The sequence below is a fragment of the Macrotis lagotis genome, chromosome 1, assembly GCF_037893015.1.
Source record: "Macrotis lagotis isolate mMagLag1 chromosome 1, bilby.v1.9.chrom.fasta, whole genome shotgun sequence".
In the NCBI taxonomy this organism is placed as follows: Eukaryota; Metazoa; Chordata; class Mammalia; order Peramelemorphia; family Peramelidae; genus Macrotis; species Macrotis lagotis.
In genome coordinates this window covers 702,662,587-702,734,675 of record NC_133658.1, presented here as the reverse complement: position 1 = coordinate 702,734,675, position 72,089 = coordinate 702,662,587, and the positions used below count along the sequence as shown (strand labels likewise).

Below are 72,089 nucleotides of genomic sequence, written 5' to 3'. Positions count from 1 at the left end.
CAGTAGTGTATTGATTTTGAGGGGGTTTCTAACTATATCATTATTTTATCTGCTAACAGGGTTTTTTTAAATCAACCTAAATTAATACCTGTGATTTTGTTCTTATATCTTACTTCTATAGCTGTTTTTAGAACTTTAGCAAACAATTGAGGAGGAAGGGACAGAATCTTTATTTTATTCTTGATGAGACTATAAAACTTTCTTGCATTTTACCTTTTCAAATAATGTAGTTCTTGCTTCTAAATGTGTTCTTTTTACTATTTTCTTTTTAGTATTTTAACATGATTAACTATTAATTAAAGATAAAAGGAGGCACCAGACCACATATTAATGATATAAAGTGAAGATTAGCAGAACCAGGAAAAAGACATAAACCCACAATGACTACAAAAGTATGAATGGAAAGAATACAAACAATAAAACAGAAAACATATCTGTGTAACTATATGGAGTTGAAGGAGTGATATGAGAATATATCTTTCTCTTCTTTTGAAAAGGTGGGGGGTGATGGTTGATATGATTTTTGAAAAAAATCTTTGTCATAAGGAACAGCCATCAAGGTATAGGAAAGAGTACAGATATTTGGGGAGATTAAGAAGATATGTAAACAAATGACATCACTTTTTTTTACATTTTTATTTACAAATTACTAAAATAGTCTTATTGTAAGCGGAAACATAATCGCTCTCCCCCAAAAAATGAAGATCCCTATGAGAAATAAAGTGAAAGGAAAAGAAAAAAAAAACGTACTTCAGTCTGTGTTTAGACACCATCAGCTCTGTCTCTGCAGTGGATCACATTCTTTTTCTTAAGTCCATCAGAGAAGTTACTTCCATATTTTTCCACTGTTGCTGAATGTAATTACCTTCATCCATTTCTCTTCACTACCATTTAATATATTTTCTCTCTCCTTTCACTCTGTCCCTCTTCAAATGTGTGCTATGGGGCTGCCAGGTGGCAGAGCAGACAGAACACCAGCCCTGGGACCAAGAAGCCCCAAGCCCACATCCCATCACAGAGAACCAGCAACTACCCAGCTCTGTGGTCTTGGACAGGCCATCCAATCCCACCACTTTGCAAAAAATAAAAGTGTTATATCTGACTATTCTCTCCCATGATCCTCCCCACCTCCTCTATCACCTACGTCCCCCCTCCCCTCCCCCCATACCCCTCTCTTCCATCCTCTTTCTTTCCTTTTCCCTCTAGCTTTCTATGCCCTTTCTTAATACCCTGGGCTTCACTCCCTCAATATTTTTTTTAAATATGATGTCTAAAACAGGAGAAAAATCAATTAAAAAATAGAATTATATCCTTTTTTAAAAAGTCTTTAATTTTTTTAAAATAAATGTGATTTATGTTGTCTGTTGTTTATATAGTTATAGCTACCCTCTCCATATCATTTGCTACATACTAAACACTGAGCTAAATGCTTTATAATTATAATCTCATTTAATTCTCACAACCCCAGGAGATTGACCCTATTATTATTATTCCCATTTAACATATGAGGAAACTAAGGTAAACAGAGACTAAATAACTTGACCATGGTTATACAACTAGTAAGTTTCTGAGGTTGATTTGGATTCAGATTTTTTCCTGAATCTTGGACTAGGAATTTATCAACTTTCTGGTATGAGCTGAACTTGGTCATAGAGCACTGTATTCCTTTTATATTTCTGAAACCTCCTCATAGGAATGTTTTTTCTATTTCTTTATTATGTTTTATTTGATATGTTTTTAAACTTGTAGAATAAAAAAATTATAACAATACAATTTTAAAAATGTTTGCATATGAAACTGCAAATCTATTATGTACAGTATGCTATTCCTTTTTTTGCAAGGCAATTGGGGTTAAGTGACTGGTCTAGGGTCACACAGCTTCTCTTTAAACGTATAATGAACTTATTAAACAAATTGATTTTTTCCCTTTTTTCCTCTCACTCTACCTCCAGTTCTAAAGATAATTATGATTAGATACAAATATTTGTGAGCACACACACATAATCATTCTATAGTCTGTTCATACTTTCATTTATTAGTTCTTTCTCTCAATGCAGATAGGGTCTTTATTATTTCTAATAGTCAAAATGATTTATTTGTTCCAAGTTGTTGCTGGAACAATATTGTTACTGTATACAAAATTCTCTTGGTTCTACTTATTTCACTCTTCATTTTTTTTTCATGTAAGTCTACCTATAGTTTTTCTAAAATCACTGAGCTCACCATTTCTTAGAGCATAGTTACCTTCCAACACATTCGTATACCACAAGTTGTTCAACTATTCCTCAATTCACAGACATTCTCACAATTTCCATTTCTTTGCCACCACAAAGAGAGATGCTATGAATATTTTAGAACATATATGTTCTTTTCATTTTTCTTAACAATCTTTGGAAATACAACTAGTAGTGGTATTGCTGAGTAAAAGGTACAGTTCAATAATTCTTTGAGTATAACTTAAGTTGTTATTTAAAATGGTTATATTGGTTCATAATTTCATCAATAATAAATTAGTCTCAGTTGAAAGTAATTTGAGAATTTTCATGGATTGTGACCTTATTAACAGTGTATTATGCCAGCCACAAAACTTATATAAACTTGGATTGTACTAAGAAAAATAGTGTTCATGGGGGCGGCTAGGTGGTACAGTGGATAGAGCACTGGCCCTGGAGTTAGGAGTACTTGAGTTCAAATCTGGCCTCAGACACTTAATACTTACCTAGCTGTGTGGCCTTGGGCAAGTCACTTAACCCCATTGACTTGCAAAAACTAAAAAAAAATAGTGTTCAGGTATTGAGTACTCTGGTAAGGATATATCTAGATTTTAGAGTTGTAACCAAAGTAGTTATGAAACAGAAATTTATGAAAGGTCCTTCCAATATTTCCAATAGCCTTCCAATATTTGTTGCTTTTCCCTTCAATGTTTTACCTAATCTTATAAGTTTAAAATGATATCTCAAGGTTACTTTAATTTGTATTTCTAAATTAAGACCTATGTCAATATTCATTCATTAGAAAGATTGATTTATAATTCTTTTTCTATTCTTTAATTCTTATTAGGGTAAAAACAATGTATTTGTCTCATATAAGCAGTTGGATATTTTCTTTCTATATAAATATTAGCTATTATTATTATTATTATTATTAAGTAGTAGAATAAGGATATTTCTGCAGTTTAGGCATTATTTATTCTTTAGATACTTGTTAGAATTCACTTAAAATATATTTGACCTGGATTTTCCCCCAAGTTAATCCAGTTATACCTTAGTTAATTTATTTTTCTGTTTGGGTCATTAGAGGTTAGTATTTCTTTGGTAACTTTGGGTATCTACTATTTTTTATAATTTTCTTTTATTTTGTATTTTTGTACCAAATTGTATGTGTGATTTTTTAAAATTTCATCACTGATGTGAATTTATTTATTTAATTTTGAGGATAATTTATGTTTCTCTTTTCCTTGATCAGATTAGCTTCTAGCTTATTCAAAAAAATATCACGACAAGTTAGAACACTGAGTATGATTGAATAAGATAAAATGTCCTCTAAAGATAATGTAATATCCTACATGGATTAAAAATAAACTTTATAAATACAAAGTGAGGAACACAAGACTAGAAAGCATCTGAAAAAATATGGGAATTTTCATGGATTACAAACTACAAACTCACTAACAGTGCCAAATACAAAACATAGATGAACTTAAATTGTACTAAGAGGAATAATGTTCAGGTGCAGAGTTCTCTGGAAAGGAGAAATATGGATTTTAGATTGCAACCAAAGCAATTATGAAAGGGAAATTTATATCTCCAAATGCTTTTATTAATGAAAGAAAGCAAGAACAGATGAATAAATTGGGGGGGTGCAATTAAAAAAAACTAAAAATCCAACATAAAAACTAACTTAATAAAAAAATAGTTTAGAAAATCAAAGAAGAAATTTACAAAATTGAAGCAAAATCTCAAAAAATTTAATTATTAAACAAAACCAAAACTATCTTATATTAATATGCTATGTGTATATATCTAAATATAGCTTAATTAATCTGATTTTTAAGTAAATAAAATAAATGAAAATGTCAAAAATGAAAAAGGATAAATAATACAAAATAAGAAGAAATTATTAGAAAATATCTAGCCCAATAATAGGATCAAAGTCCAACAAAAGAAATGATAGAGATAAATAGATATAAAAATGTACCCAGGTAATTTAGTACCTAGACAATTTAGATAACTTAATCTTAGAAAATTAAATTGAAAAATCCATAAATGAACACACAAAGGGAAAACAACTGGATAGGTTGGATTTATATGTAATTTCTTCCAAACATTCAAAGATCAACTTTTTTTTTCAAAAACAGGAAAATGTGGGACTTGATGAAATTTCTTCCACAATAAAAATATGATCTTAATTCAAAGAAAAAAATAAATCCAAGAATGAGTTCAATAGACAAATATTACTAACAAATATCAAAGCAAAAGTTAAAAATATATTATTAGCAAACAACATTTATAGATCAGAAATATAATACAAGATTACATAGTATATGTAGCAGGAAGGCAAGATTGGTTCCATTTTAGTATAACTATAAATATAAGGTATTAATAACAAAACATCAACAAATTGACAGATGCAGATAATGTTTTGTTCTTCATTCTCAAAGAAAACTAAAATATCTGGGAAGTGATGCCATGTCAAGTACATGAATTATATTTGAGTGGGGGCTTCTGTGCTAAGTTACCAGCCTCATTTTCTCCTCCAGAGTTATCTGGCCAGATATGAATCCAGATGACTGGAGATGGACCTAGATGTGAGACAATCAGACTTAAGTGACTTGCCCAAGATCACCAGCTAGTAAGTGTCAGAGGTTGGATTTGAACTCCCATCCTCCTGATTTCAAGGCGAATGTTCTATCCAATGAGCCATCCAGCTTTCCTTAGATGCAGATAAAACAACTGACCAAATACACCAGCTTAAAAACAACAAAATGGGCAGAACCAAAATGGCAGAGAAGTCAGGAACTTCCTTAAGCAGTTCTGGGCTTCCCTCAAAAATAACATTAATCAAGCCTCTAAACTGATATAGGAGTGACATCAGCCACAAAAGAACAGGGTGGAGCATTTTCTAGCAGGGTCTCTTTGTCAGGTGGAGAGGGCAGCAAGCAGAAAGTGGCATGGGCAGGTACAGAGGGGGTTAGTTTGAAGTTTACAGCTACAGTCAAGGCCCATGGGGTCCCTGCTCTGCAAGCCAATGGCATAGCTGGACAGATGAGAGGGCCTCAATACAAGTACCTCAGCATCCTTGTTTAGTCAGTGTGACTGGGCTGTATGACCCAGCCCAGTGAGCAAGCTACTGGCATTTCAATGCAGGCCTCTCCCCCAACATAAGAAGCTTGGGACAGCACCCAGGAATATAGCTCAAAATAAGTAAGAAAAGTCAGAGGACTTTGCTAGGACTATAGCAGCAAATTACTTTGGAGATAAGGAAAAGCACAAGAACAGCTCAGAAGAGGTTGGCAGAAAAAGTAATGCACATAAGCCTCTGGAGGAGATTATAAATTGGTCTCTAGCCCAGAAAAGACTTCTTGGAAGAGATCAAAAATGATTTTAAAAATAAAGTAGAAAAAATTGGGAAGGAGATGCTAGAGAAATTCAACAACTTGCCAAAGGAACCACAAAAATTGATTGAAGAAAATAAATTCTTAAAAATACACTTGGGCAAATGCAAAAAGAAAATAATTCCTCCAAAGATATAATTAGGCAAATGGAAAAAAAATAATATCTTTTAAAAAAAGAATTGACCAAATGTAAGACAAGATGCAAAAATAAATGAAAAAAATAATTCTTTGAAGAATAGACCTAGGCAAGTGGAAGCTAATGATTCTATGAGACATCAATAATCAGTCAAGCAAAATAAAAAAATGAAAAAATTAAAAATTAATTTCCTCATTAGAAAAACAATTGACATGAAAAAATAGATCCAGAAGAGATAATTTTAGAATTATTGGACTACCTGAAAGCCATGATTATAAAAAGGAGGCTGGATGACATCTTTTAAGAAATCATCAAGGAAATCTAACCTGATAGCCTAGAACCAGAAGGTAAAATAGTCATTGAAAGAATTTAGCAATTATCTCCTGAAAAGAATCCCAAAATGAAAACACCAAGGAATATTGTAGCCAAATTACAGAATTTTCAGATTGAGGAGAAAATCCTGCAAACAGTCAGAAAGAAGCAATTCAAATACCAAGGAGTCATAGTCAGGATTACAATGAATTTAGCAGACTCTATGGATCAAAGGATCAATATTCCAGAGGGGAAAGGAGCATAGATTACAACAAAGAATCAACTGAGCATATTCTTAAATGGGTAGATTTTATGTTTGTCCTTCATTCTTGAAGAAGACCATGATATCAAGGAGGGGGTGCCATGAAATGAATGTGAATTGGATTTGAGTGTGTGTGTGGGGTGCTGTGCTAAGTTATTGGCCCTACTTCCTCTTTCAGAACCATCTTGGTTCAGTGGCCAGATATGAATCAGGACAACTAAAGATAGCTGTAGCTGTGAGGCAATCAGATTTAAGTGACTTACCCAGGGTCATATAGTTACTAAGTATCAAGTGTCTGAGGCTAGATTCAAGCTCTCATCTTGGATTCAAATGACTCCAGAGGAGAAAGTGAGAGGCTGGTGATCTAGCACAGGACCTCCTCTCTCAAATCCAATTCATGTGCTTATCATGACATCAGGGATAAAGATGGATATCCAATGAAATAGGTGACTTTCAAATATTCTAGATGGAAAAGCTAAAGGTTAACAGAGAATTCAATCTCCAAACATGAGAATCAAGAAATATATAGAAAGGTAAACAAAGGAAAAGAGAAAAAAAGATGAAACTGGTTACATCCCTATATGGTAGAATATCATAACTCTTGAGAACTGTATGTCTATTAGAAAGAATATACTTGGAAGATATGAACATAAGTTGATTTTGATGGAATTATTTTTAAAAATTAAGATTAAAACAAAGGAGCATTATACTAGGAAGGAAGGAAGAGAGAAGCAGAATAGGGTAAATCACATTACATCAAGAATCACAAATCACCTTTCATAGGAGAAAGAAGGAAGAGAGGGGGTGAGATTGCTTGAAACTTATTTTCATTAGATTTGTCTCAAAGAAGGAAAAACAGATATACTCAGTTGGATTTAGAAATCTATTGTAACCTGGATAGCTATGTGGCACAGTAGATAGGGAACTAATCTTGGAGTCTGTAGGACTTGAGTTCAAATGTAGCCTCAGACACTTGATACTAGCTGTATGACCTTGGGCAAGTCACTTAACCCCACTGCCAGCACAAAATTTAAAAAAACCCAACAAAATTCGTACAGGAAATTAGGAAGGGAAAGGAAGAGAAGGAGCAATTGATAGAGGGAAGAAAGGAAAAGGAAAGTAAAGGGGGAAAAGGGAAAGAAAAGGAAGGGAGAAGCTAAACATATTAAGAAGCTAAACACTGGTGAGGAATGATAAGGTAAAAAGCCAAAGAATAGTACAGTGAGGTGATAGGATTAGTTAAGTATAGCTGAATATGAATGGAATGAACTCTCCCATGAAACAGAAGTGGATAGCAGAGTGGATTAAAAACTAGAATCCCGCAAAACATTTGTAAGAAACACCTTTTGAAGCAGACAGATACACACATAGTATAAAGGTAAAAGACTGAAGCAGAATTTATTATGCTTCAACTGAAGTAAATAAAGTAGGGGTAGCAATCCTGATCTCAGCCAAAAAAAAGGGATAACCAAGAGGGTGGAGCCAAGATGGTGACAGGAGAAGAAACTTTCTTAGAGGGTCTCTCCAAAATATTTCAGAAACCTTAAAATTATTACTGTAACTAAATTTTCAAGAGACAGAATCCACAGAAAGATTCATTGAGACAATTCTCCAGTCCAAGGTAAACTGAAAAATGTGGGAAAACTGTGTTCCAAGGGTATGGAGGGGCAGTTCCCAGCTGGAGTGAAGGAATTTTAGCTTCCTGGGAACAGCCCCAGGGCACCTGGGAGTGCTGCAGCAGAAACAGTTTCCTGACCTGCACCCCAGGGAACACCAAGCACAACTTGGAACATCAACATGGAGACCTCTGCCAAAATGAGCAGGAAACACAGGCCCTCAGCACAGCCCAGGCCCTCAGCTCAGCCCAGATTCCAGGAAATGGAAGCAGGCCTGTGGAGCCACACAGAAGAAGCCCCCCTCCTACACCTGGCAGCTGTGCTCTGACTGCTCAGCCCACAGAAGGTAATTGGAGGGAGAGATTGGAGGGAGATTGCTGAGGTCTGTCCTCTGTCCCTGGAATAGGATTGTGGGGCTGTGACCACATTAGACCCTAGTCACAATCTAGGTCTCCCCATAGAGCAGGAACCCCCCTCAAAGTCCCCTGGCAGAGGGTTGAGCTTGTTGTCATTCACAGATCAGGAGAGCAGTCAGAGCCTCACACATACTGAGGTCCTTGTCAGGGTATCCCAATAATACTCAAAAGCTCAGGAAGTATGCAAAAGCACCCAGGCACAGGCTGGGGAAATGAGTAAACAGCAAAAAAGGAACCTGACCATAGACAATTATTTTGGTCCCATGGAGGACCAAATCTGTAGATGAGAAAGTCCAAGCTTATGCCTCTAAAGACTCCAAGAAATATAGAAGTTGGGTTCAGGCCATGATAGAGCTCAAAAAATCTTTTTGAAAATCAAGTAAAGGAGATAGTAGAAAAATTGGGAAAAGAAATGAAAGAGATGCTATAAAAAACATGAAAACAAAGTCAGCAGCTTAGTCAAGGAGAAGAAAATATGTTAAAAACCAATTTAGGTCAAATGGATAAAACAGTTCAAAAAGTTATTGAGGAGAAGAATGGTTTAAAAAACAGAATTGGCCAGATGGAAAAGGAGACAAGAGATCTCTCTGAGGAAAAAACCCTTCAGATGTAGAATGGAGTTAAAGGAACCTGATGACTTTGTGAGAAATCAAGATACAATAGTTCAATAACAAAAGAATGAACAATTAGAAGAAAATGTGAAATATCTCATTGAAAAACAACTGATCTAGAGAAAAAGATCCAGAAGAACCAATGTAAAAATTATTGGGCTACCTGAAAGTCATGATCAGGAAAACAACCTTGACCTCATTTTTAAAGAATTTCTACAGGAAAATTGCTCTGATATCCTAGAAGCAGAGGGAAAAATAGAAATTGAGAGAATCCACCAAAATCCCCCAGAAAGAAATCCCAAAAAATAACATCCACAAATATCATAGTCAAGTTCCAGAACTCCCAAGTCAAAGAGAAAATATAACAAGGAGCCAGAAGGACACAATTAAAATATTGTGGAGCTGCAGTCAAGATCACACAGGACTTAGCAGCAACTATATTAAGGGCTCATAGGGCTTGGAATATAATATTCCAGAAGGCAAAAGAGCTTGAACTGCAACCAAGAGTCAACTACTCAGCAAAACTGAACATCCTATTCCAGGGGAAAAGATGAACTTTCAATGAAACAGGTGAATTTCAAATGTTCCTGTTGAAATGACCAGAGCTGAACAAAAAATTTGACCTTCAAGTACAGGACTCAGGTGAAGCATAGAGAGTAGAGGAGAAGGGTAAATTATGAGGGACTTAATGATGATGAACTACATGTATTCCTGCATAGAAAAATGTTGCTGATAATACTCATATGAACTTTCTCATTTAATAGAGCAGGTAGAAGGAGCTTTTATAGATGAGGCACAGGAGAGAGAGAGAGCTGAATTTGAAGATATAATATATTGTAAAACTGGAATCAATGGGTGAAAGGGAAATGCACTGGGAGAAAGAGAAAAGAGAGGTAGAATAGTTTAAGATATTTCATATATAAGATATTTCATGTAGTTTTTACAATTGTATGGAAGCGGGGAGGCAAGGGGGAATGAAGGAACCTTCATTCTCATTGCAAATGGCTCAGAGAGGAAACAGCATACACACTCAATAGGGTATAGACATCTAGATGCAAAAGGAGAGTAGGGGGACAGGGGAAGGGGAGGGGGAATGTGGGTAATAAAGGAGAGGGTAGATCATGGGAGAGAATAGTCAGATATAACACATTTTCATTTTTACTTTTTGCAAGGTGCTAGGATTGGGTGGCCTGTCCAGGACCATGGGGCTGGGTGGTTGCTGATTCTCTGGGATGGGATGTAGGCTTGAGGTCTCTTGACCCCAGGCCTGGTGCTGTGTCCACTATGCTATTTGGCTGCCCCACAACCCATTTCTGAAGAGAGACAGAGTGAAAGGAGAGAGAAAATATAATAGATGGTAGTAGGGAAGAATGGATGGAGGAAATTACACTCAGCAATAGCAACTGTGGTAAAATATGGAAGTAACTTCTATGATGGACTTATGATAAAGAATGTGATCCACCAGAGACAGAGCTGATGGTATCAGAACACAGACTGAAGCACATTTTTTTCTCTTTCATTTTCTTTAGTTCTCATGAAGTTTTATATTTCTGTCGGGGATGGGACATTATGTTTACCCTTAAACAAGAATATTTTAGTAATGTGTAAATAAATTAAAGAAAAATAAAAAAAGTGATAATGAAGGGAACTACATCTTCCTAAAAGGAAGTGATATTTGTACTAAACATATATGCACCAAATGGTATAGCATCCAAATTCTCAAAAATCTTCTTTTGAGTTCTTCCTTGGATTGAGAACAATTAATAATTTTCTTGGAGGCTTTGGCTGTAGATGCTTTGACTTTGCTATCTCCATATGACCAAAGTCATTGTCTATGAATGCATTTCCCCCCTTCCCTATCCTATGACTTGATTTTAACTCTTTGTTAAGGTAGGGTTCTGTTTCCAGGGTGGAGGATATACTGTCCCAAGCTTTTAAGGGTTTTTGCAGCTGTTTTAAGAGATATTTCCAGGGACCTGAAAATTTTCAATTCCTCCAAGATCTTATGAGAGGCTATATCTACTCACCTGGCCTGTGTTCTGGTCTGTGGGTGACCAGCAGCACTCCTCTCTGCCTTGGAACTGTAAGAAGGGTCCCTATTCCACCAGGGCAGGAAGTTCTGTTGTCCTTCTATTCCTTTTCCTGAGACTGTGAGTCAGATATGAGTATGGGAAAAGCAACAGAGTCCTCAGGGATAGCAAATAAACCTCTGGAATCTCCCTCAAACCCTTCCTGCACATGGACTGACTTCTCCGGAAACAAGTTGTCAGGTGGCTCCCAGGGCCTGCTCCTGGTCCACTGGGGCTGGGTCTGTGCTGCTATGGTCTGCCACACCCTGGTGTGGCAGTTTTCCAGCTGACTTTCCAATTTATGCTTCCCTGGGCTGAGAGGTCTGGAAATCACACATGCTGCCACTGACTGAGGTGCTCCTTAGTCGGGTCCTGGATGGCTGGAGCTGGTTCCCTCCAGTGGGCCCTGGCTAAAGTCTGGGTCCTTTCTAACTACAGCATAAAATCCTTACCATGGATCTTCCAAATTGTCTTGGGCTGGAAAATTGTTTCACTCAGTCTTTTTGTGGGTTCTGCCACAATAGATTTAATTTAATATCATTATTTACAGGTCTTTAGTGTGGTTTGGGGAAGAGCTCAGGGGAGTCCCTTTACTTCACCATCTTGCTCTGTCTCCAGTACTCAGATTCTTAGAGGATAAGTTAAATAAGTTACAGGAAGACATAAATAGTGAAATTATACTAGTGGGGGACCTCAACCTCCCTCTCACAGAATTAGATAACTCTAACCACAAAATAAACAAGAAAGGAGGCAAGGAGGCAAACATAATTTAAAAAAAAGTATATATATGATAGATGGAGAAAAATGAAAGGAGATAGAAAGGATTATCCAGTAGTACCTGGCACCTATAAAGAATTAACATGTATTAGATCAGAACAATTTCACAATAAAATGCAGAGAAAAGAAAGAAAATGATAATTTTCAGATCATGATGCAATAAGAATCACATGTAAAGGGCCATGGACAGATAAACTAAAAATTAATTGGAAGCTAAATAACCTAGTTTTCAAGAATGAATGGATCAAGGGGGCAGCTAGGTGGTGCAGTGGATAGAGTCCCGGCCCTAGAGTCAGGAGTACCTGAGTTCAAATCTAGCCTCAGACACTTAATAATTATCTAGCTGTATAGCCTTGTAAGCCACTTAACCCCATTGGCCTTGAAAAAAACCTAAAAATAAAAAAAAAATAACAAAAAGAATGAATGGATCAAACAAAAACTTAGAGAAATAAATAATTAATTTCACCCAAGACAATGACAAAAATGAAATAATATACCAAAACTTGTGGGATATAGTCAACACAGTTATTAGGGGAAATATTATATCTCTAGATGTTTACATGATTAAAATAGAGAGAGGATATCAATGAAAAATGCACAAATTAACAAAAGAGGAAATTAAAAACTTAACCCATTTTAGAAAAAGAAAACTATCAATGAACTCCCTATGAAAAAATCTCCAGCATCACATGGATTTAGATATGAATTCTACCAAATATTATTCCATAGGTGAAAAAATAGGTGGAGCTCTATCAGATTCCTTCTGTACCAGCAATATGATGCTGATACCTAAACCAGGAAGAGTCAAAACAGAGAAGGAACATTGTAGACAAAATTCCCTAATGAATATGGATGCAAAAATAAAATAAAATATTAGCCAAGTGATTATAGCAAGTTATCATAGGATAATATACTATGATCAGGTAAGATTTATAACAGGAATGAAGGGTTAATTTAATATTAGAAAAACTGTCAGCATAATTGACCATATGATTATTTCAATAGATGCTGAAAAAAGCTTTTGACAAAAAATATACCTATTAAAATCTAGAGAGTATAGGATTAAATGGAGTTATCCTTAAAATGATAAGCAGTATCTATCTAAAACCATCTGCAAACATTATATGTAATGAGGTTAAACTAGAAGCATTCCCAATAAGATCAGGGCTGAAACAAGCATGACTATTTTCACTACTTGTATTCAATATTTCATTAGACATATTAGTTTTAACAAAAAAGAGGAGAAAATAAATTGAAAGAATTAGAATAGGCAGTAAGGAAATAAAATTCTCACTCTTTGCTGATGATATGATGTTACTTAAAAAATCCTTGAAAATCAACTAAAAACTGCTTGAAACAATTAGCAACTTTAGCAAAGTTTCAAGAATTAAAATAAACTCACACAAATCATCAGCATTTCTATATATTAATAACAAAGCCCAGCAGTAGAAGATAGAAAGATAAGTTTCATTTAAAGTAATTGTAGACAGTATAAAATATTTGGGAATCTGCCTGTCAAGATAGATTCAGAAACTTAGAAATTTATAAAACACTTTTCACACAAATAAAATTAGATCTAAGTAATTCAACAAATGTCAATTGTTCATGGGCAGGCCAATATATAATATGTCATATAATAAAAATAACAATTCTACCTAAATTAAATTACATATTTATTTCCATACCAATCAAATTACCAAGAAGTTTTTTATTGAGCTAGAAAAAAATAGTAACAAAATTCATCTGGAACCAACAAAAGGTCAAGAATATCAAGGGATTTAAAATTTTTTAAAAATGCAAAGGAAGGCGGTCTAGCTATACCAAATCTAACCTTATAAAGTGACAGTCATCAAAACTGTCAGGTATTGGCTAAGAAATAGAGAAGTGGATCAATGGATTAGATTGAGGATGAAAGAAACAGTGGTAAATTACTATATTAATCTACTATTTGATAAACTCAAAAACTTCAGCTTCTGGGATAAGAACTTATTCTTTAATAAAAACTGCTAGGAAACCTGAAAATAGTTAGGCAGAAACTAGACATAGACCAACACCTTACATTTTATACCAAAACGAAATCAAATGGGTTCAGGATTTAGACATAAAAGATGATACCATAAACCAGTAAAGAGAACAAAGAATAGTTTATCTGTCAGGTCTATGGAAAGGGGAGAAGTTTATGTCCAAACAAGAAGATTATAAATTGCAAAACAGATAATTTTGAATATATTAAATTATAAATTTTATATAAATAAAACCAAGGCAATCACAATTCAAAGAAATGTAGTAAATTTGGATACAATTTTTAAAGTTAGTGTTTCTGATAAAGTACAAATTTATAAGAAGACAAGTCATTTATTCCCCAACAAGAGATATGAACAGGCAGTTCTCAGATGAAGAAATTAAAGCTATCCATAGTCAAATAAAAATTGCTCCAAATCATTACTGATTAGGGAATTGCAAATTAAAATGACTGAGATACAGAATTGGTTAATCAGATTGACTAAGGTGACAAAAAAGGAAAATGATCAGTGCTGGAGAGGATATGGGATAACTAGTCTGTAATGCATTGTTGGAGTTGTAGGGGGCAGCTAGGTAGTGCAGTGGATAGAACACTGGTCTTGGAATCAGGAGGCTGGAAATTTGAATCCAACCTCAGACATTTTAACCTTGCTGTGTGACCTTGAGCAAGTCACTTAACCGTGATTGTTTTGCATCCTGATTTATATTTGGTCACCGAATCCTGAAGACTAGAGGAAAAAGTGAGAATGGTGATTTTGTAAAGCACTCCCTCACTTAAATCCAATTCAGGTGCTTGGCATGATATCACCTCCACTGTTCTCATGGTCTTTTTCAAGAACAAAGGAAAAACATCATCATTGCTAGTGAAGTTATGAATTTATTCAACCTTTCTGAAAAGCAATTTGGAACTATGCCCAAAGGGCAATGAAACTGTAAATAGCCTTTGATCTCATTATACCACTACTAGGTCTGTATCCCAAAGAGATCATAAGAAAAGTTAGAAAGCCCACACGTACAAAAATATTAATAGTATCTCTTTTTGAAGTGGCAAAGAATCAGGAAATGAGGGAATGCCCATCAATTAGGGAATGGAAGAACAAATTGTGGTATAGGAATGTGATGGAGAACTATTGTTATGTAAGAAATCATGAGCAGCCAGATTTCAGAAACAACCTGGAAAAATTTGCATGAACTTATACTGAGTGAAGTGATCAAAACCAGAAAAACATTGTACACAACATTGTATAATGATTAACTATGATGATATTGTTCTTTTCAATAGTGTAACAATCAAAGATAATTCTAAAGGATTTGTGATAGAAAATACCGTTTACATCCAGAGAAGGAACTATGGACCAAAGCATACTATTTTTAATTTTTAGAGGTTGTTTTTTATTTCATTTTTCTTCTCATTTTTTCCTTTTTTGTTCTGATTCTTCTTTCACAATATGATTAATATGGAAATATATTTGACATAATTATACATTTTAACTCATATTAGATTTCTCTCTTTCTAGGGGAGGGGAGAGGCAAAGGAGGAAGGGAGGGAGGTAGAAAAGTGTGGAACTCAAATCTTACCAAAAGAAATTGATAGTTGAAAAGTATCTTTGCATGTAGTTGGAAAAATAAATAAATTTAGTCTTTTAAAAACTAAATTGAACAACAAAATATTAGAATTAATGGATGTTGTAAATAGTATCAATCTTAAAACAAGATCTAACATTTTAATATAAACAAGATAAGTTAGAGGCCTTTCCAATAATGTTGGATCTAAAGCAGGGATGCCTATTATGATCATTATTACTTAACATAATGCTAGGAAAACTATCAATAACAATAAGACAAGAAAAGGAAGTCAAAGAAGAAATAGAATTGTTGCTTTTATAGATATGATAATCTCACTGCTAGAGTCAACCAAAATTTTTGAAATAATAACTTTAGTAAAATAGCAGGATATCAAATAAAATCCACATAAAATTAGTCATTTTATTTATTACCAACAGAATCCAGCACAGAAATAGAAAGATAACTTGCATTGAAAAAGCTTAGAAAATGTATAAAGTATTCAGGAGACCTCTGTAAAAGCAATTATAAAATATTCTTTATAGATAGTCCTAAATAAGTGGTCAGATAATAATAAAAATGACATTGCTACTTAATTGACTTATTCAGTGCCATAACAAAAACTACCAAAGAATTATAGAGATAGAACAACAATAATGAAATTCATCTGGAGGAATGAAAGGTCATGAATCTCAAGGGAAATATAGGGGGTAAAAGTAGAAAGGAAAGGGGCCTAGCAGAACCATATTTCAAACTATACTACTAAGAAGTCAGCTCAAAATTATTTTATATAGCTAAAATAAAATGGCAGTCAGCTGAAGAGAAACACAAGTTTCAGGAGCAAATAAAGAGAATAGCATAAACAAAGGACTACAGTTACTGGGGTAAAGCTCAATATTTGACAAAAAAAACTGCTTGATAGACTGGAAAATAGTCTTATAAGAATTCTATATATATATATATATGTATATATATATATATATATATATATATATATTAAGAACTTTTGTCTATCACAAAAAAGCAGAAAATGTGACATGACACAGATATCAAAAGTCATGCTATAAACAAATTAGAGGACCAAGAAAGAAAAATCCTTTTGTAGCTATGGATAGAGAAAGGTCTTATGACCAGAGGAGTAATCAATTAATCAATATTTGTTGATTAAACAAATAAAATATTTACATAATATTTATTGATTAAGCACTCACAAAGTACCTAATTGCTGTGCTAAGCAATAGAAATAGAAAAGGAGGCAACAGACAATTCCTTCCCTCAAGCAGCTTCACAGTCCAATGAGGGAAAGAACATGCCAACAACTATGAACAAATCACATATTTACAGAATAAATTATGGGTTGTCTCAAAGGTAAGGCAGGGAGATTAAGGAGAATAGGAAAAAGCTTCCTGGAAAAAGTGAGACGTTAGTTGAGACTTCAGTTAGGAGGCAGATATGTGGAGGGAGACACCTCTAAGCCTGGAAAACTACCTGGGAAAATATAAGATATCTGGAGATTGAGTTGTAGAGTAGGAGAAACAGCAACATGGCCAGGATCTCTGTCTCTAAGAGTACATGGGAAAAAAGATGTATGAGAAGGCCGATAAGGTAGCAAAGGGTTTTAAAAGACAACTAGGGAATAGCTAGGTGGTGTGGTAGATAGTGCACTGACCCTAGAGTCACGAAGTCCTGAGTTCAAATTTGACCTCAGATACTTGATAGTTATTAGTTATGTGATCCTGGGTAAGTCACTTAACCCCAATTGTCTAGTCAAAAAATCAAACAACCAATAAAGGATTTTCTATTGGCTTCTGGAGAGAATAGGGAGCCATTGGAGTTTATTGAATAAGGGTTGATGTCGTCACAGCTGTGCTTAAGGACAATCAATTTAAGAGCTAAGTGGAAGATGGACAAGATTGAGGAGAGATTTAAAGCAGGGGAACACTTCAGAATACTTTTGCAATCATCTAGACATATGGTGATAAAGGCCTGCACCAAGGGAGTGACAGTTTCAGAAAAGATAGAGACACATACTAGAAATAGTATAAAGGTAGAAAGGTCATTTTTCAATTATGTTGTAGTGAAGATTTCTTTTTAATTGTAAATAGAACTATATACCACTGCATTCCCTCCCAGCATTAAATCAGATTATGTTTATGTATTCATGTGATTACATTTAGGTCAAAGACATGATCTACATGCTGGTCATTCAGCCACAGATTACATTCAATACTAGTCATAGGTCAAATGACAGACTAGGTGAGTAGGTATAGATCAGCACAAATGCACCCTCTTGATGATTAGGAAAATATCTCAAATAACATGGCCTTTTGACTGGTATTTTTATCTTCATAGATCAAGAATGGATAATCATCAGCATCACTAACTGTACTTTTGGATTGGGTTGTTTTCTGGGCTAGTATTGGAGAAAAGAGTAGAGATAATATTGCACTGTGACAGAATCATTTTTTGTACAAGGGCCAAGTGGTGGCCAGAATTTGATATGTCCTTTTCTTAGCCACAGCTTCTAGCTACTTGGTGTTTCTTCAGAAAATGGACTGCTAACAGTGAAATACATAGAAAAGTAAGGCAAAGTTCAGTTTGTATTTTCTACATCTGTTGTTCTAGCTTCTGAAGTATTGGAGTCCAACAGATCTAGGTACAGATCTTAGCTGTCATATTTCCTAGATATATTACCCTCTACAAATAACTCCAAACCATCCTCCATTTAGTCACCAAAGTGGTTTTCCTGAGCATAGGATTTTCCTCCCAAACAAATACTGCCCCTGTTAATAAACTCTAGAATTTTGTTTCTATTACCTACAAGGTCAAATTGAAAATCTTGTTTTATATTAAAAGCCCTTCATTTTCTAGTCCACTTCTATCTTTCCAGTCTTCTTACATTTAATTCTCTGCCTTGCAGTTTTTATTCTGATGACATAGACTACCTTGCTGATTCTCAAGCAAGAGATAGCATTATTCCACTCTAGACATTGTCTCTGGTTGTCTGCCATGCCTGGAATGTTCTCTCTCTTCAGCTTTCCTTCCTGGCTTCCTTACTTTTTTAAAGTCCTAACTACATGCAATCTTCTACAGAGGCTTTTCTTTACCTTTCTTAATTCTATTATCTTTCCTTTCTAGATTATTTCCTGTTTATTACTATATATATGTATACTATATGATATATATTATTACATATATTATAAAATTTTATATTTTATACTATAATGATCATATTATATATTCATATATTGTTATATTACATATTATTGTATGTTCTTTAAATTGCATATATTTAATATTATTTTATATATATGTTTATTTCTTCCCTTAAGATATTGTGAGTTCCTTGAGTGCAAGAACTGTTCTTTAAATTTTTTTTTGATCCACAGTTGATTTGCCTGTCACATAGTAAGCATTTAATGTGTTTATTGACTTACCTAATATTTCTTAGTCTCAGTTTTCCACATTTGTAAATTTGATAGTGCCAATAATTTTTGCTCCATATGTTAAGGCTCAAAAGAGATAATGTATGAAAATAATTTTGTAGACTTTAAAGTGATATCTCAATGCTTTATTGCCATTTACTATTCATTGGAGCATTGGGTTTTTAAATTTTTATTTATTTATTTATTTTCATCCATATAGACATGCATATTTTTAAGTTACAGAATTTCCTTCTACCCTCCCTTCCTGCCCACCCCCTCCCCTCAGCTGCAAATAGTCAGGGTACCATTGTATATACATATTTTGGTAAACATGTTTATAGATTAGTTATTTTCAGTTTGAGGAATTAGGATTTTGGGAAAGAGATACATAAGAGATAATTTTTATAAAGTGTTCATCAGATTCTGAAGGGTTCTTTTGTGTGTGTGTGTGTGTGTGTGTGTGTGTGTATGTGTGTGTGTGTCTTTTGTTTTGTTTTGTTTTTCTTCCTCTGGATGGGGATAACAATGTCCATAGCTAGTCTGAGACTGTTGTCCTATTCAATGGAGCATTGTGACTATCTTGGGCATCTGGGTGAATAAGAAGAGAAGTACATCCACGTGATGAGTTCCTTCCCCCAGAGCAGGGCAGGCTTCATCTGATGCTAAATAAAGGGCTCTATTCTCTAGAGTTGTGAATCTGCCACATTTCAAGGAGATAACATTCACTAAAAACAAATAAATGGACATTAAAATAATTTTTCACAAAAACACACACACAAAATGTGTTCATAACTTGACAAATACAAATATTTGAGATGATTTCAAAATTTTTTCTCTAAGTCCTGCCTGCCATTCTTTTCTAGATATTAAGGTTTCCTAAACAGAAAATAGAACAAATATGGACAAGAAATCAATACTTAGCACATCCAAATTGTTCAAGTCTGCCACTGAAAACTAAATTTCTTCTATCTTTCACTGAAGAGCTCAGAGGCAGTTTTCTCAGTTCAAGGATGAAACATTCTCAGTGTTCCTTCTCTAAATATAAATAGAGATAACAGAGGCATTAATTTCCTGAGAATTCCATTGAAGCAATGTTTTTTAGCAGTGTGTCTGGCTCTTTTTAAAAAATGACCTTGTTGGTAAAGCCCCTAACAATTGGTAACTTTTGTATATCAACTAATTGATAACAAAGGCTCATTCCCACCATTTAGCTGGGAATACTTAGTAAACACTTGTTTTTGTTTTTTTAAAGGATTATTTTCCTTGAATTGTAATACTTATGAAAACTGTCACATTAGCAACCCTGGAGGCAGAAACCTCACACTTAGCCTCAAAACTGGCAGAGAAGGGAGAGCAGTCTTGGAAGCTCTGGGAATGACAGGGAAGCAACTGTAGTGTCTGTGCTCAATTGACCTTTTGGCCTTCTACCCAAGAATGCAACTGGGGATTTTTTTTTTCTACACGATATTTTAAGGTGGCAGATTTTTTGGGGGGCGGCTTTTGAAGGGACATGGCTTCTCAGAGTAAGAGCTTTCCATCAACTTATTTCAATTAAACCATCTAATTATGTTCTAGTACTAACTAATCACCAGAATAAACTGGAGGTCTCACCTGATGGCGAGAGACTCCCTCCTCCCCCAACCTGCTTTCCCAATTCACTGATGTTTTCCGTGTTCTCTGCCCTTCCTTCTTTTTACAAGGATTTCATTAAAATCAAGCTGGGCTCTTTTTTCTCCCTTTGATTATCAGGACTTCTTAGCATAGCATTCAGGGCCTTTATCCTCAGATATCCTTGCAATCGTTGGACAGTTCTCTCCCAGGGCTCTCGTGAATCTCCAGCTTACACCAGATGGCTGGAACTTCTGAAGGAAGCATTCATGGCTGGATGGACTGAAAATAGGAATCTTTTGAAAAACATTTCTCCGTATTTATTGACCTCCAACAATGTGGTATGTGCTGAAAGGACAAGGCAAGAAACGACAGCATTCCCTTTATAAAAAAAAAAAAAGAAGAAGAAAGAGAGAAAAGAATTGTGTTAAAGAATCAAATATAGTAAGGTTTTGCTATCAAATTATCATGAGGACTGTTGTTGTTGTTGGTATATGTTTTGTATACAAGTTTTCAAAATATAATTCAGTAAATTAATTTATTATCCCTAAGAAGAGATACCAAAAATGAGTTGTAATTGAGCATGCTTATGACCTGCTTAGTTAAAATAAATCAATATTGTTGACTTCTTAAATGATTAGATAGATGTACAGTGGTTCCCTGGGTGTCCATTGGATGTGTTATAGAGCACATTAAGTGTTGGGTACAGCAGGGAAACAAATTAGGTGTCTGACTTACTGCTTGAATGTATTATGGTAAATTTTACAAATACAATGTTTCCATGGGCTAGTAAATTTAATGATATTAAGGTTTTATTCCAGAATATCTTTCTGCCTTACTTTATCTAGGTTGTCTTGCTTTTGAGGAATGTAAAAAAAAATATCATTCCATCACCTGAGATCTCTTGCCTGACTTCTGTTGGAATGGACAAAGATCATTCCATTGAGTATCATGATCTTCCTGAGGGACCTACCTAATTTACTCACTGTCACACTCACCACATCAGATTTTCCAAATTTTTTCCTTTTTCTTCAAACCACCCAGGATTCTTCCTCCCTCTCTCCATTTGGCTAAGAATATTGTTGCCTATTTTTTCTGGAATAAAAAAGGAAACCATTCACTTTACGTTCCCCCTTTCCCCTTATCCTTATATCACATCACCTCTGCCACTATCATCTCCTTCATCCCCATCTGACACGATGAGGTGACACTTCTCCTTGCCAAGACAATCCCCCTAGATATACAAGTGATTCCAGTCATTTTTTTCTTTCACAGCAGATTAACACCTTTCTTGCTTTTTTTTGTGTGTGTGTATATGTGTTTTTTTTTTTTTGCAAGGCAATGGGGTTAAGTGACTTGTCCAAGTTACACAGATTGAAAATTATTATGAAGTGTCTGAGGCTGTATTTGAATTCAGGTCCTACTGACTCCAGGGCCAGTGCTCTATCCATTGCACCACCTAGCTGCCCCACTTATTTTTAATAACAACTTGTCTTGTTATTGATTCCTGAGAAGCAAAAAATTTGTTCATCACCCCATCTTCAAAACCTCACTGAGTTTGTACTTCCCAACCAGTTATTATTCCATATATCTTCTCATTTTTTTATGGCTACATTTCTTGAGAGGGATATTTATAATGGATATCTCTACTTCCCCCCCACCCCTCTCAGTCTTCTGTTAACTTTGAATCGGCTTCTGATTTCATCATTAAATTGAAAGTACTCTCAAAAATATATCAGTGATTTCCTGATGGACAAATTTAATGACCTTTGCTAAAAACCTTATACACCTTGACCTTTCTAAAGTTTTTGATACTATTGATCATTCTCCTCTTCTTGATTCTCTCCTCTCTAGGTTTATAATATACCACTCTCTCAGTTCTCTTCCTCTCTGACCACTATTTCTCATTCTTCTCTTTTTTTAACTTTCTTCTTAAACCTATTCAATCCTACCTCAATGCAGGATTAAGATGACAGAGTAAAGTCAAGGACTCACCTGGTATCTCCCAAATTCCCCTTAAAGCAATTTTAAAATACTATCTCAAAATGAATTTCGGAACAGCAAAACCAACAAAAGGACAGAGTGAAATAGTTTTCTAACCCAAAGTCACTTAGAAAGTTGACAGGAATAATCTGTTTTGCTGTTGTGAGAGTGAAGTGTAGTCCTGCACAGGTGGCAAACCTAAAAACCAGGACCATCAACCAAAGCAATTGCTTCAGGAGCTTTCAGACCACAGATGATAAAAGGGTCAGATAACTTATCAAAAGATTACAGAAGCACATTTTTTCTGGCACTGCTTGCAGGACTCTGTGTATTGACCAGAGTGAGGAGGAATACTGACATACTAGATAGCCTCAGTAGAGCAGGGGACCCTGGGCACAGGTGCAGGGTGGAAAAGAATGCTTATGGTCATTTACAGACCGCAGCAGGGACCACACTTCTCCTTATATCAGACAACTACTGAAAGAACCAAAAATCTATAAGTACTTACAGAACTTACTTGAAAAGAACAGCCCAAAAAACACTGAAGCTTTAGATAGTACCCCCTCTACCTGGGAGAAGAGCTCAACATTAACATAAAGTTCAAAGTCAAGAAATAGGAGAGAAAATGAACAAACAAGAAAAACAACATAAAAGACCTTGATCATAGAAAGTTACTATAGTAACAAGGAAGATCAAAACACAAACTCAGAAGTGGCAGTAAGCTCAAAACGGCTCCATGTAAAGCTTCAAAGGAAAACAGAAATGGGTTATATATTCCAACAAAAGTTCCTGGAAAAAAATGAAAAATTATTTTAAAACTAAAATAAGACAAGTAGGGACAAAGAGAGGAAAGAAATGAGAGTTACACAAGAGAATCATGAAAAAAGAGATCATAGCTTGGTAAAGGAAACAAAAAATGGAGGGAAAGTTGGAAATTCACTGAAGAAAACAACTCCTTAAAAAGTAAAATTGGACAAAAGAAAAAAGAATTAAAAAAACTCACTGAAAAAAATAATTCCTTGAAGATTAAAATTAGCCAAATGGAAACTAATGGCTCCATTAGACTTCAAGAAACAATAGAACAAAATTTTTAAAATGAAAAAAGAAGAAAATATTAACTCTGTCATTGGAAAAAAACAGCTGGACTACAAAATAGATTGAAGAGAGAATTTAATAGTCATTGGACTACCTGAAAACAATGACCAAATAAATTAGAACCTAGTCATATTTCAATAAATTATGAAGGAAAACTGCCTGATATATACTAGAAACAAAGAGTAAATTAAAAGAATCTGCTGATGAACTCCTGAAAAAGATTCCAAAAGAAGAATTCTCAGAAATATCATAGCAAGTTCTTTTTCTGAAAAAGGTCTCATTCTCACACAGATAAAGAATTGAGTCAAATTTATAGAAGTACAAAGTAATTCCCCAGCTGATGAATCATCAAAGGATATGAATAGGTAGTTTTCAGATAAAAGAAATCTAAGCTATTCAAATAAAAATGCTCCAAATCAATGCAAATTAGATAAATGATAATTATGATAACTTGGAAGTATTATTGCACACCTAGCTATTTGGTTAATGTGACAGAAAAGGAACATAATAAATGTTAGAGGAGTTGTGAAAAAATTATGACACTAATGTTATGTTGGTGGAATTGTGAACTCATACAAACAATTTGGACAGCATTTGAAACTATGTCCACTGGGCTATAAAACTATGCATACCCTTTGACTTACCAACACCACTATTAGGTCTATATCTATCTCAGAGAGAGTTTTTTTTAAAAGGAAAAAAGATTTATAGATGCAAAAATATTTATAGCAATTCTTTTACTGGTGGCAAAAATTGTGGAAATCAAGAGGATATCCCTTAATTGAGAAATAACTAAACAAGCAATAGTATATGATTATGATGGAATACTATTGTGATATAAGAAATTATGAGTAAGATATTTTCAGAAACCTAGAAAAACTTATATGAATTAAATGCAAATTGAAATATTCATATTTCAGCATATCCTAGAAAACAGTGTTTAAAATAACAGTAATATTATATAATGATCATTTGTGTAACAGTAATATTATATAATGATAATTTGTGACTGACAAGTATTCTGAGCATTACAAAGATCCATAACAATTCCATTTTTAAATGAACTTTTGATATTTTTAACTGTGATTTTTTCTTTATTCTTTTCCAATTACATAAAAAGATAGTTTCAATACTCATTTTAGTATAATTTTTAGTTTCACATTTTTCTACCACCCTTCCTTTCCTTTCCTTTCCTTTCCCCATGACAGCAAGTAATCTGAGATAATTGGTATGTACGTGTACAACTATATTAAATAAATTTCCATATCAGTCATGTTGAGGAAGCATCAGAACAAAAGGGGAAAACCATAGGAGGGAAAAATAAAACAAATTTTTAAAACTGAAAATAGTATGCTTTCGTTTGCATTCAGACTCCTCTTTCTCTGGTTGTGAATGGTATTTTTCCATCACAAGTGTTTTAGAATTGTCTGCATTGTACTACTGAAAAGAGCTAAGTCTCTCATAGTTGATCATCATATAATGTTGCTGTTACTGTATTCAATGATCTCTTGGTTCTACTCATTATATTCAGCATGAGTTCATATAAATCTTTCCATGTTTTTTCTTAAATCTGCCTTTCATTCTTTTTTAAAATTAATTAATCTTCATCCATATGCACATCTTTATTTTTAAGATACAAAATTTCCTTCCACTCTCCCTTTCCACACCCTCTCCTCAGTGGCAAGCAGTCAGGTTAGCATTGTATGTACTTATTTTGATAAACATGTTTACAGATTAGTAATTTTAAGTATGAGGGATTAGGATTAAGGGAAAGATATACATAAGAGATAATTTTTATAAAGTGTTCATCAGATTCTGAAGGGTTTTTTTTTTTTTTGCTTGTGCTTTGTTTTGTTTTGTTTTTCTTCCTCTAGATGGGGATAATATAGTCCATAGTCCATAACAGTTACCCTAGCTCTCTGGACTGCTGAGAGGAGCTGTTTCCATCAATGTTCATCTCACAATGTTGTTGTTGATGTATACATTGTTTTCTTGTTTCTACTTCCTTCGCTCAGCATAAGATCCCTTAAGTCATTCCATGTTTCTCTAGAGTTCGACCATTTATGATTTCTTATAGAACAATAGTATTTCATAGTAATCATGTAACATAACTTTTTTTTAGCCATTCCCAAATTGAGGGGAACCCCTTTGCTTTCCAATTCTTTGCCACTACTGAATGAATACTTTGGAACATGTAGGACTTTTCCTTTCTTTTATAATTTCTTCTGATTATAGACCTAGAATTGGAATTGCTGGGTCAAGGGGTATGAACAGTTTTATTGCTCTTTGATGGTTCCATGTTACTCTCCAGAAAGGTTGGATCTGTCCACAACTCTACCAGCAAAGCATCAATGTCCCAGTCCTCCCACAACCTCTCCAACATTGATCATTTTCACTTTTTCTCATCTTGACCAATCTGATAGGTGTAAGATGATACTTCATTGTTGTTTAATTTGTATTTCTAATATCAATAATCATTTGGAGCATTTTTTCATAAATTATATATGGTTTTAATTTCTTCATTTGAAAACTGTTTGTTCATATCCTTTGACCATTTATCAATTGTGTATGTTCATTCTTTATTATAAAGCAATAATATCCTATTACATTAATATATCACAACTTGTTCAGTAATTCCTCAATTGATGGTCATCTCTTTAATTCCCAGTTCTTTGACACTATGAAAGAGCTGCTATAAATATTCTTGTACATGGTTCTTTTTTCATTGGGATAATAATCTTAGACCTAGTAGTGGTATTGCTGGATCAAAGGATATGCACAGTTGTTTTTTTTTTTTTGCCCTTTGGGCATAGTTTCAAATTATTCTTCAGAATGGCTGGATCAGTTCTCAATTTCACCAACAATGCATAAGTGTCCCAGTCTTCTTACATCCTTTCCAAATTGATCATTTTCCTTTTCTGGTCATATAGGCCAATCTGTTAGGTGTGAGATGATCCAGGACAGTTTTGAAGGACTTATAAAAAATGTTGTCTACCTTCAGAGAAGTGATGGAGTCTGAACGCAAATCAAAGCATGCTATTTTTAATTTGCTTTATTTTTGTTATGTTTTCTTTCACAAATAATCAGTCACCAATGTGATTTTCCTAAAGTACACTTATATCATCTAACTTATCTTCACCCCATTCCCATAAATGTACTCAATAAATTCCAGTGGCTCCCTATTACTTCTACAAAATGCTCTGTTTGGCATTCAAAACCCTTCATATCCTAACCCTCATCAGTCTTTCCAGTCTTCCTACATCTTACTCCCCAATACACACATTTCAATGTAGCAACAGCGGGTTCTTAACTGTTCCAAAAACACAACATTCTATCTCTGGTCTATTCTCCACACCTGGAACTCTTTCCCTTCTTGGCTTCACCTACCAACTTGGTTTCTTTTAAGCTCAAACTTCATCTTCTATAAGAAATATTTCTCAAATCCTCTTAATTTTAGTGTCATCTCTTTGTTAATTATTTACTATTTAACCTGCATATAACTTGCCATTTGTATTTATTTTAATCTTGTCTCCCCCATCAGGTCTTCTTACATACAAACTGTCATTTGCCATTTTCTATATCCAAAGAACTTACCAATTAATAAATCTTTATTTGATTGATTGATTCAACTTCTGTTAGTTCTTCATGCAAGACATGCCAGCTAATGGTAAGTATCTCCCACTCTGTTCTGGGCTCTCCTCTCTCTCTATGTTATCCACTTCACACACTTTACATGTACTTATACACAGATAATATATAATTCTTGGTAATTTCTTCAGTATCTATGGTTTCAATTATCACCATTATTTTGACAATTCTCTGATTTACAACCCTCACATCCAGACTTACACCATGAACTGCCTATTGGTCATTTAAACTGAATACATCTTAGAAATTCTAAACTCAACATGTCTAAATATGAACTCATTATTTTACTACAAACCCTGCCCTTTTCTTAACTTCCCTATTACTATCCAGGGTTCTATCACCCTTCTACCTCCAAATTTCCCAGTCTAAGTATGTTATCCTTAGTTATCCTTAATTTCTTTCATTCTCTTTCACCTCCCCCATACACACACACACACACCATGTCTAATCTATTGCTAATATCTGTCAATTTTACCTTTATCAAATCCCTCATATATATATATATATATATATATATATATATATATATATATGTATGTATATATATTACTATCTTCTGATACTGTCACCACTCTGTTGCAAGTACTCCTCACCTTAAACCTGGACTATTGCATCACTGGTTATTTTTCAGCTTCAAATTTCTCCTCTCTCCTGTGTATCCTCCACTCAGCTATCAAATTAATCTTTCTAAAGTACATGTATGACCATGTCACCTCCATATTCAATAAACTCCAGTGAACTCTATAACCTCCAAGATCAAATAAAAAATCTCTTTGGTTCCAGTTTATCTTCCATAATCTGCTCCCCACCCTTTCAAATCTTCTTAAATCTTCCATCTTCCTTCCCCACATACAATGCGATCCATAAACATTGGTCTCCTTATTCAGCACTTACCTTTCAGGTTTGTGGTGGAGATCAAATGAAATATCTGTAAAGAGCTTATCATAGTTTCTGGCACAAAGTATAGAACTGTATAGGACAACTAGGTGGAGCAATAGATAGAGCACTGGCCTTGGAGTCAGGAGGATGGAAGTTTGAAGCCATTCTCAGACACTTTCCACTTACTGGTTGTGTGAACTTGGGCAAGTCATTTAACACCAATTGCCTCATATCAGGGTCATCTCCAGTTGTCCTGATTCATATCTGGTCACTAGACCCAGATGGCGTTGGAGGAGAAAGATTGGTGGCTTAGCATAGCGCCCCCCCTCACTCAAATCCAATTCATGTGCTTGTCATGGCATCACCTCCCTTATGTCATTATCTTCTTAGAGAATGAAGGACAAACATCATCACAGAACAATTTATCCCCTTTCCTTCTTTCTTGATGTTTCTTGCAAAAGACATTCTATCACCAAAACTTTGGCATTTTAACTGAACTATACCTCAAGCCTGGAGTCCTCTCCTTTCTTATAGATATCCCCTGGCTTCTCTGGCTTAAAGTTCCTGTTAATCCAGTTTTCTAGAAGTCTTTTCTCATCCCTTTTGGGTACCTTTCCTTTATTAATAATCTCCAATTTATTCAATATATATCTCATTTGTACATGACTTTTTACATGCTGACTGTGAACTCCCTGGGAAAAGAAACTGTTTTTTGTTTTACCTTATACTCTCAATGCTATTTACAGTAACTAATTTACAGTGACTAATTTGACTTACTGTAAAAAATAGTTAAGACTAGGTACAATAGTATGAATGTTTCTCCATTACCCAGTCAGATTGGAGTCAATAATTTCCTTTATCTTGAATTGGAAGCATATGACCTTCTGGAAGGTAGAAGCCTCAGTTTCTTTTGTTTTGAATATTGTTGTACACTTATATGATTCAATTCAACAAGTACTTATTAACTCCCAATTCTGGGCAAGGTACAGTGCTAGCTACTGGGGACACAAAGAGGAGTTACAATGGCATAGTTGGCCTTCAAGGACCTTCCATTCTAATGGGATTGTGGGGTAGGAGTGGGATATAACACATTGTTACTGTTGCTGTTGAATCTTTTTAATCATGCCTGATTTTTTATAACCCCAGTTGGGGTATTCTTGTCAAAGTTACTAGAATAGTTTGCCATTTCTCTAGGTCATTTTACAAATTAGGAACTGAGGCAAATAGAGTTAAGGGACTTGCCTAGAGTCACATAGTTAGTGTATCTGAGCCCATGTATGAACTCAGGAAGTTGAGTATTCTTGACTCCAGCATGGGGAACCTCTATTCATTATATATCTTAGCTGCCCATTGCCTGCCTATATTGTATGGAGGTCAATAAATATGAATGTTTTTTTCCCAAATCATTTCCACTTTCAAGTCATGTATTTTTGGATTTTGCCTTCAGAGGGGCAAAAATGATCAAAATATCAAGTTAGGTATGATGGAGTAAAGGGATACAATTATAGTTTTTGAGAAGATTCACAAAATGCCATTTAACTTGATTTATAAAGTTTTTAAAAGAAAATAATTATATGGCACATTTCTCTCTGAATAGCACTCAATATAGTAGCAAGAACATCTAAGTCCTTAATATTTTTGGTGATTATGGTAAAGAATTGTTGCAATATATGGGAAAGAATTTTTGACATAGGACAGAAAATAAATCTGAAAAGAATACAGGATAGCTATGACCAATTTCTTCCATTAGTCCTTTCCAAATTTGTTCTCCCAGATTCAATACCTGCACTAAATTTATTATTTTCTTTTAAAATTAATTCCTATGTCAGCTGTCTAAGAAAGAGGATCAAAAAAATCCACATGGTAATCCACTTGATTACCATATCATCAGAGCAAATTTTTTAACTTCTCTGAACCTCATGCCACTCTCTAAGAGTATCTCTTAGAGATACCAGAGTTATAGATATCACTCTTACAGATAATTTGCTGGTATGTATCAAAGGATTTCTAAACTAGGAATTCCCTGCATAAATAAAATTACAAATTTAGACCAAGTACTACTCCCTCTTCCCTAAATACCTTTGACTATTAAGTAATAAATGCCTCTATTATGTAGGAATGGAAATTGAAAGTTGAAAGTCACATTGAGGAAAATTTCCTTTCCTACTAAAACCTATTCTTGCCACATTTCAAAAAATGTTCTACAAGGTATTCTAGTTTCTTATCTAGAAATCAAAACCAATTTGCAGATGACTGTCCATGGCCTTGCCTGAAATAAGGAACTGACAATATCAAACTGGGCAAAATTGCATGTATATAATTAATTTCAAAACAATTTTAAATATCTGGGAAACATTTAATTCAACTTTTCTATTGTTTTCATTACAGAATGTTCATCCTCACTTGTAATTGTTAGTCTAATCCAAAATAAAGGATTTGCAGTTACCAAACTCCTAAACAAGTCAACCATATAGTCTACTAGGTCTTTCAGCATGTCAATTATTCCCTGAGAGTGAGTTGGACAATTTAGAAGGGTCATTAACTCTTTCAAACCATTAGAATGCTTTTAAATGCTTCCATGATCTATATATAGTCTTCAAGCAAATTGAAGGCTATTTTAATTCAAAAGAATACATCTGATTTTCCCAAGCCACCCAATTTGACAGATGCAACTATAGAGATACCTTTGTTAATGATCTAGAGAGTGCTGACTTCAAGTGAGCTATTAAGCATTTCAGAACAACCCACTTTTTTGGTAACCTGCTTACTATGTATAGATGTGGGGTCAGGGTTAAAAGGACAAAAATGAAATAATTCCTGAAGATAAAGTATAATATCAGGCTATGGGGTAGGGGTCAGAGAGTGGAATATAATATATAAACAAATAGAAGTTAATATTGGGAGAGTATTAACAATTAGGGAAGAAGTATGAAAAATTTCAACTAAGCTGAGTTTCAAAGGAATACTATAATGTTGAAGTTGAGGAGTGAGTTCATAAAAGGCATGAATGAATAGTTTGTGCAAAAGACATGGAGACAAAAGGTGAAATACTGAGATTAAGGAATATCCAATAGCTATTTTGATCAGAACATATGAAAGGGAAAATATGAGTAAAAGTAGTTGAGAACCAGATACATTTAAAAAAAGACATTAGCTACTTTAATGGTTAACAAGAACAACTCTAATAGTTAAATCCCTAATCAAGTCTAAATCTAAGGAGAATTTCTTGTTGATAGTAAATATCTTCAAGAATTCTATTCAGAAGTGATGTATTAACTGTATCAAATCCAGCAACTGTTATTTAAAACTTACTCAGAAAGATCACAAAAATGTGAGAGATTCATCTAGGTATCTAAAAAATAGATGAAAAAACATACTGACCAGATCACAGCACACAAAAGGACAGACTTTTTACTAAATTTAGAATTAAGTAGAAGGAGAAAATTCAATTGGATATTATTTATTAAATTAAAATTCTGGTAATCACATACTGTCTTTCTACTTAAAAAGTCTACTTTTGAATACTAATATGCTTTAATGAAATTATGTAGCTGAATGTCATAGAATTCCATGATTTCAGATGAATTAAAATACAAAATAATCAAAAGGGCAATGTAACTATTTATTGTAGTTGTACTTTAAGTAGATATCATGTCATTGATGACACTTGACACATAAGAAGTGGTCAAAAATATAGCATCAAGTATACTTATAAAAGAAAAAGAAGATGAGCTTTCCAGATAGCATAAAAGAGAGAAAAATACAATACCATACCTTGTAATTTATATCTTGGTATATCTCAGATAGTAAAAGAATCAAAGGTAGGCTCCTAACAGCCATCATGTTGGTGAGATGTTATATGGATTGCTCATGAGAAAATCTCAACAAGAATCACACAGGATGAAAATGTTAAAGGGATTGGCATATTTGTCAGTAGAGGGAGTACCTATGCTAGTGAAATCCCTTTTCCATTAGAGCAAAGCAAAAATAGATTTTCTAAAATAATCTACATATTCATTGTAATTCTGTATAGATTAACAAAAACTGCTTCATTAAGATTATTTAGTAATTCCTCAATAATTCCCAAGTGTGGTATAGTATGTATGGTCCTAGTTAAAATCATGACTGAAAAACTATGAAGTCATGGTCAAATTAGTTAACATTACAGAGTCATGGTTTCCTCAATTTTAAAACAAGGGTTTTGTTGAGTGCGTGTGTGTGTCTGTGTGTGTGTGTGTGTGTGTGTGTGTGTGTGTGTGTGTGTGTTTGTGTTTTTATAAGATCTTAGGATCACAGATTTAAACTGAAAAGATCTCTGAGACCCAGAAGTCCACCCCCTTTATTTTTTCTCTTCATTTTAATATTTTATTTTTCTCCCAATTTCATGTTGAAAGATTTTTTTTACAGTTTAGAGTTTCAAATTCTATTCTGCCTTCTCTTCCCTCCCCCCCAGATGACAAATAATCCAAAATAAGTTTTATGTGGACAATCATGTAAAATATTTCCATACAAGACGACTTGAATAACAAATAGAATGAAAGTTCCGTCTATATTCAGATGGTAATCAGTTCTTCCTCTGAGGCAGTATGTTTCATTATACCTTGGATTCTCTTGAATCATTGTAGTACTGATAATAGCAAAGTCATTCACAATTCTTTAATGTACAATATTGCTGTTACTGTATTTATTGTTCTCCTTTTTATGTCCACTTTATTTTGCATCTGTTCATGTAAGCCTTTTCAGGTTTTCTGAAATCACACTACTTGTCATTTCTTATAACACAATAACATTCTATCACAATCATATATTACAACTTGTTTAGCAGATATCCAATTGATGCTCATTCTCTCAATTCCCAATTCTTAGTTACCACAAAAAAGATTTACTATAGATATTTTTTATACAAATAGATCCTTCAGAAATGTGGAGTTTAAATGCAGATCAAAGTTTATCTTCAATTTTTAAAAGATCTCATATATATATATATATATATATATATATATATATATATATATATTCTTTTCTTCTCTATTTTCCTCCCTTCTGTTTGGATTTGATTCTTATTTCACAACATGATTAATATGAATCTATGTTTAGCCTAGTTACACATGTAGAGCTTATATTAGATTGCTTTTTTTTTTCCCCAGGGGGAGGGGAAGGGAAGGAAGAGAGAGAAAAAAATGTAAAACTCAAAACCTTGCAGAAAAAATGATTGTTGAAAACTACCATTGTATGTAGTTGGATAAACAACTTCCCTGCCCTTTTTTATCTCTTTGGGATTTAGACCTGGTAGTGGTATTGCTGAATCAAAGAGTATTATACCCAATTTTATAGCCCTTTGGGCATAGTTCCAAAATGCTTTCCAAAATGGCTGTATCAGTTCACAATTCCACCAACAGTGTATTAGTGTCCCAGTTTTTCCACATTGTCTCCAATATTTATCATTTTCTTTTTATCATATTTGCCAAGCTTATTGGTGTGAGTTGACACTTCAGGACTGTTTTAATTTGCACATTTCTCATCAATGGTAACTTAGAGCATTTTTTTCATATGACTTAAGATAGTTTTGATTTTTTCTTCTGAAAACTGCCTGGTCATATCTTTTGACCATCTATCAGTACTTGTATTCTTATAAATTTGACCCTGTTCTCTATATATTATAGAAATATGGTCTTTTTTATAGATATTTATTGCAAAAATTTTTCTGTTTTCTTCTTTCTTCTAATTGTAGTTGCATTGGTTTTGTTTCCTTTTATTCTACAGGTGAGGAAATTAGTTCTTCTCCAATACCACCTCAAAGATTGCTCTAAAATCCTTATGTGATTTAACATTTTCCATTTGTTTAAATGTATACAGTGTTTTAGAAATTCCCACTTTATTCTTTCAGTAGTACCATGAGGTAAGCAGGGAAGGTATAGATGAGGAAACTAAGCTTCAGAGAGCTTAAGTTCCATGGCCAGTAAATGACAAAAATGGAACTTGACCCTACATTTTCTAACTTCCTATTTGTTGTTCTTTTCCATTGTGTCATGTACAGAACCACAAAAAGGCTACCTATGCTGAGTAGGTGAGGGTAGGTATGGTATGAGGATGGAAATGATATGACACTTAAAACAGACAACAAAGGAGATAAGACTGTGGTTGGAGAACAATGTGGAACAGGATCCAGTCAGAGAAAGGAGAACAGAGAAGGCACCATACCTATGGACAGAGTAGGGGCTATAACAATGCACAGAACTGAAATTAAGAGCAGAATGGAACTTAAGTGTTGTTAGAATAAAACAAAGGACCAAAAAAGCCAACAATAAACCATTCATATGAGGAGCACACTTGTAGTTGAATCTTATTCTGACACCCTCAATTTGAACTTTAGTATATGCATCTTTAATGATAAGTTTTTTAAAGATAGTCATGTGTTCCTCAGTTGCCTAGAAAGGAAATGGTATAATATGAATTTTAAGTATGATTCTGCATACAAAATTCATAGTAATATATCTTTTGAAAATTTAATTTTTATAAAAAGGAACCACCAAATAATAAACAAATATTCATTAAATTCCTACCATATGTCAATTGTGCTAAGTTCTTTATAGGGAAGTGTTACAATTATTCCTATTTTACTGTTGATGAAACTAAGGTAGACAGATATGAAGTTACAGACCAAGGGTCACACAGCAGATGAAGCTAAATTTGAATTTAGGACTTCCTGACTCCAGGACAGTGACACCTGGTTGCCTAGGAGTATCATAGGAAGAAAGAGGGAGATGGCAGAGATGAAGGGGAGAAAATGGGAAAGAGAGGGAAGAGAGGAAGAAAGAGGAAAGGAGGAGAACCAGAGGGAGGGAAAGAAGAATAGGCAGAGGGAAAAGGACAGAAAGGGGAAGAAAAAGAGAAAGGGAAGGGGAAGGGGAAGAGAGAAAGCAGGAGAAAGGGAAATAATATACCATGATAGAGGATACAGAGTTAGCTTTGGAGTCAGTTAGACCTCAGTTCAAATGTCTCCTTTGCCACTGTGTGATACTAGGCAATTTACTTAATGTCACTATGCTCTAGACTACCATAAGACAATAAGGTGAAAAAAACAAGGTGCTAAACTGAATTAGCTGATGAAATTTCTTCAACCAAGAATTCCCTACATCAATGAAACCACAAGTTTAGTCTCTACCCTGTCCAGAAAGAGATTACTTGTGGTTAACCTGAGGACCTAGCTGGTTATTTAGAAGAATTTTAATTAAATTTAATCTCCAACTTTTTTGTTCCCATTTTTGGGCCACTGTGGTCATGATTTTTTCCCTTTTCCTGTACAGGGCTGCATGACCCTGTATAAAGAGTGAACCTACTGTAAACCACTGGAGCAAGTGAAAGCTGCCATAGGAGTCTTATAATTTCTGCCTTCCCTATGATGAAGTGCTCAAACTTAATTTTTCATTAATGTAGGGATTTTTTGCATCTAATTTTACAAATAATGTAAGCTTAGGGAGAAGAGAATAAGTGTAACTTGCTCATTGGGCCAGGCTAAAATTCTCTTTGCTCAATCCTTACCCATTTTACATAAGCTATACTACATGTAGCGGTAGGACAAATCGAAAATCAGCATGTATGTCAAACAGGAGGATACCTGAGTGGAGTAATTTATACAAGGGAGCCAATTTAAGCACCTCATTTAAATTTCATGGAAATGGCCTTATGTGTCCAGTGGCTGACTATGGAATAAGGCAAGGAGAGCCTCATTTGCCCAGCCCCTCATTTTCTCTCCCTGACAGAAAGTCTAGCTTCTAGCTCTCCTTCCTGAAAACACAACAAAACAAAACAAATCACATTTAGAATCTGGTTAACTCCTTCAAGATCATACATTTTCACTTCCAAGCTAAGTGCCATTTGCTCATTAGCCAAGATCTGCTTTAATCAACTGGATCTCTCTCATAAGGCTTTAGTCAGGGAGACTTGGATGATAAATCTTCTGTTAAGAATTCACACTTCTTCCCTCCCTCCTCTTCCTCCCCCCCTCCATGCCCCAGCCTAACCAGCTTATAAGACAGTCCCAGCACAAAGCTCTGCATTGGATTTTCTGTCCATAAGAAGTGTGTCTGTTTATTTAGATCTGAATCTGACTCTGAAGGAATGAAGCCCAGCCAGACCAAACAGAAAAGAAAACAGGAATAATTTAAATGGCCCTCAAAGTCTGGAGGTGCTCCTAAGTCTTTCCAGTGTCAAGGCACTGCAATTGATTTTATAGACTAAAAACAACTGGGGACTTCCTTCCTCTATTACCCTTAATGCTTCCATTTTCATTGGCCAGGAAAGCATACTAAGTCACATAATCACTCTGAACTAGATAACTCCCTGGAGCTGCCTCTTTTCTACATTCTTTTTTTTTTTAATTTTATTTTTGATAGAGAGGGAAGAGAAAATGTATAAAAGTGAAATACATCATTTTTTAATAATTAACAATTTTAAAGTAAAGGATAGTCTGGGGCTCCTAACAGTTATCCCAGGGTTTTTGCCCCTTCAGGATGGGGATTACTGTCGGTTGGCTGCTGGGAAAAGGGAATCTTCGGAAAGTTCCTTTGACACTAAAACAAAATGCAACTCACAGCAAAATTTGAAAGCTTCAGTCCGGTCATCCTTGGGCTCTAATAAGGTAGACTTTGTATCCTGATGACCGTGGTGTTGGACCTTGTTTATACTCAGACCTTGTTGCCACATTTTTTTTCCTATAGCTCATCTTTTAAATGGTTTGGCCACCTTCAACTTTACACCCACTTTCTCCAGGCCTCTGTGTTTGATCATAGATTTATAGATCATTTAACACGACTGACAGCCATTGCACCAACAGCCTTGCTGTCATTAAGCGGCAGCTACTGTCAAGAGTTCAGGAGCAGGCACAGCAGGATGATGAAAAGAAGCAAAACACAGAGGCTACCTCACTGTCACAACAGCGGAAAGGAGCATCTGGTGCCCGAGTGGTGGCCCACAGAAAGGGCACTGCCAATAGCGGACATGGCTTGGCTGGGGCTTTGCGGTTCAGGTACTCTCACAGTTATTTAGAAAGTGCTAGAGATGCTGCTATATGCTTCCTATGGGATATTTGCCTTCAATAAACAAAAAAGCAAAATTGAGAATGAAGGGAGGAGGGAATAATAAGGCACTGGGAAAGGAGAAGGGTGAAGTTGATTTATTTTGCCAATTTAACAAAAATCTCAAGATTAAGTGGAAATGAGCCAGTCTATCATAGTAACTATTTTATTAATAATTTGGGTTCACATATCACAGCTAAATAAAAGTATTTAATTTCTTCAAATATTATCTTTTTCCATAGAGATTTTAATTGTTTTTAAACAGGATAATACATCCTTTGTATAGTATATCCCAGTATTTGTGCTTGGATAATTCAGACTCTTTGAAGCATATAAAAATTCAACATATTCTTCTGGTTCTAGTAAGTAGAAATAGATACATGTTAGCATAATTATTGTTTGCCAAACTAACAATACATTTACCCCCACTTTATTTTAGTGTGTAATATTATAGGTATCTTTGCCCTGCCATTAAGGAAAATGCTACTGAAATTCCCAAGGGAAATGATGTTGCCACTCTTCATCAATTCTTTCCTGGGAAACTTGAGACTTTTACAACTTAACATAAATTAATCTGTCTCCACTGAAAGTGGGCTACATTTTAATGTGAATTAATGATCATCAAATCAAAATCTCTTCAGACAGACCAGGTTAACTTTTCATTCTGATTCTTGGCAGAACCACAAGAATAGTCAATGAATGACTCTAGGTAGTTTGGAAAGCACTTTTCTGAAAAGGGGACATATAAAAATGAACTGTTGAAAATTCATATAATTTAGATAAGAGACCCAAGAAGGAAATATCATCCGTATATCAATGAGTAATATCCCAGGGAGCCAGTTATTCACTAAAGGATACATTAATGCTAAGAAATCTGGGAAGAACATGACTGATCCATTTTATTAAAGGGCATTCTTGTGGTTGGTTAGTGCCAATTTTATATGAGGGCAACTAAGATACATATAAGGTAGCTGTGCTTTAAAAATTTGTTTTTAAGTTAGTCATCTGGAACTTGAGAAAGTTTTTCCAGAGAATCCCTCAATACACCAGTGGATCTATGATATTATAAATTTGTAAGTTCCCTCCAGAAATGGAAATTACAACCCATCTATCAACTGCCCAGCAGTTATGGCTCTATCCACAATCTCCCAAAAGTTTACCATGGGGAGAAGATGGAAGAACAGTATGCTAAAAGACTTTCTTTGCTTTTCTCCCTAAATTGTCCAATTTCCCAAAAAAGGTAAAAGTGGAACACCATATCTCTGTATCCATCATCTCTTCTTGTCACTTGATCAGTCCATCTTCTTTTCCTATAATATAATTCCTTGTTGCTATATTTTACCAATATTCTTCTTTGAAGTTGTTTGCTATTTACATATTGCAGATTGCTCACACCCTCCAGGGATGTTTCCAATGCCCTGTGTATGAGCCTCATCCCTAGTCTTTTGGAGGCAATAACATTGTACTTTAGTGTCTTATAGCAACACCAATAAGACATTAGTATTATATAGATGCATTTTTGCTCTCATAGGAAGCTTAGGGACAGAAAAATAGTTTCATGGTTTTTTCAAAGCAATCTGACTCACTCTTCTTCTTTTCAACTCTAGACCAGATCATTTTCCATTTGTATTGTCTGTCACACACATATGTGTATATATGTATATGACAAATAATACATATACAATAATGCATATACTATATATATATATATATATATATATATATACATATATTTGTACAAAAACGTTTGGATAAATTCTATAGGATGTCTATTAAAATAGATATTGAAATTAGGGAAATAGATATTTTTTCATTCACTTGATATTACTGAATGTGGAAAGGCAGGGCAAACTCCTGTTGAGTCATTTCCTTCAAAAATTTCTATAATGCCAAGAGGCTTAAAAATTCACCAAAAATGTCATCTTCAAACAGGAATGTGCAGAATTTCATCATCCATTGGGGAATATTTTCTCAACCTGAACTTTGTAGTGAATATAATTTCCATCACAATAGCAAATATTTTTGCTAGGCATACATTTTGTGTATCACCAAATGCAGAGTATCAGGTGCTTACTGAGCAAGGGCTTATATCTGTGGGGTACATCTTCCTAAAAATCTTGCTTATAAGGCAGTTTCATTCTACAGAATCAAATAATTTGTAATTAACAAACAGTAAGTCAAATGAGATCTTAGAATATTTACATTTTTCATTGAATTTTGAGAAAATAATTATATGTTCTCTTTATTGAATATCACTAGTGAAAATATTCCAGTTCCCTTCTAATTCCCTCATCTATGGTGGCCTCAGTTTATATAAAAATTTTACATAGTTGTTTTCTTTGGAAATAGTGTTACAAATGATAGTTTTCCAGATTATCTCATAAATATCCAACTAGAGCAGGGATATCCAACCTTAGATTATCTTAGGGCCGCATTAAAATAAAATAATTATTCAAGGGTCACATCCAGAATAGAAAGTATAGTATCCTTATATAATAGTTAATTTTGCAGTCTTACCTTAGTTAGGTTTAGTAATGCTATGAAAAGTCATGGTACTTTTAACTTCTCAGAAAGTGATGTAGAAAGTCATCAATACAACAGGAGAAGGCATTAAGTGTGAAAAGCAAACATGAAATAATGAAGGAACAACACAACAGTATAAAGGTAGGTGCATACTAACTAGTCTGCATCAGACAAGACTGAATGCAACAACCCACAGATCAATTGGAAATTCCTTGAGATATGTTCCACCTGTAATACTGCTTAAAAATACCAAAGAAAATGAACAACAATAAGATTACTTATTAGCAAAAAATCTAATATGCATTCCATGCAAATTATTTTTTTTGCTTGTAAAAAATAAAACCCATAGGTGGGCCACATAAAAATCACCCTGTGGGTCACATTTTGGACAGACCTGATTTAGAATATAGAAAAGACAAATAAATTAGAGCTTCAGAGGAAATATTTGAAAGGAGAATTAACACTCTCATACAATGGATATAAATCCTTACCTAAGCAATAGTCTTGTTGAAAACTAGAACAAACCAAATAGAAGTTACTAACTGCAATAGATAACAAGAAATATAAGAGATGACAAGAAATATTCAAACAAAATCAAAAGATGAAAAATAGAAGAAAATAGAAAACATTTCATTTTAAAGCAAATAATCTATAAAAACTAATCAGGGAAAAATAATCATTGGTTTATTAGAAAGACATGATAAATCTTAAAAAGTTTGTATTACATATTTTGAGTTCTTATATTAACAAAACCTATCTAAGCCTCTAATAATCAGAGGCCAAAGTAAGAATAGAAATAATCTACTCAGAGGGTATTTCAACATGAAAACTCACAGGAATAGCATAGCCAAAAATATAAAACGTATAGGTCAAAAGAGAAAATTTGCAAAGCAGTCAGAAATAATTAATTGAAAACACTCAGAATTTTGTGCTCATCCCCTATGATGTAACAAAGAGGACAGAACAAAGATATAAGGTGTTTTTTTAAATTGATTACAATCCTATAGGAAGAAAACAAATCTTTAAGGAAAGAGAATATTTCTGAGCATTCCTGATAAAAATACCAGAACAGAGATGAAACATTGAGATATAATCATAGCAACTGAGAGAAGGATTAAATAGAACTGAGTGAGAAGGACTAAATGAGGTTAAATATTGAAATTCTATGGGAGATATGATAGCAATTTTCTTGAAGAATTCTAAAGTTTTCAAAGGCAATAGGAGCTAAGACAGAACCTAAATAACTTAATCCTAAAGAATGTGTGTATCAAAGAATAAATCATAAAATTACTAAATATTTTCATGTAAATGATAACAAGGAGACAGCATTCAATTTTTTTTTAATTTTGTCAAAGCAGTGCAGAGAAAAACAAAATGATATCTTTGAACACTTTTATAAACAGTAAATAATCAATTCCTCACAGGGAGTAGGGTTAAAAAAAATAAGGTTCAGGGTAGCAACCAGTAGGTTGTATTAACCCAGGACCACTATGCTGCTACTCCACACATTTCTACTATCCTTGATGATGTCATAGTAGAGAGCTCATACCTTCTGATCATTTGCCTAGAAATTAAAGATTTATTTCTCCCTGTTTGGTGATTGCCATTATGAAAATGATGCTTTGAAGAAATAAAAGGGAAATGATCTTCTTTTATATATTAGGTCAGTATCTTCTTAATTCAAGTGCTCCTTGAGTTAGGAGATGGACATTTGTTCCCTTAACTAAGGAAAACTCCCACATAGACTTCTTACTTAAAGGGCTTTAAATATATAGGAGGTATTTAGTCGATCTCAGAAGCTAAGATTAGAGAAAATATTATTGAATTTGAGATTTAATTTGACTGAAAGAATTAGGATTTCTGAAGACTGGTCCTTCCTTGACCTTGACCCCTTTGTCTTCCTCATGCCTGTCATTGAGGTCAGGATACCCTGCCAGTTTTAGACTTATTTTTCCTTATTTGCATATGAACTTCCAAAGAAGTAGGAACTAGGTGAAACTATCTGCTTTTTTTTCTCTTCTCTTCATTGTTAAATGGCAAAGGGAACTCTAGACTGTGGTTTGTTTCCTATTCTTTTTCCTCTCTTTCTTTTTTTCTCCATTAGCATAATGCATATGGATAAGATCCATAAATGCCCAGCTATATTGAAAATAGACAATTTAGTGTCATTCTTATTGTAGGAATAGTGGTGAAGTTTATATTTCTAAGATTGTCTCTATCATATATTAGAAAGTATTGATAGACTTGTTTTTTCTTGAGTGAATGATTCCGTGGTTGGTTCATGTATTTAATTAGTTCTTTTTATACTAGATTAGTATGTGCATTTCTAAACTAAGAATTTATCTTTAGTCTATGTTTCAATTATCCAAGTTAAGTACCTCTCCTCTTTCCAGAAAAAAATATATATAGCTCCATTTTGGGTTCAAATTTGCTAGTACACTAAGATGAAAGCTAAAAGATTCCAGGTATTTTAGCACTTATAGATTTGAGGATATAGCAGACTTGATAGCTAGTGGAAGATGGAAGATATCTTTCTTCTACCTTCAAATCCTCAGGGTGCCAGTTTGGATAGAGGATGCAGTTTGAGATGGGAGAAGATGCTCCACTCACCAAGTTTATGTAGAGAATGCATTCATAAGTCAGGCAGGTGCAATTTTTAAAAGTACAGTTTGCTTCTTGTGAGAATCTAGCTATTATTTTAGTTGAATTTTCCAAAGGAATTGCACTGATTCACTTATTTAACCTAACACTATTTAGTATCCTTAATTGGGAACTATTTTGAATAAACTGATGACTTGCTTCAAATAAGTAGGATTTGGCAGAACACAGTAGGGGTCTTGATGACCCATTGGATTTTGCTAACATTGACTGCTTCCTCTCTCCCATCCTGTCAGCATATCACACAGTGAACCCATTTTACATGGTTATACATTGGGAGCAGGAGGTACTCTGTAGTTTATTTACTCACAACAGACACAACAGGAGTTATAATCAAAGGAATGATGAGGATGCACAGTTGTTAAGGGAAATGGAACAGATGGTTAGAACAAATGACTTAATGCTCTTGGGTGACTTCAAATGTTCAGGTATTTGTTGGGGAAAATATGCAGAGCAGAAAATGTCCTCAATAATCTTTTTAATGTCATAATAGATAGCTTTCTTTCAGAAACAGTGGAAAATTAAAGGGAAATAAAGAATCTATATTAGAATTTGTTTGACAATAGAAGACAATGGCCACATAGGGGGGAAAAAGGGTTTTGTGGGAAGCATATTGAGAATTAAGGAAATATCCATACATTACAATCACATTTTATTCTTCATTCTTCACAGATATTGTTGATGTTCATAAGCGCTAATATTGTAAGGGCATATGCTATTGTCTGTTGCCCTTTCAGCCACAAAAACACAAACCTTACATCAACTATGTGCTTATCTAGTCTCCCTTCTGAGTAATAAGCTTGCATTTTAAAAATGACTGGTTAAGGAAGCTGGTGATGCGACGAACAGAGGACTAGTTCAAATTTGTTCTTAGACAATTACTAGCTGTGGGATCTTGGGCAAGTCACTTAACTTCTATTTACTTTAATTTTCTCAAATGTCAAATGGCAATAATAATTGCACCTGCTTTGGTGTGAATATCAAATGAAATAATTTCACTATAAAATTCAAGTACTTAGCATTTATATAGTAAGTAATGTAAACATACTTATTCTCTTATCTTCCCCCTTGAATTCCAGTGTTTTGTGGGCAATGAAAACAACAAACATAACTTGTCCCTATGGAGATTTATTCCAAGACTGTGGTTCCATCAGCACCATGGTCTAATCAAATGAGCTAAAAAGCCACAGACTGAGATGTAGGGCAATATAGTGAATACATCAGAGCATGACATGGCATTATAACCATGAAGAGTTAATAAACTTTTGGAATACAAACTCTCTGGAACTAAAGGGCATAATGACAAACTTGAATTTTTTTTCACCAAAAAAATGCACTAAAATTACCAAGGAATTGAACAGCTTAGGGCAAATTGATTATTTTAGTTATTGATTGATTTTTAAATCAGCCATCCTTATTCAGTATTCATCATACTTCAAACTTTAATTAAGGAAATAAACCAAATTCATCGATGTTAGAAGCATCTTGCCCTTGAACTAGACTCAAAAGTAACCACAGATCGATTTGACCAAGTGTCATACAGGAAAAGTTTCCTAAAAAGAGTCTTTAAACAGGGAAGGTTTGCATATATGTTGTAGGAAGAAGATTTTTAGATTCAGAGCTGGAAAGGAGCTTAGAGTTTATCCCTTTGAATTCATTCTCTTTACTTTTAAAAATAGTCCCAAGCAGTTAGTTAAGTGACTTGTCCAAGATTACAGACATAGTAATTGTCACAAGTAATTTGAAATCTGGTCCCCTTAAAGAGGTTTTAGTCTATTTGTTTACTTATGTTATCTAAAAAGGAAACACATCTGGAGTGAGAGAAGAATTGAACACTTTATTCATTGAGCCTGCAAGACACGGGTGCCCCGCCCCAGTGTGAGGCACAACATGGTACAATGCTATCTGTTATTATATAGTTGTGGGAACCTTTTTTCCCTCCCACCTGGATTTTCATGGACTCTTGGAAATTGAGTTATAGTCTAAGAGGCCTTCCCATTCTATGACATGTCCCTAATATGATCCCCCTATCATACAATGCATGTTACGTTGATAAACCTCAATCATCACAGAAAATTTAGCTGAGACTTGAAGAAATGTGGAATAATATTCAAGTACCTATTTGCACAAACTCATTTGCCTTAGGTCAAAATTTCTAGGTCACCCATGTCTAGTTAGGGACTGGTTTCTTCTAATCCTTAGGTTTGTCATCTTTGGAAGAGATTAGGAGAACTCTCCCAGTTTTCTGATTGGCTGGGGCCATAGCCCCTTTTTAATGGATTTCATAAGGAGTCTCCACCTTGAGGAGACAACAACACCCCTTGTTCTTCACACTTATTTACTACATTGCTTCTTCTTTTACCTTCTCTTTATGAAAAGTTGGATTCAGATGGAACCAAAGGAAGGAAAGAGATAATGAATGAGTCAATTGACACTAAAGCAATCAATTCTGCAGGTTTGCATGATGATGATCAAATGTACCATGAGAAATAGAAAAGAAAACAAGAATAACAAAAAAGAATAGTGGAGACTTCCAGTTTAGAAATTCCTGCAGAAATTAATTTTCTTCTCTTCAATTTGATCACTATCCTCTTTAAAATATGTCAAATCAGCACTAAGCAAAAGTGTTTTACTTTCAAGACAATCAACTTCTCTCTCTCTCCTTAACTATTAATCCATTGGAAATTCCTTATTCTACTTTTACATTCTAAAACTATATTTATACATTGCATTTAGCTATCCAGTCAGCTTCCATTTATTAAGAGCCTTCTCTGAGTCAGCTTTGGAAGACAAGAGTTCAAATTCAATGTCAGACACTTAATAGCTATGGATGACTGTGGGCAAGTCATTTAATCTCTCTTTATCTCATTTTTCTTAACTGTAAAAAATGAGTATGATAATAGCTCCTACCTCACAGGGCTGTTGTTTGGAACAAGTAAGATAATATGTTGAAACACTTTTCACAGTTTTGTTGTGGTCAAATGAAATATGCACATGGTGTATTGTCTGCCACAAAGTAGGCATTATATGCATACTTATTTTCTTCCTGTTCCCTTCCCAGGCACTGTGCTAAGTCTTGGAAATACAAAGGCAGCAAATAGTCTTTGCTTTTAAGGAGCTAACAGTTTAATCGAGAAACCACCAAGTGCCAACAACTATGTGCAAACCAGATTCGTGAGGGAGTGAACTATAGTTAATCAAAGAGGAAAGAGTAAAGATTAAGGAGCAAAAGCTTCTTTACAGAAGGTGAAAATTTAGCTGAGACTTGAAGAAAATCAGGAGGTAGAGAGAGGGAAGGAGAATATTAAATGTTTCAGGAACAGCAACAAGGGAAGAAACTGTAAAAGGGAATTTAAGATGAATGGGAAAAATTGGAAAGGTTCAGGTGAAGAAGGGTTTTGAAAAACCAAACTGGGGAATTTACATTTGGTTCCAGAAATAATAGGGAATCACAGAATATATTTGACATGATCAAATCTACACATTAGGAAAAAATTAATATGAAACCTAAGTAGAAGTTGTTATTGTTGTCGTTTATTTTCAAAGAGGACCAATGATATCAAGGGGCAATATCTTTCTTGGTGTGTGAATTGGATTTAAGTGAGGCAGAACTGCACAGTCTTCAGCCTCTTTCTTCCAGAGTTATCAAAATCTGGTGGCAAGATAAAAATCAAGATGAGAAGTGGTGGCTTGAGATGTAGTGCTTGATTTTCATGACCAATGAAACAAATTGTCCTCATATGCCCATTCTGCCCAAGAAAGTCTTTTCATGCTTGAGGCAGACAATTCCCTAACTCACAAATGGATTTTAATTCTGTTGATTACCCCTCAATTTAGTTTAGCCTAGTTGTCAAGATGGTTTTACTGGGTTATGGCCACTGCACATTCCATAACTTCATGGAACCATAGGTGAGAACTGGGTGACAGGTGGGCACCAAAGATGGATGAGTAGTTCAGAAAACCCTCTGATTAGAGTACCCAAGTGGAAGAAGAGTCTTCAAGTAAGAATTTTAGAAAGCTATTAGAGTAGTCCAAAAGTCATAAGAAAGAAAAGGGCATAAATAAATGGTATTAGTAAAGTGACAATAGCAGGATATGACCACTCTGGATATAGGAGGGTTAGGTAGAGAGGATGGTATCAATGATCATACATAGATTTTTGTCTTAGTGATTAGGACACTGATAGTACTCTTCACAGAAACAGGGAAATTCAGAAAAGTATAGTGCTTTGGAGGAGAGATAATGAAGTAAGTTTTGCCCAATTTAACTATCTAGTTTGAGATTTTAAAAGGCAGTTGGTAGTTCAAGATTGAAGGCTGGCAGAAGAACATTGTACACCTTAACAATAACATGGGGTGATGATCAACTTTGATGGACTTGCCCACTTCAACAGGGAAATAATCAGGGACAATTTTAGGAGATTTGTGATGGAGAATACCACTTGTATCCAGAGAAGGACTGTGGAGTTTAAAGGAAGACCAGAGATTATTATCTTCTATTCTTAAAAAAAGTTGTCTTATGATTACATTATTTTTCTATCTTTATTATTTTGTTTCTTCCTTAAGGATATGTTTTTAAGGATATGTTTTTTTCTCTCAACATATTCAATTTTTTCTATGCATATCATGGAAACAAATATAAAAATTATCAAACTGCCTTCTGTTGAGGGGACAGGGAGAGGGGAAAATTGTAAAATTCAAAACTTTACAAAAAATGCTTGATAAAAGCTACTGTTGTATATAATTGGAAAACAAATAATATATTTATATTAAAAATTGAAGGTTGGGAGAAAGGTTAGAATTATACAAATAGATCTAAATATTAGCAGCAAGAAGATAATTATTGACCTGATTTTATCACTAAGTGAAATAGTAGAGAGGGAGAAAAGAAGACCTATTGAAGTTTATTGGGGAATTCCCACTATCATAAGGTATTACATGAGTAGAAATCCAGTAAAGGAGAGATAGAACAATCACCTAGGTAGTAAGAGAAGAAGAGGGAAGTGCCATAAAAATCCATATAGAAGTAAAAATTAAGGGAAAAGTGATGATCATTCGTGTCAAATACTGAGTTCAAAAAAGATAAAGACTATAGAGTTAAGAGAATGAAAGGAGAGGAAATGGGGAGCAGCTATTATAGACTTCTCTAGGAGTTTAGTAGATAAGCTACTAGGAATAGACAGATCAAGTTTTTGTTGTTTTAAGATGGTAGAGGATGGGGAAAGGCCATCTTTGTAAACAGAATATAAGCAGTGATATAATGGAGATAATAAGAGGAAGCAATCTGTTGAAGAGGAAAGGACGGAAAAGAAAAATAGGCTTGTAGGGTGGTTGTCTTGGTAAGAAAAAAGGCTCTATGTGAAACAGAGAAGGAAGAGTTGGGGACAGAAAATATCTGAATCGTTAAATGAGGAGGGGGGAAAGAAGGTGCTCTTAGTGAATAGTCTTTTTTTTTCCAGTGAAGTCATTCTTAATTCTCAGCCAAGAGGGTAGGAAGTCAGTTGGTGTAGTAAATAGGGTGCTGGGTCTAGAGAACAGGAAACACCTTCAATGAGTTTATTCTGGCTTCTGATACTTACTAGCTGTGTGACCCCAAACAAGTCACTTTACCTTATTTGTCTCAGCTTCCAATAAAAAATGAGATGGAGAAGGAAATGACAAGTCTCTCCAATATTTTTGCCAAGAAAATCCCAGATGGGATCACAAAGATTCAGACCTAGCTAAAAATGACTGAACAAGAGGGAGAACAATAGCAAGAATGATTGAAAAGAATTGAGAAAATTGCTAGTTTATTGTCTTTATTTCCCTTTCTAAATTTTAAGCTCTTTGAAGGCAAGGAACATATATTTTTGTTCTTTATAAAGCATAGTGCTTTGCATAAAATGGTTAAATGTCAGCTAATGGAATTCAAAAGAGCATCCTATTCACTTTTTTCATACATGAGCTCTTTTTACTTTTTCAGGGTCAAACTTACATCCTACTGTTAACATTCTCAAGAGCTTCTTGAATATGTTGAGTTAAAAAAATTTTACCGGTGATTTAGATAATGGAATGTATATAAAATTTTAAGGAGCTGGGAACAACATCTATTTTAACAGTAGAGAGAGCGAATAAGGATTTAAAGATTGAGACAGCAGTCTAGTCAAATATTTGTTAAATACTTATGATGTGCTAGCTACTGCTTTAGATTCAAGTCAGAAAAACAAAGACAGTCATTGCCCTCAAGGAGCTTACAAACTAATTGGGAGATGGGAGGACATAATAGATGATACAAAGCTATAAATGAGCACCTGGTATATAGAGGGGTATGGGGTTCATGGAATTAAAATTGCACAAAATAGCTGGTAGAAAACAAGGAAATGACTGGAAATTCTGTTGTTACTATTATTCATTTACAGTCAGATCAGACTCTTTCTGAGTTCATTTAGGGTTTTCTTGGTAATGATACTGGATTAGTTTCTTCATTTTATAGAAGAGGAAACTGAGGCAGACAGAGTTAAATGACTTAGCCATAGTCATACAGCTAGTAATGTCTAAGTACAGATTTGAACTCAAGAACAAGAAGTTCTGATTTCAGGCCTGTCACTCTAATCACTATGCCACCTAGCTGCCCTCTATATAAATTTTGAACCCTCTGAACAGGGAGGTTATAAGAAGAGCTTTTGCTCCATCCTCTAACCTTCCAATCAGAGGACAAACACTGATGAGTGTACTGACGGGGCATTGGATACCAAAGTTGAATCAGTTTGCATGATTATAGAATTTCTAGTGATGAGCTTATCTGAGAGGAGCATGTTCAAGGAGTCAAAGTCAAGGACAGAAGCTCATGTGAAAGAGATAAAATGAATTAAACAACTTTACAGATACCTACTATGTGCCAGATGCTGTGATTGTGGGGAAATGAGGGTAAAACCCACCATTTTTCTTAAGAAGTTTGCACTTGTTTTTGGTAGCAGCTATAAGATAAGTAAATGTAAAACTATTTGATGAAAAAAGTATAAATAAATATTAAGTATCAAAGTAACCATCACAGCTGAAGAGATACATGAGCTGAGATCCAAAGGAAAAGACTTCAGAGAATTCAATATGAGGTGGTAGGTAAGGAAATAAAAGATGCAATGTCAAGTTTGTTATATAGCTTGTAGTTCAGTTTGGCTGAAAATTAGAGTATAAAAAGGGGAAGCAATATAATACAAGATTGGAAAGATAGGTTGAAGTCAGAAGATAATTGTGGAGGTCCTTCCTTAAATGGTATAGTGAGGAATTTGTATGTTATCCTACAAGCAACAAGGAAGTTCTGAGGACTTCTGAATAGCACAGTGACATGTTCACATCTATGTGTTAGGAAGATGGTTTTGACAGATACATGGAGGAAAACTGGAAAATGAAGAGACTGCAACAAGTTGCTAATTAGGAGATCGTTACAGGCCAGAGTTTACAGTTAACTAAATTTGTGAGTGAGGGAGGAGAAAGAATCAAAGGCAACTAACTTGAATAAGAGAAAACATAGTCAACAAAAATGTATAGTTTAGAGGAGGGGTAAGTTCAGGGAAAATTTGAGTTTCTGTTTTGGAATTTCAATTTTGGTATGGTATGGGGCATCTAGTTGGAGATAGCACCGGATAATGCAAACTCTGAATCCATGTGAGAAATTGGGACTGGACACACACACACACACACACACACACACACACGCGCGCGCGCGCACACATACACATACAAATACATATATATAGTGTATCTGTGAGTATATTTATGTGTACATATTTGCACATATATACATCACACAATTTATACAAGTGTTATCTATATAGGGTTGAATGGAACTAATAAGATTACCATGACAGCTTTTGTAAAGTGAGAGGAAAAGAGGGCCTTGGGCAGAATGCTGAGAGTTATATATGCTTTGGTTTGGGATAATGGATAGTGTCAGAGAAGAAAGAAAATGCATCCAGGAGCATGGGATAGTATTAAATAGTATTAAAATTGCAGAGATCAAGATAAATGAAAACTGTGAGGAGGTAGACATTTAAATGTAGCAGTTACGAAATCATTGGAAATCTTGAAGGGAACAAATTCCAGCAGAATGGTGAGTTAGAAGCTTGATAGTAAGCAGTTCAGAAAAAACTAGGAGGTTATTTGGTAAGAGGTAAGAAATGTAGATCCAATGAGAGTAGATAACTCCTAAGAACTGGTAATGAAATGCTCAAGAGGCATAGCTTGAGTAAATGTCAGGGTCCAATGGAAATTTCTAAAAGATGAGAGAAACTTGATTGTATTATGAGCAGTAGGGATGGAGACTATTAGGGATTAGAGATTAAATATGAGTACAAAAGAGGGAATATTTGGCAGCAAAGGTTCTCAAAACTGGATGAAAGAGGATGGGATTAATGGTTCAAGTATGATTGTTAGCAATAAAAAGGAGAAATTCTATCTCCTGAGATTGGAGAGTAGTAGGAAAGCTATTACAATAAAAACAATTAAAAATAAACAAAAAACTTTTGATTGATTAGAGTATAAATTAAAAGGAAAAGATGTAAGAGATACTAAAAAGAAAAACATGAACAGAAACCAGGCATGGAAATGACAAAGAAAGGAAAGATAGAAGATAATTCAAGTTTTTAAGTCTGTTTGACTGTGAGGATGAGAGTGAAAATAAGAGAAATAATCAAGTCTGGCAGATATATTATTTTGTAGATTGAATGCAGTCCCATAGCTGGCAGCTAGATGGTGCAATGGACAGAGCACCAGCCCTGGAGCCAGGAGGACCTGAGCTCTAATTGGGCCTCAGACACTTAATCACCTAGTTGTGTGACCTTGGGCAGTTCGCTTAACCCCACTGCCTTGCAAAAACAAACAAACAAACAAAAAAAAAAAAAGCAAAAAAGAAAGCAAGCAAGCAAGGAAGCAAACAGGCCCAGGAATAATAAAAGTATGTTTAAAATCTTTGCTTTAACAAAAAACTAATTGTTTGATCATGGACAAGTCATTTAACCTTTCATAGCCCCAGAAACCTTTTATAGTTTCTTGAAAAATGAAATCTAGGCTTTTTCTTTGACCATGGCTTTTAGGGTCCAATAATTCTTAAATAATCTCTTCTTTATCTGTTTCTATTATTATTTTTCCAATGAAATATTTTCTTTTATTTTTTCATTTGTTTGACTTTGTTTTATTAATTTTTTAAAATTTTTTTTTTTGGCAAGGCAGTGGGGTTAAGTGAACTGCCCAAGGCCATACAGCTAGGCAATTATTAAGTATCTGAAGCTGGATTTGAACTCAGGTCCTCCTGACTCCAGGGCTGGTGCTCTATTCACGGCACTACCTAGCTGCCCCCGTTTTATTAATTCTTGATGCCTCATGAAGTCATTATCTTCTACTTGCCCCATCCTATTTTAAATACCATTTTCTTCAGTGAACTATTTTTCTTTTTCCATTCGACCAACCTTTTAAGGAGTTAGTTTTTATCAGTGATGTTACTTCTTTGACCATTTGATCAATTCTGTCTTTAAATGTTTTCTTCAGTATTTTAGTACCTCTTTTATCAAGCTATTAATTTTTTTCATAATTTTCTTCCTTTACTCATATATCTTTAATCATTTCCTCCCTCTACTATTCTTATTGTAATTTAAAAATAATTTTAACTCTTCCAGAAATTCTTGTTGGGTTTATGTCCAATTCACATTTTTTTCTTTAACATTTTACTTGTATCTGTTTTGACATTGTCTGTCTCTGAGTTTGTGTGTTGATTTTCCCTATCACTAGAGTAACTTTTTATGGTCAATTTGTTTTTTGTTATTTGGCCTTTTGTACAGCCTTATTCTTGACTTTGAAGTTTATGCTAATTTTGAGCTCTGCTCCCAATGCTAGCAAGGTAAAGAAGGTCTCCAAATTCAGGCTTTTTTTTTGTTTTTCTGATTTATTTATTTTTAATTTATGTAATAAAAAAGCATTTCCATAGCGCAGAATAATTTAAAAAGATGATTGTCCACAAAACTACAAATCTATTATGTACAACTTGCTATTTCTTTTAAATATATGATAAAATTATCATGTAAATTTTTTTTCTTTTTTTCTTTCTCCCCTTCCACCCCGCCCCCTACCTGTGCTAGAGATAGATACTCTTGGTGTTGCCTCTGTTTCCTCTTGACCAAAGGTATTCTTTTCTACTCTTGAATTATGATCCTGGGTTGCGTATAGACAATAAAGTTACCAAACATATCTGGTCTGAATCTAGTGCTCCCATCGAAGTTCCCTGTAACTTCTTTCTGACTAGTAGACTGATGGATTGCTTTATCAAATCTGACTTGAGAGATTCTTCAAGCAGTTGTTGCTACCACTGGCGATCCTTGTTACTTACAGATTAGCTTCCACCTGTGTTGCAGATCAATACCTTCTGACCACTAGGCTAGCAGGATGTTTCACCCTGACCATTTGTTGCTCTGCCAGAATTTTATTTGAGGTATTATATTAAAATCATTTGGAGGAGAATGTTAGGAGAGTTTGACTTTAGTGTTTCCCCTACTCTGCCACTTGGTTCTGCCCTGAATATCCAGATGACTCTCCAAACTTATTTATAAGTTGAAAAATGATCATCTTATCTATAAAAATAGAATCCAAACTTGGAGTTTTCATGGGAAGAAATTAGAGATTCAGGCCCCATCAAAAAAAAAAGTAAAAAAATGGAACTAGTTTTGAAGGGAGGATGCTTTGTTTCATAAATGTTGGAATTTAGATGATCACAGGGCTTTCAATTAGAATGTTCAGCCTTCAGTTAGAATTATGGAGTTGAACCTTGAGGAGAGGGAGAAGAAAATGATAAAATTTGGGGAATTATTTAAATAGACATAATTGATAAAGCCATGGAAATAAATGAAATATATCTTTAAGGAAAATAATATATCTCCTGCAAAGCAAAGGGTTTAAAATTAAAATCTGGAGGATATTTACATTTGATAATACTGATAGAAGAAGTTAGTTAAAGAGATTAAAGAATATTTGATTGAATATCTAGGAGGGTGTAACATCATGAAAACCAAGGAAGAATAAGGTTCCAGAAAGGAAAATACTTATAGTGCTAAATATGAGTTCAAAATCTTGCAAAAAGTGAATGGTGAAAATTATCATTTTATGTAGTTGGAAAAAAGAAAGAAATAAAATATTTAAATTTTAAAAAAGTAAAAAGAAAGAATGAAAAAACTGCCTATAAAATAACTATCACTTATATAATGCTTTATATTTTGGAAACATATGTAGTATGTAATATATGTATATTTATATAATATGTATGAATATTCAAATATACATATATATGCAAAAAATAAGTGAGATGAGGGGAAACTAAGAAAGAACACTGGAATGTTAATTAGTAAATAATTTGCAGTTTCAGAAGAGAGAGTACCAAAATTTTTTTAAATATTTCTGCTTTAACTTTATTTATTTTCTCAATTATATGTAGAGACAATTTTCCAATATCCCAATTACATGTAAACCGAATAGCAAAGTTAAAGAAAAAGGTGAGCGAGAGGAAAAATTAGAAGCAGTAGCTATCAACCAGGCCATTTAAAAAATTTAGGAGTGAGGGTGACAAGAGAAATAAGATGGTAGCTAGAGGATCAGTATCTGCAATTGAATATGCCACACTGGAATAGACCAAAAGCAGAGACTAAAAGAACAATTGTTGTGGAAGAGATGAAAGGTGAATTTCAGCAACAAGTAATACATAAATTCTGGATAGGGAAAAAAGTTAGTTTGAGGAAGGTCTGGCAGAACACAACAGATGAGGGTAGTCTAGAAGGAAGGTATATATATATAAAGAAGGGAATCTGGCATTAGCCTATGACTATTAAGTATTCTAATGGTTGACTTTAGTGATGTCTGGCAGCAAGTACAAGCACTAGTCATGGGACTGAGTTTCTCAATTGTTTTAATATAATTGACAAAAATAAGATATGAAGAAAAGAAAAAGAGGTAAGAGAAGCCACTAAGGATAGGGGGCATGGAGAGATGAGATTACTTGGAAATAACCAAAATAAGGAAGGCCTCCAGTCCAGAATAATATGACAAAAATCATATTAGAGCCCAAGGTACATAATGAATGATTTTGAAACATGAAAAACACAGTCTCAGTTAGTGCAACCAGTTCAAAGTCAGAGTGACCAAGGATGACTCATTTTTTTAATCCTCAAGCCATGAGGACTTATACATTCCTTGCCTAGAAGATAGATTGTCCTACAGCCTTGGATCATACTCAATCTACAAATAGTAAATATGAGATCCAAGGTAGTGGAGACTGGAAAGTTACATGACCCTTAGTCACCATTTAAGTTAGCATGATTTCTCCAACATAACTCTAAGAAAGGGAGCTATTGGCTAGTCATTATAGAGCACTGAGTCAAAATTTTTATTTGATCTTTTAAAAAACACAGAATTGTTTTGGTAAATATGAAGACAGAGGGGAAGAAAGTAGCAGAAAGGTAAAGATTGGAGATATTGGAGAGAAGAGGGAAAATCAAGGAAATTATTCCCTAAAGAAAAGAGACAGAAGCACTGGTCAAATAGTAACTATACTGGAAACCAAGAATATGATAGATATCTGAAATTCTATCCTTGTTATTTTTTATCTGCTTATAGGAGGAACAAATAAAATAAATGACAACAACAACATTATTGTAGTTATTTTAGTTAAGAAATGTTTATTCAGAAATGACTGGTTATGTTTTTCTGTTCAAGGCAGATTTCTCATGTACAGAGTCAAGAACCAGGATAAAATGTTGAGCAACATTCTTCTTTCTGTGACTGAGTGAAAGCTGTATTAAGATGAATCCTCAGAAATATCTGACTCCTAAGGAGATGTTATCTAAACTTATAAAAGAATTGGCTTTAGAAAAATGACTGGAAATAACAAATAGCCCACAATGGCAGTTTTTGCCAAAGCAGTTAAATGTTCCGGTTGTTTAGGAAGAGCCATGCAATTCTAATTTTTTTAAAAATTGAGGGAATAAAAGGAAAAAAAGAAGAAAAAGAAAATTTCTTTGGCTGATTGATATATCATATTATGACCACTGATAGAGAAGTTCCTAAAGGTATTGTGAAATGAGATCCTGCAGAGAGAGAGAGAAAGAGAGAGAGAGAGAGAGAAGAGAGAGAGAGAGAGAGAGAGAGAGAGAGAGAAAGAGAAAGAAAAGGTCATTGATTCAGTAGTAGTAGTCTGGATATATATGACCAGTGCCATTTGACAGCACTTAGGCTATGATATTTAAGGGAAATGATATTATAGATATTATAAATTGTTATAGGTTATAAATATCAACTCCATCTATGACCATAATCCTAATCACCTGATTGTAGAAGTCAAAGAGGGTGAGATCTTTTGAGCAACAAGATAAGTGAGCTAGTTATTTTCTCCAATCCCTTAGATCCTCTCAAACCTCTCTAAAACAGAAATTATGTGCCAAAGATAAAGCAATTACAGATTTCAAAGGTCCAACTTCACTTGTTTCCATGGTCATCCAGAATCCAAAATAAGGTTTAAAACTTGGACTGAACTGCTGCTTACTGATCCTGAGCTCACTCATTATCCTCCCCCTACCTTTAACTTAATCAGAATGAGATAGCCCTAGCAGACTCAAGAATATTAGACAGTTTTACATCAAATCCCCTTTTTAAATCCTGTGTCACTCCCCATTTCCAGTGTCATAGAGATACAGGCTCAAGTCTATGTTTCCTTGGCCTCAACATCCCAACTAGAAATAAACACTTCAGGAGCAAAAACCTATTGGGAACTGCTACCCATAAGCTCCAGGGTTATACAGCTCTGAATCAAGACTATGAAGCAGACTATGCTGGTACTGGGGAAAACTTGCTTTGAATTATTGCTACTGGGCTAGAAATCTTGGACTAGTGGAAGCCTTATCATTAGGACAAGATATTTCATGTGGGAGCAGCTGGGCAGCATTTCACCAAGCCTAAAAGAACATAGTAACCAACTAAAACCACTTCTGACTCACCAAAAGTTGTTGGGGTAGAGACTGCTTGGTAAAGCATAATCTGCCCCATGAAGAAGGAATTTGAGATGCCTCAAAACCCTGCCTTCAGGGGCCACTAGCTGGCACAGTGGATAGAGCACTGGTACTGGAGTCCGGAGTACCTGAGTTCTAATTGGCCTCAGACACTTGATAATTACCTAGCTGTGTGGCCTTGGGCAAGCCACTTGACCCCATTTTCCTTTCAAAAACAAAACAAAACAAAAACAAAAACAAAACCCTGCCTTTGTTGAAATGACAATCAGTGGTGAGGGAGTCAGGAAGTGAATGAAAAAGAATATAAAAAACTTTGAGAACATGGAGGCATAAAAACATTTTTTTCCTGAGTGGTATAAAAGAAAAATGAGAATTGTGAGAGCAGAATTTATGTCCTATACATTAAAAATAATAAGTAGAATAGAAAAACCTAAGTTTGTAATGGCAAGTTAGAACAATAAACAAAAGAGAAAATAAAAATTTGGGAATTCAAGTATACAGAAGTGAAAGTATCGAAGAAGAGAAGAAAAACAAGAACATTAAAAGAAAATTTGCTCATTTGCTTGCTATGTGAAAAAAGCATACAGCTAATGATACAAGATCATTGAAACAACTTAAGGATCATAAAACTATAAGGAGAACACTACTGGACAAAACTCCTTAGCATAATAATAAAATAAAGAAGAGAACTAACTGGATTTTTTGAACATAGAAAATGAAATTCCAATGAGAATTCACATACTGCCTCTAGGAAAGAAGAATCCTAAAATTTCAAACTTCAATACACATAGTGATTAAATTGAACAATTTAACTCAGAAACAACAAGTTCTATAAGCCATCAGGAGGGAAAAAACTTCAAATACAAAGGAAAGGAAATTTGAATAATGAAATTATTCATTTCAATTACTCTGCACACATTAATAAAAGGAGGGTTTCAAAGCATTAGAATTTAGGATGCAGTCCAAAGTAACTGATCTTGAAAATCTGAACTTAATTACACAAGACCAAAATGAATGTTCATTAATAAAGAAAAGTTGAAAATAGTTTTAGAAAGAAAAAAAAGAATTGAAAAGATTACATTCTTCTCTAATATCCCAAACAATAGAAATACAGGATGAGTATATAAATACCTACAACAGAATTAAAATGACAACAAAAAGACCAATAAGAAACATATTTCAATGTACACAAGAAGCCAAGGGTAGACAGAAATCTGGTAAAGGTAACAGAGAAGATATAAACAGGAAACATTATGGACCGAATCTGGTGGTGCCTTACCTACAAGAAGAATGCTTCTTTGAGAGACTACATCACAACATAGGAAGTTAAGTGAAGTCAGGGTGGAGCAGAGAACAGAGGGAAAGAGGAGTGAGAGCTATTCTGGGATCATCAAACCAAAAGCAAAAAGAGGAAGGTGACCTCAGTGTTCTTATAAAGAGAAAAGTTAACAGAGTAGAAGTGTGGGGAGAGATTGACAGGGGAGAAGGGAAGAAGGATTTGTTTTGCAGATAGGAAGGGGTTCCACTGATGAATATTTTTGGGGTGAAGGGAGATAAGGACTCTGAACTGAGAGGATTTGGTGCCTAAAACATCTACTTGTTCCAGGAGGAATTATTGGAACTCCTAGGGGAAAGTGACACTTGGAAAAGTGAGAGAGCATGGACACAAAGATGAAGTTTCCAAAGGTAGTGATGGGGGGAGGGAGATAAAATTGATCATTGAGGGAAGGAGGTGCCCTACTATGCAACAGTGTCCTCTGACACCTGCAATAATTGGAATTGTTATGAAAGTGAGGCACAATGGAAAAGAGAAATCTGCAGAAAACACCTAGAGGTGCAGGGGAAGAAAATCATATGAGCAGGATCACTTACAGAAATTCAAGGAAAGTAACTGAAGGAACACAATATAGTGTTTATAGCAGAATAGAGGAAAATATATAACTCCCCCCCAAAAAAATTTTAGAGAAACATGAAGGAAAATATAAACCTAAATCTTTTCATTTTAAATGTGAATGGATTAAACAATCCAATTAAAATGAAATAGAGTGGCAGATTAGATAAAAGGGGAAAAACCCAATAAACTTCAATCTGCTGTTTATAGAAATACATTTTTAAAACAAAGACATATGCAAAAATAAAATTAAGGGGATGAGAAAAGAGTTATTGTACATCGAGTGAACTCAAAAAAGCAAGCATAGTCATGAAGTTATTACATAAATCAAAAATATTCAAAAAAAGGAAAAACAAGGGAATTAAATGAAGTTGAAAATAACCATAGACAACAACCAATATAATAATAACTATGGCAATATAACAAAATTGATAATGGTACCAAAATTAATTGATACCAATTAAATTAGCAAGAGAATACTTTCTAGAGCTTGATAAAATTATAATGATAAAGTAGAAAAATATTAATTACTCAGGGAAAAACTCTCTAATTGGTAAGAACTGCTTAGAAAACTGGGAAGCAGCATGGAAGAAATTAGTCTGAGATCAAAGACCTTATGCATACTGCACAATGCATTAAAAATGGATATGTGAACTAAATGTTAAAAATCATGCTATGAAAAAATTAAATGATGATAATAAGAAAATACATCTCTCCCAGGTGGTGGTAAGAGATGTATTATTAACCAAACAAGAGATAAGGGAAATTACAAAAGATCAAATAACTAACTGATTACTTGAAACTGAAGTTTCTGCACAGACAACATTGGTGCAACTAGGATAAAACAGGAAGTAAACAAATGGGGATAAAGATTTGGTGTCTAATATAAATAAGCAATATGTATTTTATGTTATATATTTATAAATATTTTAATATCAGATAAATGCTTTTAAATATTTGTATATTTAACATAAAAACATTTACATATGATTATGTGAATATAATTGAAATTCATTATATTGGGTCCATATCTATTATATCTTATGGAGAATGTCTATCTTAATAGATAGATATATAGATAGATGACAGAGAAATAGAAATAGACATCAATTCCTCACTAGGTAATTGGTCAAAGAATTTGATCAAAAAGTTTTCAAAAGGGGGCAGTTAGTTGGCCCTGGAGAGTCAGGAGTCCCGAGTTCAAATGTGACCTCAAACACTTAATCACCTAGCTGTGTGGCCTTGGGCAAACCACTTAACTCCATTTGCCTTGCAAAAACCTAAAAACATTTTTAAAGAAGTTTTCAAAAGAGAATTCACACCATGTGGAAAAAAATGCTCCAAGTCACTATTAATAAGAGATATATATATATACTTCAAAACAACTCTGAGATTTTATCACACACCATGAAACTAGCAAAAATGATGAAAAAAAATGGTAACAGTCAATATTGGAGAGATTGGGAGAGGGTAATGATCATCTAATACAGAGCTATTCAACCTTATTTTAAAAAGTTTTTATTGAAACAATGTACAATATGTTTTGATTTAGCATTTTAGTGAGAGTTCTGCTGTAGCTCAGTTTCTTTACTAAAGATTTATTAAATTCACAGGGAGTTGCATAAAATTGCCCTGCAGGCTACATGCAGCTGTGGGCTGCATTTTGGACAGCCCTGTTCTAATACATAGTGCAGTCTTTTTTTTACCTTTTATAAAGGTGATTTGGAATTATGAAAAAAAAGTGATTAAACTTTCCATTCCCTTTGAACCAGAGACTCCTGTTATGACTTATACACTAAGGGAGTTATTTGGAAATGATAAGAACAATATAATCCAAAATTTATAGTATTTTTTTGTGATAATTAGAAGCAAATTCAATGCTCATAAATTGGGGAAAGGTGAAACAAATTGTGATACATGAATTGGAATATTACTGTGTAATAAGATATGATGTGTGTGATGAATATAGAGAAGCATGGAAAGAGCTATATGAACTGAAGCAAATTAGGTTAGGTTAGGAAAGTCAACAAAGCAATATTCACAGCAACTATAACAATGCAAATAGAAAGAATGATAATATCAAAAATCAAAGTAATAAATGAAAAATTTAACAACCAAGTGGACCTCTAAAGAGATATGAAAAGATATTTCTAAATCTACCCAGTTTTGAAGATGGGATATTATAAATGGCTCGAGAATGCTTAGTCCAGAGTGATTAAAATGGTTTTTATTAAAATATCTTAACAAAATGGCACATCTCTCTCATGGTGGGAGAGAGGGCTGGGCAAAGTCCAACATGCAAGCTCTTTTATACACTTTGAAAGATTTTGTTCCTGTCCCTTCATGCCAATCATAGGCTGGGGTCACAAATCTAATTGATACATTGGTTCCTATATGCTTCCCCACCCTGCTCTTTAGAGTAATGAGCAAGAACAGATAGATCTCTTTGAGCATATGCAAAGGAGAAAGTCAAGACTAGGTTATTACAATCTACTTTGTCATCTTTGGGATGGGATTAGGAGAACTCTCCCAGTTTTGTGATTGACTGGGGCCATTCTCCCTTTATAATGGATTTCAAAGGGGCCCCCTCCACACCCTGTGAAGACCAACAATGCCCTTCATTCCTCATAGATGGTCATAGGTGTTAAACATTGCACATATCTTGTGACTTTTTTAGTCAATGAAATCAGTTGTGTTAATTTTTTTCCTCTCTTAAAAAAATACTATTTTTCTTAGTGGTTGATTTTGGGAGAAGTGGTGAATAAATGGAATACTATAGTAATATAAGAAAGAGAAAATTATCAATGAAAACTTTTTTAAAAATTAATTAATTACATCCCTGGCAGCAAGCAATTGAAAACATTGCTCTTCAATCATTTTTGAAAAAAAAGCAATAAAGTAAGGGGTATAATAGTTCTAAGGAGGAGCAAGATACTTCATCATTGCTATGATGTCGCCAAGAATCATTTTTATTCCATGGAGGGAGTGGGTAAATATCTTTAAAAAATCACATGACAGTTGCTGTTGCATTTGTTTAATTTTTATTTGAATAAATAAGCCCAATGGTTTATTTCTTATTTAAAATATACACATTTGTCAATTAATTTTAATAAATAATTATTTAGAATTTTATTTTATTTTATAATTCACTTCTTTTATGATAATTAGTATTTTATTACTTAATATGATATTCTTCACTATAAATAGAATCAACTTACAGTGAATAAGCATTCTAATTTTTTGGTGTCATACATTTGTTGCAATCTTATGAAAAAAAACTTCATTTGTCTCTCATTGCTCAATAAATTTTTTCTTAAAGAAAAAAAAGAGGATGAGAACTATTTTGTAATTTCAGATGAGAAGGCCCAGAAATACCTGATGCAGAATTCTGGGATCAGAAAAAAACAGAACAATATTAACGAAAGGTTAATAAAGAGTTGAAATAAAGATAAGAAAGGAAGTAGTAAGAGAGTATTTAACTGTCCTTGATGAGTTTATCTGGTCAAGTTGGACTACATAACAGAATACAGAAGAAACTTACAGATGAGATTGTTGAATCAGTGACAATAAACTATGGAAGTCATGTAAGTATCTTCGGGATTGGAGAAGAGAAATTGTGATTCTCATTTTTCAAAAAAGAAGACTGTAGAATTTGCAAAGTATAGGCCGGTGAGCTTGAATCCTGTCAAAATCATAGAATGTATTATTAAAGGGGTTATTGAGCATCTAAAAACTGGGAAAATGAGCATAAAGACAAACACTGATGACTTCATCCACTAGAAGTTTTGTCAGGTTAATCACATGTCCTATTTTTTGGACAGAATTAAAAGATTAGCAGATTAAGAGAATGACATAGATTTTATTTATCTAATTTAGATTTGGTTTTTTGCATTTGATTTTGAGGTTTTCCTGCCCTAACAAATAGTCAGATAGTTTCAGCATATCTCACAAAATCCTGCTCCCAAGTCTTATTATCTCTTAGAAGTCAATCTTTGTTCTACAAATGTATTTGAGTGGAGTAACACAAATTTTGACTGGTTAGATTTGCTATATGAGAAAGTCTTTGAGGACAGTTCATAGGATAGACTAGTTCTGCTTTTTAAGGCCCAGCATACTCAAATACAAAGATGTTCATTGCCAGTAATTTGTCTAAGAGGCACTGAATTACCTAACCCCAGGAATATAGGAATCAAAAATACAAAATTGTCCTCAGGACCTTTGGATTTCAATACTGATGGTGTCTGATAATAATAGTATCAGAGTGCCACAAAATAGGTCAAATGAGGCTTAGAATAATATAGCTTTTATAATAATTTAATTGTATTTAAACATAAAATTCTTCTCAGCCAGGGCTGGTTAGTTTGAGCTTTATGTATTGTTGAAACTATTGTTTCTTCAGTCTGGAAGACTGGAATCTTGTAACAACTTTGAAGAAATCTCAATTGAGGATCATCTCACCATTGACCCAGACAATAGAGCATTCACATTACAATGTCAAATGAGTTAAGTACATTTGTTGCATTGATTTTTTGAATGCCTAATAAATGGTAATTGACATCGTGTCCACTCACTTCTATTCAATTCCTCATTGTCTCTGCTTCACCTTTAAATCCCTGATCAAGTTGTCCTCAATCTATTTTTCCTTCATTACTGGACATCCCTTCTCCTCCTACCTTCTATATTCTACATTCCAACCAAATAGCCTTTCTCTTTGTTCTTCCCATGAGACACTTCATTTTCCGTCTCCAAGAATGTAATACATGTCTTCTGCTCAGTGAATTGCTCTTTTCTTTCAAAACATGACTCAAGCACCACTTTCTATCAGATTTTAAGTCTTTTGTATGTGTGTGTTTGTGTGTGTGTGTGTGTGTGTGTGTGTGTGTCTCCCTTTGGCAATCTGGTAAAGTCAATGAGATCTGTCTCTGAGTGGCTTTAAATCCATAAAGCAAAATATGTAGGATCATCAAGGAAATGAATTACAACAAAATATTAAAGAGAAGTCCAGGGATCCTAGATTAAAATCTTTCCATATCAATTTTTCCTGATTCCCCAAATGCTAATATCCTCACTTTCTAACTACATTGCATCTATTTGCATTAATCCTTGTTAACTATTTTATATGTCCTTGGAAACTGAGCTTAACTCCTCACAAATAAGACAGTTCTTCAATGAAAGGCATCTTCATTGCAAACTACAACACTATGGACTATAGATTTGATAGTAGCTATCAAAAGATTAACCTGAGAGGATGATGAGGAGACCAGGTTGCAGAATGCAAACAAATTATCTGCTTCACCTAATTTCATCTTGCTAAAAGAAGACCTGATTAAAAAAATTCCTTTCTTTCTGAGAATATCTACTCGTTTATGTAATCTTTATTACCTTGCTCACTGTTCTTTATATATAAAACATTCCATCTCTTATTTCATGCCATTGCCTAAAATGCACTTCCTACTTTGCTATAATACAGAATTCCTAGTTTCCTTTAGGGTTTAATTCTAGTTGCATCTTTTGTATGAGGCTTTTCAGGTAACCGTAACTGTTAGTTTTGCACTCCACCCTCACTATTCCTTCTAGGAAAAAAAAATTGTCATGTTTAAAAAAAACCTATATTTTAAAAGGGGCAGCATTATGTAGTGGATAAAGACCTGGCCTCAGAGTCGGGAAGATTCTGGGTTAAGTCCCACATCTGATATATACTCACTGAGGATTCCTGAGTTAAATCACTTAACCTCTCAGTCTTTCTAAGTCAGAGTTATCAAACATACAGTCAGCAAGTCATTGCCTGCAACCCTAGTAAATGCAGCCCAAATCAGGTTAAAATGTAATTGGAAATGTAATTGGAAATTTAAAAATTGAAAATTGGAAATTTAAAAATAATTATAAATATGCTAAAAATAAATAATGTTAATATAAGATTTTCCCAATTTATTTGCAACACTTGAGTTTCTTCTGCATATTTTAATGACCTTCCTTTCTGTTTGAGTTTGGCGCCATTGCTCTGGGTAAATCTTTAGGACTATAAACTATAGCGTGTTGGTGATACTATGCATTGACAGGAGCTTCCTCTATTGGGAAATCCTTATATCAATGAAATCATAGTTACAGACCATATTTCAGATATATAGTTATAGATTTCTATATAAATATGTCTATATATCCATATATTTATTCATGAAACTCAAGTTAAGAATCCTTGAAATAGATTATATCTTTCTAGTGCAGAAGCACTACATTAGATGGTATCTGAAAATGAAAAGTATTTAATAAGTGCTCTTCAAAGTTCTAATCATGATGTAGAAAAACAAAACCTACTTTGTTTTGGGAACAAATAAAATTTTTAAATATTAGATTATCCTTCTCCTTTTCCTCCAAAAAACTCAAACATTTATTTTCATTGCATGTTTAGCCCATTTTCAATGTTGAGGTTGATTAACTATGTAAAGAATGGATGGGGAATAAAGATACATATGTTCTAGGCATTACTCTGTCACTTGCTTAGCATGTGATCCTGGACAAATTATTTAATATCTCTGCACCTGATTTCTTTATCTATAAAAATAAAGGGTTGGAATAGATTTTTCCTTAAGTAGTAACCTAGCTGTACAATAATATGATCCTATGCTATTTCTCATGGAAAAGAAACTAGGTGCCAAGCTCTAAAATATGATGATGGGAAAAAGTGAAGGGAATGATAAGTCAAATCTTTGTAAGAAAATAAGATACAAGAATCCTTGCAAAGACCTCTCATCATAAAGAAGGTAAGTAAACCACTAAAGGATTACATTAAGTAACAGGGTTAAGAAGAATATGGTCTGAAAAATTGAGTGTCATCTAATAACTATAAGTACATGAGTTTCTAAAATGCCATACATAATATCCATGAAATTGTGTGGCATAATGTAATAACACGTTATGCTACCATTAACACATTATAACTATGTCATTTGGAAGGCTAATTTTTTTGTGTGTATAAAACCACTTAACTACATAAAATTGAAAATAATGATTATTGTAACTACTTCCACTTTTCATCTTTTGCAGTTCAAGTTTAAATGCTCCATATGCAGTTTATGGGGATATGTATTTTTTTGAAGTATAGTATTTCTGAAATATGGCATTCTAAGTAATAATTGTCCTAGAATTCATATATATAAATATATATATATATATATATAAATTATAAGATCTCTTCACATCATATCGTTATGAGAATTCAAGATAAGTCACCTAAAACCTAGTTACTATAGCATAAAGTTGACATAGAATTAGGTAGAAAATTAAAAGAAAAGGACATTAATCATAGAATCTCAGAGTTAAGAGGAAATCATTGGACATCAAAATACCCATGCCCAATGTGTCAATTCTATTCTCTGTTACCACACTATAACTAATAGGAAGATTTTTATTTTCCACCAATATTCATTCTATTTTCATATACCCATTTTTTTGCCTTTTTTCTTTTTGTGAAAGATTTTATTTTGAATTTTACAATTTCCCCTCCAATCTTGCTTCCCTCCCCCCACCCCCCCACAGAAGTCAGTCTGTTAGTCTTTTCAATGTTTCCATGGTTTGCATTGCAGATACCCATAATTAATAGAAAGTTCTTGTAACTGAACTAGGTTCTGAATTCATGAAACTTTTACGCAGTGGTGCTAATTATTCCCTCTGTAGCTTTATAGAATAAGTCAACTTCCTCAATTACTCTTTACATTGAAAGACTGGAATTGTCTCTCCTAATTCTTCTCTAAACTAAATTGCTTCAGTTCATCTAGCCAATTCTCCATGTTCATGATTATAAATTATCTCATCATCTTGGTTGAATTCTTTTGGTTCCATTCAAATTCATCAGTGTCCTTCCTAAAAAATATTACAATGCAAAATTTAAACTATTCTCCAGATAAGATCTAACCAGTCCAGGATTCCTCCATTGCTTTAGAAACAATATTTCCATTAATACTGTCATTCTGAGCTTGTACTAAACAACAACAACAACAAAATCACCCCCCCCCTTTTATCCCTGTCATATTATCTGCAAATACCTGGTTATGTTACAGAGGAAATTTTGTTACTATTATGGATTAGACTCAAGTTACTAAGGTCTTGTTAACTTATTCTAGGATTCTATGTCTAGCTATGTTCTCATATTCCTCTACTTTGGTAGTTGATTTCTGCATATGTGAAGGACTTTATATTTGCCCCCATTAAATTTCTCTCTTAATGATAGTTCTATCATGTCACATTGCCAGGAACATCTTTTTGGATTCCAATTCTGTCATTTTTGATGAACCATGCCTTTTAGCATCTTGCTTCAGGAAATATCTGGATGTGATGATTCAAGTCACTTGTACAAATATTAAACATAAAAGGGCAAGATCATACTTTTGTGCCACATTTCTAGAGATCTAATTCTAGGTTGACATATTTGCTAGTTAACCCACTCACAACATGCCAACACTATGCCTTACACAAGGAAAGAGGGAAGACAATAAAAGTAATTTTATCAAAAATGTTTGTCGCTCCTCATAATTATTGAAATATATAAATTTTTCAATAGATTGAATTAATAAAAATGTTACTTTAAAGGGACATTTTCTCTGCCTAACTTGATTTCTGAACCAGTGGTCAGGCTGGAAAGAGGTCCACAAAAAAAATCTATCTCATAGATCCTTTCAAATCTAGGAAAAGAAGAAATAATAGTAATTGGGGAAAAATTTAATTCAAACTATGCTATGGGGGGAGATAGTTTATCATTTTCATATGTGTATTTTCATCTAGTCTTCAAGTTGAATTAATAAATACTTTGGAGTAGGGAACTTGGGAATAACAGTTTCAAATTCCATGCCAGAAATTCAAAACTTTCTTCAACCTAGCATCTCCCTGCCTTCCTCGCCTTATTTTTTATTCATTTCTATGTGCTCTTCACTTTCCAGTCAAATTCAGAAAACTTGCCACTACTAATTTTCCCCTATTCCTTTATTCATGCTATTTTCATGCATTGATGCTCCCCATTAACTCTTTTTTTGCCTGTGTACTGTTTGTTCTTTAAAAAGTAAGACTCAAATACCACCCACTTTTGGAAGCCCTTCCTGAAGATCTAAGTTCCTTTGCTATGTTAAGACCATTTCTCTAAGACTTCTCTTAGAACTTTGTTTTATCTTGTGATGTACAAAGATCATTTAATTATATGCATTGTAGTTTCCAAGTATTTGTGCTTATCTCCATCTTAGAATATAAACTATGAAGGCTGAAATCATGTCTTATCTAAACTTTATATTTTCCCATATTGCTCACTCAACCAAATGCTCTGCATACATTAACTTAGTAAATATTTGTTGTGTAATATAATGTCTTTAACATTAAAAATGGAGAGTTTATAAGATTCCCAAATCTATCAACACAGTGAATGTTATAATGGTTTCTTTTATGATATCCAAATGGTATATTTTAATGCTTAAGGTCTCGATTACTAATATCCTGCTAAATACAAGGTATTATAACAAGTAACAGATTTGACACAAAGAAAAACAAGACAAGATAGAAACTTTAAAATACTAATAATTTTGACTCTACCAAAATCATACTCTCAACTTACCACATATCTTGGTCTTACATATTTCCAATGACCTCAGTGAACTTTATATTAAGGCTAATATCCATGCATGGAACTTTAAAAATATTATTTAGGTCAATAGATATCACAGATGGCACATTTACATCTCATTATATTCAAATTCCAATGTTACTGGAAGATACTTTTACTAGATTTGTAGTAGTTATATTTTATGAAGTATCCTATATTAAGATGGATTTATTACTGTATTTGTTCCCTTTTTCATGTGCTTTTAACATGAGATTTACTTTTTTTGTATCATTGTTTTTTGTTGTTGTTTCCTCACATTCTTTTTTAATTTTATTTTATCATTCCTCTTTCCTCCCTGGAGTTGGTAACATCTCACAATTAATATCATTTGCAAATTTAATTAACATGTTTATTTCTTCATCCAGATAATTAATAAAGTTGTTAGAGAAAACTTGGATTAAAACCAAGCACCCCACTAGACACCTCCCCCAATCAAATGCACTGCTATTTATAATTACCTTTTGCTTATGGTACTTGAGCACATTTCCAGTGTTCCTACAAGAGCCAATTTAAATGAATTTGGCTTTATGTGATCATTCATAAAATCAAAAAATAAAAAATAGCATTCATAAAATCTGTCCATGGCACAGCATTTATATTTTTGTCAAAATCATATTGAGGTACCTGAGCATTTACCAAAGAAAAGAAAAATAAAACAAGTCGTTTTTTTTTTAAATTGATGATTTTTTTTAATGACTGTCATTTCCATATGACTTTCCCCTTCTATATAATTACTCAACAGGCTTGGTCATTATAACAAATAAGCACAACCTGACAAAATAAAACAACACATGAATTGTAAGAATGTTTTCCTTATTCTGGACACATTCTGTACTACCTCTCTGCCAATGGGCAGGAGGTAAATCCTCTCTAGTCATAACTGAGAATCACATGAATCAGGATTCTGATGTCTTGTTTTCCTTTATATTCTTACAGTTAATATAAATTGTTTTAGTTCTGCTTACTTTGTTCTTCATCTATTTAAAGAAATATTCCAAAGTGTGTCTCATATCTCTGTTTTTGTCATATGATAGCATGTGAAAGACAGCCTATTGTTACACAGCTAGATGTGAAATCAGCAAGACCTGGACCAGAGTGCCATCTCTGGCATATATTGGTTGTGTGAACTTGGACAAGTTGTTTAATATCTTTGTGCTCATGGTAATTCTCTAAGTCTACAAATTACTTAGAGTACCATACTACATTATTAGTTAGGAGAACTTATCTTTCTCAGGAAAGCCCTCTATCAATAAAATAATAGATCTAGTTCTAATCCCTCTTCAATGTAACATAGATAGCACACATATTCATGAATTTGTGCTAATTACCATTTCTTTGCAACTACCTATATATTGCATATATATGTATATATATATATATATATATATATGTATATATCTATGTACATATCCTATTAACATTTTTGTAGCTATGGACCTTTTTGCTCTGTCTTTAACTCAAGCAGATTGCATGTATAGTAGTTATGTGTCATTGGGTCAAAGGATATGCCAAGTTTGAGAAAAGCAAATTTTGAAAGTTCCAAGTGAGAGAGCATTTAAGAAAAGCTTTAATTACATTATTCATGTGGTAAATGAGTACACATGAAGGAAGGTCATTTGCTTTTTACATTTTCATTTAACTTAATGAAGATATTCACTTATATAAATTTCTAAATTTAATTTCCTAGCCATATTCAATTGATACTAATACTTTTGAAATATATTTGTGTCTTAGAATTAAAGATTTATTGCAAAGAACTTTCACATTAGTACTCTTAGAATATGTTTCCAAAGGAAAATGAGAAAGTAAGTTCCAGTTCTATTTTACCACCATAAAGGCTTTATTAGGAAGAAAACCCATTTTTAGCTTTCTTCTCAATGTACAATATATACTACATGTACAAGGGCAATTATTATTTTTAGCTATATGGAGCATTCAATCCATTCTTATAATTAGAGATTATCCTGAGCATTTTTCTCTGTCTTTTTTACATATATGTGTCTTTATATGTTTCTATCACTCCCTAACCATCCATTTTCATTTGGGACTCAGAATAGCTCTCATGAGTTTACTTATTATCTCTATATCGATGATGCCCTAACCTATCTATATCTATAACTATATCTAACTATAATGATCTCTATCTCTATCTCTATCTCTAATCTATATCTATATCTATATCTATATCTATAGCTGTATTTCTCGCTAACCTATCTTTTGAGTTCCAAACATTCCAAACATGTATCATCAATTGTTTCTTGGACATTTCAAAGTGAGTATCATGTTATTATTCAGTCATTTCAGTTATTTCTGATTCTTTATGGCCCTAATTGGTGTTTTCTTAGCAAAGATACTAGAGTGATTTAACATTTTTTTCTACAGCTCATATTACAGAAGAGTTAACTAAGGCAAGTAGAGTTAAGTAACTTGACCAAGGTCACACAACTAGTGTCTGAAGTCAGATTTGGACACTGAAGATAAATCTTCTCACTCCCATTCTGGCACTATCCACTGGACCCCCTACCTGTTTTGTAGACATTTCACATTCAATATGTTCAATAATTCTTTGTCTCCCACTATCTCTTAAATGTTCCTGTTGTCATTGAGAGTATACCATCATAATCTCAATCATCCAAGTGTATAATCTTGGTATTATCCTGAATACTTCACTCATTTATCCCACATATCCAGACAAGTTTCCAAATACTGTCATTTTCCCCTTCACATCTCTTGTATTTATCTCCTCTTACCTCACATAGACCAGGTTTTATTAGCTCTCCCCCTGAATATTTAAGTAGTATTCTTGTTGGTTTCAATGTCTCGTCTTTCTTTTCCTAGTCTAATGCATTCCTTATGTAACTACAAAAATGCTTCTAGAAAGAATTGGTCTAACCACATCATCCCTAATCAATAAATTCTTATGGCCCCTTTATCTCCAGGATGATATATAATGTCCTGTATTTGGCATTTCAATATGTTTGAAGCCTGGCTCCTTCCTTCTTTTCCAGTTTTCCTTCATTTTAATTATCTCTACATGCTCTATGATCTAATCACACTGACCTATATCTGGTTATTCATGTATTACTTTCTTTTGCTATAAAAGTACTCTGGTTTTGGGGTGGCTAGGTGGCGTAGTGGATAAGCACCAGCCCTGGAGTCAGGAATACCTGGGTTCAAATCTGGTCTCAGACACTGCATAATTACCTAGCTGTGTGGCCTTGGGCCAGCCACTTAACTCCATTTGCCTTGCAAAAAAACCTAAAAAAAAAGTACTCTAGTTTTCCACATAGTCTAGAATGTTCTTCTTCCTCATTTTATCCCATTACAACCAGAGGATTGATTTAAATAATAACCCCAATGCTATCATCTGCAGGATATTTTTTCCTGATGCTATCTCATCCTTAGATGTTAGAAGTGTGCCCTTAAATAGAAGTTTACCTTCCATTTAATGACTATGTCTCTTGTATGGATCTATTTATGTGTATTTTGTGTCCCATTTAAAATGTAAGTGCTTCAAGGGCATGATATATTTTTGTCTTTCATTTATTCCCACAGTTTAACTCTATGCCTAGCCCTTTGGAAACACAATACATTTTTGTGATTTACTGACTCCATTTACTCAAAGAGTTGTCCAAGATTACACTTATATAGAAAGCAGCAGTGCCAGACCCAGATCAACTTTTATTCAATGATCAGCAATAAAAGAATTCCTTTGAACTAAGATTTTGGGCAAACTCTGGGTCTTAAGGATAGAGATTTAGACAATACTGAAATCCTCAAATAGTGGGGGCAACCCCACAAAAAAGTCTTTGTATTTTTACCAATCTTAGTACATATATTGATCACATCTCTTTCTATAGCTACACAATAGCAATCCATCAATAGATGGAGTATTTGAGTCTTAATAACATTAATATGATTAGATAATTATGATATAATGACTATTATATGGGTTTTTATAGATTGCCTACTCAATTACTGCAAATGGACAGTTAAGACAATTATCATTTGTCCTAGTTAAATCCAAGAAAGGATTTTTTGTTTATGGAGGGGAAGGATCAAGGAACATTAGAAACATGGCCAATAAAAAATTCTAACAAACAATAATCTCCTTTTGTATCTAATTATAGCAGGTAGGCTTTGAGTGAAACAGAGTATAATAGCCAAAATAACACAGTTTAGAGGTTGCAGGTAAGTTTCTTCTCATCATACTTCACTAGCCAATTATGTTTCTGTAGTATCCA

General features: G+C 33.9%; 1 long non-coding RNA gene across 1 annotated transcript; it reads right to left on the bottom strand.

Moving 5' to 3' along the window:
- Nucleotides 1-19,107: 19,107 nt before the first annotated feature.
- Nucleotides 19,108-57,661, bottom strand: LOC141523443 (uncharacterized). The gene is made up of 3 exons (XR_012478489.1): nucleotides 57,591-57,661; nucleotides 21,430-21,526; nucleotides 19,108-20,812 (listed from the first exon to the last, which is right to left on the bottom strand). It is a non-coding gene; the product is annotated as an uncharacterized LOC141523443 (long non-coding RNA).
- Nucleotides 57,662-72,089: the final 14,428 nt, after the last annotated feature.